The sequence below is a fragment of the Leptodactylus fuscus genome, chromosome 7, assembly GCF_031893055.1.
Source record: "Leptodactylus fuscus isolate aLepFus1 chromosome 7, aLepFus1.hap2, whole genome shotgun sequence".
Lineage (NCBI taxonomy): Eukaryota > Metazoa > Chordata > Amphibia > Anura > Leptodactylidae > Leptodactylus > Leptodactylus fuscus.
In genome coordinates this window covers 25,655,183-25,727,271 of record NC_134271.1, presented here as the reverse complement: position 1 = coordinate 25,727,271, position 72,089 = coordinate 25,655,183, and the positions used below count along the sequence as shown (strand labels likewise).

Genomic DNA, 72,089 nt, shown 5'->3' with positions numbered 1-72,089 from the left:
CCAATCACAAGTCAAAGTGATTACCGACTGCAGCCAATCACAAGCTGTTGCAATGATCCACTGCAGCCAATCACAAGTCACAGCGATGACCCACTACAGCCAATGACTGTAACAGGAGCAGGAAGTGGACTGGGAAACATCAGAACAGGATATCCATAAGGTGAGTGACTTATTTTAGATTCCTATTATTTTAAAACCTCAAACAAGTCTTGGCTGGACAATCCCTTTAAGTTGTCAACATGATTTCTTGATGCGTTGGTAGGAATACCTCCTCCTATGTCCTAAATGAAGGGGTCCCCTTTGGCCCTAAATTGTGTACCTCTTATTGGCTATAAAACCCCCCATGGTTCATATGCAAGTCCCTAGAACAAAACCGCAGCCATCTCCACGTATCATTCTCTTTCCATTTCTTACGCTGCTCTACTACTATTCCTGGAAATATAAGAATAAATCGCCAACTGGGCCGAAATCCTCCCCTATGCAGTCCGGCAGCACTTACTGCTCAGTACCACGTCGGGGCATGCCACGCTAACATCTAGCCAATACATTCATACATTTCCAGGAGGAATACCAGAGGAACCCCCAAAAGGGAGGAGATTTACTAAGCTAAATGCCCTAAAAGTCTAAATTAATTTGTACACAAAATACTGGCCTACATGACATCCCTCACCCCGGGAAAGAAGGCACGGCTTTGTGAGGGATTGGGTTTGGTTGCTGTATAAAGCATGCCCACAATGATGGTGGAGAATGAGCTGCATTGGTGACTGTGCCTGAACTATGGCTTATACCTTACATATTATGACTAGGCCTTACAATGCTCCAGATTTATCACAGTAACTGATGTTGGATGATAAATCTGGAACGGTTTTAGGCCTAGTTCACCTGCCATGTTGTGAGCCACTGTATAGATCTGATAATAGATAGTGGCTATAGCATATCGTGTAAATCTAGGCTTACACTACTAACATACAGCTTTTACTAAAGGATCTTTGAGCCCGAGCCAAAGGTGAATCAAGCAAATAGGAGAATGAAGGATTTCTTTTGTATTTCCATCCCTTTTAAATCTGCATCAAAAAAATGGCATGTGTGAAACAAGCCTAACATGTAAGAGTGACTAATGCAAGATGTCTCCTGCTCACATTGATCTATATTCTATGGCCAAGCACTGGACGTACACCTAAGATGGTTGTCGGCTAAACAACTGTACCCCTCCTGATCTCCTCATACTCATGCGTGCTCAGCGCGGGTGGTAGGAAGCCATTGCTAAACTCCTCTGGCATTGGCTTACCTCCCCAAGAGTAAAAGGATTGGGTAGCTGAAACCCGACTGCCCAATCCTTATGTCCCCATTATCTGTACAAGGGGTCAAGGGGGTCCTCGTACACATTAAATGGGTAGAGTACAAGGGGTCAGGAGGTCCTCATACATATGAAATGGGTGGTCTTGCCAAAAGTATCTAATGCGTATACCCAGCTTAGGGTGCGTTCACACGATGTAACGTGCCGCGTGATCTGGCACGTATACGGCGTGTGAGAGTTTGTGCGCCGTAAACGTTCCCATTGATTTCAATGGGAGTTAGAATCATATACGCCACGTTATTTTGCGGCCACAAAATAACGCGGCACGTTACATCGTGTGAACGCACCCTTAAAGGGGTTTTCTTACTGATGAGCTATCCACAATATAAGTCATCGGCATGTGGTATGTTGGGGGTTGAACACCCAGACCCCACACAGGTCATCTGTTTTAGCAGCCTTTGGGTGCCAGAATCCGCTAGTATATGAGTAACGCATGCAATACCTATTGCGTGAATAGCAGCGGGACAGACGCCTCATCCACTACATAGTGGGTCTTCCAGGGAACTGCAGCACCAATCCTATTACTGAAATAAGAATGGCGCCGTACTCCAGCAACCCGAGGCTACTACAACATCTGATCTGTGCCGGCTTCAGGTGTCAGACCCCAACAGATCACATACTGATAACCTTATCCTGTAAAGAACCCCAAAAACCCCTTTAAGTCAGATACAACATTAGGTGGATCAATGTGCTCAGTGAAGACCCTAAAAGTCATTCTTGCGCCGTGTGCTGATAATGTACATTTCATTTTTCATGGGGTGACGTATTCTACTATCTGAGGACCGCTGTACCCTGCTCAGTGCGTCAGTGCATTTATATTATAATGCTATTTTTTATATATATTTTGCATTTCTGAAAAATAAGTAACAGTCTTTTTTATATCTAGCAGTAATAATCCAAAAACCACTAAAGTATCTGCTGCTGTTCAGCAGGAGGGTTAGGAAAGACTTTACAGTTAAATCCATGTAGGAAAGGTCTTTCAGGTTAGGGGATGTTCAGACTTGAGTTTTTTATGTGGAATTTGGTGCATTTTCTGCACAAAAATTGAAATAAATGCCCACACTATAGTCCCGCTGTTTTATATGGAAGTCAGGGACAGATGCTTCTGTGTTTGGTGAGCTAAAGAGGCATCCTACAATAGATTAACAGCTCAACACCTAAAGCCCCAGCGGATTGCCGCATACTGATCATGGGGATGGGGAGTGTCAACCTGCAGCACCGAAACGTGGACCCGTGTGGGCATTTGTCATGTGTTTTTTTGTAAGGTAAATGCAACCAAAAACTCCGCCTGAGCCTACCCTTAAAGGGATCCTGTTAGAGTTTTATTCTGCTTTGAACCAGGGGCAGCATGAAATCCAAAAAGGCTCCCTGGTTACAAAGGCCTTATTCACACGTCTGTTTTAAAGCCCTTGAATATCTATGGGTCTATTTACATGTCCGCTGACCAATTTTCACAGCCATCAAAAAAACTGACCTGCTCTATCTCTATCCATCTTCAGGGACATAAAGATAGATATGTGAATAAACCCGTAGACGTTACTGGGTTTCGAAACTGCTGTTGTTTACTGTCATGTGACTATGCCCCTTCAATGGACTGACACGTCTGTTTTCCACACACGTTAGGTCTGCGAAAAATACGACGGCCTTGTGAATCTGGCCTTATGTTGTAGTGTTTCACAGAAAACACAGCTTAAGGCTGGTCTTACACGACCGTAGTGGTTTTTGCGGTCCACAATTCACTCCAAAATGTCATTCCGCAGACGTCCATGTCCAGCTGCACGCGCCCATAGAGTTCTATGGGACAATCCGTGCCGTGATGTCCATGACTTTGTGGACCTGCGGTATTCAGTGCAGACCCCGGTCACAGCACGCCACGGATAAAATATCCGGTAGTGTAAGAGGCTGCACTGAATACAATGTGTCCACAATGGCAGACCATTTGCGGACTAAACTTACAGTCGTGTAAGACCAGCATGAAGTTGAGGCCACCTGCTGAGAAAAAGCTGTCTTGCTGTGTTTTTCGGCCTTCTCATGTATCTATTCCTGACTTGGGTTCACAAAACACAGCAAAATTTGCAATAAAAAAAAAAAGTAACTTTTCTGCAACGAGTGGCCTTTAGGGAGCCTTCACACGATGTAACACTGCGCTCATTCTGATTGTAAAAAGACGTTCAGAATGAGCGGGTAAAAAGCAGCTCCCATTGACTTGAATGGGAGCCGGCATACGCGCGTAATACACTGAAAGCATAGGGAAAAAAGCCTCCCATTGATTTCAATGGGGAGTGCACGTATGCCGGCTCCCATTCAAGTCAATGGGAGCTGCTTTTTACCCGCTCATTCTGAACGTCTTTTTACGATCAGAATGAGCGCAGCGTTACATTGTGTGAAGGCTCCCTTAGTCTTAAAATGGACTCAGAATAATGGGAGAATAGTTCCCACCAGCTCGGCTAGATTGACAGCCTGCTCCCTATACCCAAATGGAGCCCTACCAATCAAACCAAGCAAGTCGGGGAGGAGCCAACCGCAGGTCCAGCTGATTTTGACTCACTACAACTAGACTTATACCGTGACTTGGATGAAAAAAATCCTAATTTTTCAAGTCACCTACATATTACATACCAGAGGCATAGAATATACCGAGGCATGCTGCATTTATCCTATACTCTCAGTACATCGTTATAAAATGTCAGGAACAAATTGCATTTTCCCAATCCCACGTTAATCCCTAATCTGTGTATCCAAGCTGTATCCAAGACGGATGGTCTTTGTTCAAAATGTGTTTTACATTCCTTGCGTCTTATAGAAAAATAAGCCTGAATTGTATTTTCATGTGCTAGTTTTATACAATCTGCAATATCATAGGCCAACCCGTTATTTCTGAGCGGCCTATTCTATCTACGGATCTCAGGTAGTCTAGCCCAGATGTCGTATAATGCTAACCCAATGAAGAATCTGACATCTGCTCCGCTAGCTCAATAAATCATATGTAATACCTAATTAGTATTTCCCATGTGCCATGGTTCCTAATCCTTCCTACTACTAGTAATACAAAGACACACAATGCATATATATATATATATATATATATATATATATATATATACTGTAAGTACTGACTACTGTTTGATGATTGCTTGTCGTAGATAGGTTCTTGTTCTGGAGAAACATGCGACTAGTTAAGTTTCTCTAACCTGTAGAGTATAAGAACTAGAATTCTCAGTAAAACACTAGATCAACCCTTTTCCCATTGGCTGCGTCACCGGATAAAATCCCACCGGTTATGTACTCGTCTCATCTTTCTCTGCAAACTCTGTAGAGGGTATAGGAGGAAGCAGACTGGGAAAAGAGGTGTGGGTGGATTTGTGTGGCTTAATAAGTTTGGCTGTACTGGCCTGCATACCCGTTAGCATATTTCTCGTAGTACTCGGCGGGACTGTAACCTGCTGCTCCCAAGCTATATTGGGAGAAGGCAGAAGCGTAGGCTTGGCTGTAACTCTGGCTGTAGGCTTGGGATGCGCCATATGGATCTGTATACTGGGCCATAACTGCTGCCGCCGCTGCCGTTCTTCTTCCTACAGGACTTCTGTCCCTGTACGCTGCAGGAGCCAAGGCGGCATTGATTGATGGTGGTGCTGGAGGAGCAGCAGCTACAGGGGCAGTAGGAAGCGTCGCAGCTGCTGCAGCCACCACAGCGGCCGGGGTGAGGGCTCTGTCATATGTAGTGCGAGCTCCGAGGCCACTTCTGTCGTAGAAGTCATATGTGTACCTCTCGTAATATTCCCTCTCGTACCATGAACGAGGCGGAAATGGGGAAAAAGGAGCTGGGGGTGGTGGTATGCGTCCGCGGTGGAAATAATAAGCAGGCGGCGGTGGGGGAGGTGGAGGGGGAGGCGCCGTTGAAGCTGCCACCACCGTTGCAGAAGATAGCTTGGAGTTCTTTGGAGCGTTGTTGCTCTTAGACAGTGTGACGAAAATCTTCTGGTCTTCAAGTGGAGTGTCATTAAGGTGCAAGATGGCGTCCATGGCTTCCCTTTCCTTGGCCATGTGCACGAAAGCATAATTTTTGACAATGTCACACTCTACAACTTTGCCGAATTTCTCAAACAACTCTTTTACTTGGGACGTGGTGGCTCTGCTCGAGACATTGCCCACGTATATTTTGGTAGCGTTCCGTATCTTTGACGTTGCGTATTCCACAGTCAGATGGGAACCATAAAATTCTTGTTTATGTAGCTCCCCAATGGCACGATGGGCATCTTGCTCACGTTCCATATGTACAAAGGCATAATTTTTGAGGATATCACACTCGTTTACCTGGCCGTACCTCTCAAAGAGCTTCTTTAGTTCTTCGGGGGAAGCAGATGGTGATACACCACCCACAAAAATCTTCACCATGGCTTGGGGTTCTGTTCAGGTATATACCAATACTTTTGCTCCCCTTTGAATCAGAAACAAAACAAATACGGAACGTTAGACAAAATTCTGCAGGATGAAAATAGATTATTTGCACTTACATCGGCCATTTTTATATTCTTTTAACACAATTTCAATATTCCAACAATTACCAAGTTTTCGGAACATACGGGACCAGTCAGACGGTCAACTATCGAGCCAAGGGTTTTCGGAATATGACACATAATGTATTTCTAAACCCTAAAAACACAAAGCACCAAACAAGGTTGATTGACGTAAAAAAATACGCAACTATCTGACACAAGCTCTATCTGGCTCTCTGTCTTTTGGGTCCGCGTAGTGACCCGAGGACACCCACAGACCACATAGACTAAAATGGGATCCGTGTGCTTGCCGCACTTCCCGCATGAATCATGCAAACAGGAAAGTAGATTGTGAAATACTTTCCTGTCCGCATGTTCTGTGCGGAGATCTGGCGACAAGCACATGGACCCCATTATAGTCTAGGGGGGCCGTGTGTTTTCACTGCACAGCGCTTGCAAATGCGTTTGGTATTCCCCGAACAGATTACCAAATGCAGATGTGAACCAGCCGAGAATAGGAGTACAAGAGCTAGGCTATGATATCACTGGCATGGACGTGGTTACAATAGGGTTAAAATGAATCCCCATGCTGATGGATTATAATACAGCCAATGCAGAAGGAGATGAAAGGGATCCTATCATTAAAATGTTTTTTTTTCTGACTAACACGTAGGAATAGCCTTAAGAAAGGCTAATCTTCTCCTACCTTTACACATGCGTGTAAGCGGCCACAAAGAAACGTCCGCAGGCATGCGCAGTCGGCTCTGCCCGAGGCCTAAAAGTTTGATGCCCACCGCCGGAAGAAGATGCGTGAAGAGGCCGTTCCAGACGAAGATGAAGATGGCGCTGGAGAGTTCTCTTGCAGCATTGGGCCCGCCCCCAGTGCTGCGAGAGAACTCATTTGCAAACAGAAGAAAAACGGGATTTCTACTGAACGGCAGCGCGGAGAAGACATCTAAAGGTAGGAGAAGAATAGCCTTTCTTAAGGCTATTCCTACGTGTTAGTCAGAAAAGAGAAACATTTTAATGATAAGATCCCTTTAAGGCCCGGTTCACATCTGTGTTCTGGAAAGTGGACCCCACAAATGGAAACCTACCCGCATAAAAAAGCAGTTACCTTTGAAACCCGCATACCCCATAATGGGATCTGTGTTGTTTCCGCACGAAACATGCCAAGAGAAAAGTAATCCAAGCAGCACACGTTTCATGCAGAACCCGAGCGGAAACCACATGGACCCCATTAGGCCGGGAAAAATCGCAGCGTTTTACAGTACTTGCAAAGTGGATGGGATTCATGCGAATCCCATGCCCACTTTGGGGTAAAAACCAAAGCTGTGATTTCCAAAACCGGCGTAGTTTTGGAAATCGCAGCATGTCAATTATATCTACGGAAACGCCGTGGCTTTCCCGTAGATATAATGGTAACAGAAAGTCCGCAGAGGAAAACTCTGTGAACTTTCTGTTCAAAGCGCTGCGGGAAGAACCGTGATACGTTCCCGCCGCGGTTTATCCTGCAGTGCTTTAGCGCATCTCGTGGGGCCTTGGCCTTATAGTCTATGGGGTCCGCGCGTTTCCTTAGGTGTCCGCTTTTTTTCCCTAAACAAAAACCCGAACGCAGAAGTGAAGCGGGCCTCAGCAGCATGTGCGCGAGAGGTTAAAGGTGAGAGGTTAAAACCTCGTTCCCTTTGCTTCAACTGCAAAATTCTGCAATTTCTTCACCGTCAGATCTGGATGAAAAATCTGCAGCTCGTCCCCAGGTGTGAACATACACTTAGTGTATTGTCACATGTAGTGGAATTGCTGCAGAAAATTTCTTCAAAAATCTTCCCCAAATCCTCGGCGTCTTTCTTACGGAAAATAGCTGAAGAGGTGTAAAAAAAAAATAATGTAAAAAAACCGTTACCGTCACCTCCGGCGGCGCCCGGAAAGCAGAAAAGTGTATGGGGAGCTCCGGGGGGAGCGAATGTGGCGAATCTGAGTACAGCGGGGGTGGGGACTTGTGGATCGTGTTGGGGGTCCATTAAACCGAAACCCGCCACTGATCCACATAAGAGATAGGGATGCGGTAGATGAGACAATGTGTCAGTGTATTCTGCTCCATGTGAACATGCCTCAGTGCCTCCTGCCCCACCCCCACTCCATGCCGTGTCTTTCTTCTTCTCCATCCTGGCAGTGTGTCCGTGCCCTGTGCCACCTCCCGGCCCTACCTGGCATCTCCCCGCCCTCCTTTGTTCTAGCCGCGCTCGCCCTTGTCTCCATCCTAAGTTTTCTGGTCTTATTCTCCAGCCCTTCTCCCCTCCGCCAGCTCCGCGCCTTCTTTGTGTCTCCTGCATGTTATCATCACACGATCGCGGCTCGCCCGCACTTCGCAGCTACATGGCACAAGCCGTCGCCTCACGCGCTACCCAGTGCGGGGAACACGGCATCCCCTCGGCTCACTCACCCGCTCCTCCGCTCCCCTGCCACTCAGCGCTTCCACACAATCCGACACACAAAAGATGGCCGGGCAGCCTGGTCACACGCCGGCAACGCTGCATCTCTATAGCAACGCCCAGCCAATCACGGCCTGCCGGTACCCGGCTGATGGACGCCGCGCGACCTCATTGATTCTTCTATTTACCTTACCAGCAGCGAACGGCGTGAAGCCAAAGCGCACTCCTGTGCCCGGGTCACGTGACGGGGGCCGCGGGCGGGAAAGCGCTGCTGCTGCTGCTGCTTACTTACCTCAAGTTATTCCACTCACTATGTGATCTGAAATAAAGGGGTTCTCTGCTTATATCAAATAGCACAGTGTGCATTAAAGGGGTTCTCTGCTTATATTATGTCATATAGTCTGAAATAAAGGGGTTTTCTGCTTATATCCCGTCATACAGTCTGAAATAAAGGGGTCATCTGCTTATATCCTGTCATACAGTCTGAAATAAAGGGGTCATCTGCTTATATCAAATAGCACAGTGTGCATTAAAGGGGTTCTCTGCTTATATCATGTCATACAGTCTGAAATAAAGGAGTTCTCTGCTTATATCAAATAGCACAGTGTGCATTAAAGGGGTTCTCTGCTTATATTATGTCATATAGTCTGAAATAAAGGGGTTCTCTGCTTATATCCCGTCATACAGTCTGAAATAAAGGGGTCATCTGCTTATATCCTGTCATACAGTCTGAAATAAAGGGGTCATCTGCTTATATCAAATAGCACAGTGTGCATTAAAGGGGTTCTCTGCTTATATCATGTCATACAGTCTGAAATAAAGGAGTTCTCTGCTTATATGATGTGATACAGTCTGTAATAAAGGGGTCATCAGCTTATATCATACGATACAGTCTGAAATAAAGGGGTTCTCTGCTTATATGATGTCATACAGTCTGAAATAAAGGGGTTCTCTGCTTATATGCAATACAGCCTGAATTAAAGGGGTTCTCTGCTTATATCATATGATTCAGTCTGAAATAAAGGGGTTCCCTGCTTATATTATGTGATACAGCCTGAATTAAAGGGGTTCTCTGCTTATATCATGTGATACAATCTGAATTAAAGGGGTTCTCTGCTTATATCATGTGATACAGTCTGAATTAAAAGGGTTCTCTGCTTATGTGATACAGTCTGAAATAAAGGGGTTCTCTGCTCATACAGAATTGACTCCATGCACTCACTGGGCTGGAGGTAATACAACGTGTTGCAGCCACTGGCTTTTAGGCTAGAGTTACACGGCAACTTTGGCGACAGAATGGGGCAGATTTATAAGGACAGGCATTACTAAAGCCAATCTGCTGGAGGGGGCGCCTCATATATCAGGCATATGCCGCATCATACATACGGTGCGCCCTCCGCTGGACAATATGCATAGGGGGAAGGGTACATTTCGCACATTGTTTACGCCAGAAAGGGGGGAGGCAGCGCAGAGTTAATAAAGTCACAGTCACAAGACCTAATAAATCTGGGCCAATGGCCGTAAATCAATCAGACTTATATTTATTGCAGCCATCAATGCCGCTTGCTATGTGTAGATGGTCACTGATATAATGGGTTAACCAAGGATATTCCCACATGGCACTTGCCAGTTCTATCCGTGGGTGCTGCATATACGCGGAAAACAGGGGTCCTCATGGGAAGGGGCCACGGCATCCAAGTCGAATGAAGTGGTGGCCACATCCATATGTTATAGCATATCCTCTGTCTATGAGATAGGGACACCAGCTTATTCAGGGATAGGGGACTTGATGCTGAGTGGAGATCCAACCAGTGGCCACTCCATTGACTTCTATGGGGCTGCTGGGGGATAGTTGTATACAGAGGACGTCTATCTCTGGTATTCCTATAGTGAATGAATAGGGCTGTGCATGCTTAACCTGTTGCTCCATTCATACAGGAAAATGGGACCCTGTTCTCCTGATCATTGTGGGGGTTTACAATGTCACCCACTTATTGCTTTCACCCAGTCCATGCACTACATGTCTTTGAAAGGCTTTTCTTTTTGGCACAGTGTATTTGAACCTGCAGGAGTGCGGCCTGCAGGAGAAGCAGCGACATAATCAAAGGTAACTGAGATCTGCGGCTGGACTGGGCTATGGCCTTATACAACAGAGGGCACCAGAAGGTGTTACAATACACCCTACACTGGCCGATGGCGTCTCTTCTCACACACGGACTTGATACACATTAGCCATTATCACACATTGCACACAGCTTTGGTCAGTGAATGTTATACGTAATGTATATCTACTATTGTGACTAGTTATATATTTAGTACATTGTAGCCATGTCTTGTTGTATAAGTGTATCTACTGTGTGTGTTAATTCACATCCCAGAACGCAGGAAACTAATGGACCAGGATGTCAACTCAGTTGTAGATGGTCAAACTCATAAATACAAAGAACCCAAATACCTTAATGCAGTGGCGTAACTAAAGTCTTGTGGGCCCCGATGCAATCTTTTGTCATCCCTACAGTGAATTCTTGATAGTGATGGTTACGGGAGATAAGGAGTTTAATCCAACTTAGTGTGGTTAGGGTAATCTGTGGGTCTCCTTGGTTTATGGTCCACATGGAAGCTGCAATACTGATGGGCCTCCTACGGCTCCTGGGCCCCAATGCAACTGCATCCTCTGCACCCCCTCAAGTTACACCCCTTCCTTTATGTGGGGTCAGACGAGACATCCCAGAATAGCTGAAGCCCAGAATCATGCAAGGCCAAAACTCAGACACCTATGTCATAAGAGATAATCATAAAATAAGATAATCCTTTAATAGTCCCGTGATGGGGAAATTCAGTGTGTTCGGGCAGCATAGATAATACAGTAATATAATACAAGAAAGAACACATACAAGCTCAGAATAGCAGATAGATACTAGGAGTCATAGGCAACTAGGAAGAAAAAAAGAAAGACTCGGGATCATTTAGTTCTCTGTGCGGAGTGATCTCTGCTTAGCCTGATGTAGATTATACAGCCTGACCGCGGTTGGAAGGAAGGACCTCTGATAGCTCCTTCTCACACTTGGGGTGAAACAGTCGGTCACTGACAGTACTGCCCAGTGCTATCATGGTATCATACATGGGATGGGAGTTGTTCTCCAGCATGGACCTCACCATGGACAGTATTCTTCTGTCACCCACCACTTGTACTGGGTCCAGGGGGCTCCCCAGGACAGAGCTGTCCCTCCTGATCAGCCTGTCAAGTCTATTCCTATCCCTGGCTGGTATGCTACTCCCTCAGAAGGCCACTCCAAAGAAGATGGCTGATACTACCACAGAGGTGAAAAGGGCCCTAAGAAGTGGCCCCTGGACTCCAAAGCCCCTCAGCCTCCTGAGAAGGTAGAGCCTGCTGTGACCCCTTATGTGCAGCGCTTCCAGGTGATCAGCCCAGTCCAGCTTATTATTGAGGAGCACGCCCAGATACTTATAGGTCCTGACTATCTCAATGCCCGAGCCCTGGATCTGCACCAGATTTGGAGCACTCCTCCCCTTACTAAAGTCCACCACCATCTCCTTGGTCTTCCCAGCATTAATCCTGAGGTGGTTCCGCTGACACCATTACACAAAGTCCCGGTTTAAGTCTCTGTATAATTTGTGCTTTATAACAATCTGCGTACAGGTTTATGGTCAGGGAGTAGAGATGAGCGAGTACTGTTCGGATCAGCCAATCCGAACAGCACGCTCGCATAGAAATGAATGGACGTAGCCGGCATGCGGGGGGTTAAGCGGCTGGCCGACCGCCGTCAAAGCGGAAGTACCAGGTGCATCCATTCATTTCTATGGAGCGTGCTGTTCGGATCGGCTGATCCAAACAGTACTCGCTCATCTCTATCAAGGAACACAGATGTCTCTCTGGGCCAAAGCACCTAGACTAATAAACCCTCCGCTCCCCCCCCCCAATGGAAACCTAGCCGCATAAAAAGCAGTTACCTATGAATACTCCAATGCAGATGTGAATAAAGCCTTACATTGTCTTCACTGCAAGACGTAAAAGCGAGAGTGGTCACTGCTACTAGTGAACAGGATGGCCATAAAAAATCCATCTAATGCCCGGTTCACATTAGCGTTCGTCCTCCGTCCACAAGGAGTCCGCATAGAGACCCCCCGAACGGAATACCAACGCTAATGCAAGCGCTGTGCAGTTAAGCACACGGAGCCCATAGACTATAATGGGCTTCGTGTGCTTGCCGCGCACTGCTGCACAATTCATTCGTGCGGGCAGTGCGCGGCAAGCACACGGAGCCCATTATAGTCTATGGACTCCATGTGCTTTGCAAGCACATCGCTTGCAATTGCGATTGTATTCCGTCTGGGGGGGGTCTCCTTGCGGATGGAATACAAGCGCTAGTGTGAACCATCCCTTAGTCTTAGGCCCCACGTAGCGGGCCTCAGCAATAAAGCGCTACGGGAAAACCAGTGGCGGCAACGCATTACAATTTCTTTTGAAGTGCTTTTCACATAAAGTCGATGAGGTTTACCCTGAAGACTTTCTGCTTCCATTATACAAACCGCCGGCATGTCCGTAGGTATAATTGACCTGCTGCAGTTTCCAAAACCGTAACGGTTTTGGAAATCGCAACATTTCCGCTGTACATAATTTTCCGCAATGTGTAGATGGGATTTGGAATCCCATCCACTTTGCAGGGACTTTGCACATACCCCCCCAAGCGTCCCGGATTCCGTGAGAAAATCGCAGATTCGGTATCCTGTCCTGCAGTCCCGGTTGGCGGGAGGTATGTCCTGGGTTCAACTCATCTGCGTCCGGAGGATACATACGCGAGTGCGCCTGTTAGTTGGTTTAGGTTCACCGTTATGAGCCATGCCAGACGTAAAGTGCAAATGAAATAAAACATGAGACAGGAATAATAAAATATCTACAATTTTATATAGGAATGGAGAGAACCCTGTACTGTAAACTATCACTGTACACATAAAGTTGTTGGAAAAAAAAAACATAATCCGTCTCCATGATAACGGCGTATCCGATTGGTCCTCTCAGTCCAGGAAGCTGAACTTACCAGTAGATCACGTGCTCTGTGGCCTGCATGTGATTGGCTGGTGTTACAGCACCTACGGCTGTCAGGAGAACGAATTTTTCGGCAACATGGGGCTGCTAACCATCCTGAAGAAGATGAAGCAGAAGGAGCGGGAGGTCCGGCTGCTCATGTTGTATCCTGGGGAAGCCGGGCGGGGAGGGGGGCGCTGTGGGGCCGGCTGTAGCTATGGGCTGCTGTCAGGGTTTCTTTCCAGGGGCGAGGCTCTGATTCATCTCAGCCAAGTGGACACTGAGTAACATGGGGAAGATGTAGGATCAGTAGGGAGGTGCAGTGTTAGTACATGAATGCTCTGAGAGGTTACTGGTGTATTTTATAAAGGGCTTTGCCCTCAAACATTATATGGGGGGGGGGGGGTCTATTGATCCCGGGTGATCACGGCATGGGGGGGGGGGGGGTGTCACCATTGTGAATAGAGCTGTAGTATGTGTGCGTCACCCCCATCCAAGTACAGCGCTATATCAGATCGGTGGTCACACATGCTCTCTACCACCACGGGGTCACACGTGCTCTCTACCACCACGGGGTCACACGTGCTCTCTACCACCACGGGGTCACACGTGCTCTCTACCACCACGGGGTCACACGTGCTCTCTACCACCACGGGGTCACACGTGCTCTCTACCACCACGGGGTCACACGTGCTCTCTACCACCACGAGGTCACACGTGCTCTCTACCACCACGGGGTCACACGTGCTCTCTACCACCACGGGGTCACACGTGCTCTCTACCACCACAGGGACCGTGTTCTCCTGATCACTGATGGTCCTAGTAGATGGATCCCCAGTACTCGGACACTTATCCAAAATCCAATGGATTGGGGATAAATTCTGCGGTGGAAATCCCATTTAGAAATATAACAATGGACACTGATGGGTTAACCCATGCCAAACCATTATCAGCTATGATCGGGATGAGTGATTAATCTATGATCAGCGGCCCCCACAAATCATTAGAATGGGCTGTGGTGGTCATACATCCGTCCTGCCAGTTAATTCAGTGTCTATGGGATTGTCAGAGAGCTGTATTGTACATAGTTATCTCTGCCAGTCCTATACACCTGGAATGGGTGAACTTTGGATCTGATGGGGTTCCGTCAGTCAGACCCCCCCGCCAGTCATATATTTTATCACATGGTAACCATAATTCAAGGATTTGTACCATGACAAAATAGGTGACAAGTGTCTGACTAGTGGTTGTCTGATTGTGTCCGCTGAACACTAAAAGGGAATCCCTTGTACGCTAGTCTAATTGGGGCAGAAGATGTTATGTTTCTGTTCATCTCTATGGGACAACCGAAGAGAAGTGGGGTACAGGGCTCGGGTATCTCCGCCAGTTTCAACAGGGTGAGTGGTGCAGACCTGCATGATTATTTCTCCATTCAGATAGTGGTGCAAGGGACAGCGGCAGGAAAGGACCCAGTGACGTCACTCACATTCATCACTGGGCCCTTTCCTGCGTCCCCTGAAGCCACTGATTGACTGGTGTCAAAAGCAACAGTGCTTGCATATTCACAGACAGTGCATCAATTTGGAAAGGTAAGTGTTTTTTTATATGTTGCACCTTCTTTACAACCTCTTTAAGGCCCAAAGCCCGAGGCTGCACTACTGATGACATTCTTTATTTTCTTCACTGATAGTTTCGTTGTCGTCATTGGAACCTTGTGCACATTTAAAGTGTAAAGTGAAGCAATGCTCTCATGGAAAAATGGGAGCATGATTTCATTATCTCATCTTTAGTAGTATTCTACATTTCTTCTGCCCTTTCTTTCTTAACTCCTTATTAGAGGGCTAGATAATGCTGGCAAAACCACAATTTTGAAGAAATTCAATGGTGAAGATATAAACACAATTTCACCAACTCTGGGATTCAACATCAAGACTCTGGAACACAGAGGGTAATGTACCAGATTATCTTCACAGTCTCATTGTATTTTCCTTATTTGCTATATCACCTGATTTTTTTTATCTTGCCCCCCCTGTATGTGTCTGTGCCCTCAGACTGCTCCTTATGAGGCTTCCACTACTTAGTATCAAGTCTATTAGCTACAATCGAGAGCTGCGTACACTTACATAAGGATACAACAACTCAGTACCCCACAGAGCATTTTTTGGGGGTTCTGCAGTCGCCTCTGAAGAACTTATTCACACAGTCAGTAGTTTGCATCAGTGTTTAGAAGCCAAAATGAGATAGAGATAAGATCTAGTGGAAAGATTTGTTTGGTTTCTGATTATTCGACTTGCTCCCTCTTACACAATTGTATATACAGCTGGAGGGGCACTATATCCCCCTGTACATATTCACACTCTAGTCCTGGCCTTTTTGATACATTGCTTATTCGTATGCTTTATGTATATTTTCTTATAGGTTCAAACTGAATATGTGGGATGTTGGAGGCCAGAAATCCTTGCGTTCATATTGGAGGAATTACTTTGAAAGCACAGATGGGTTGATTTGGGTTGTAGACAGCGCGGATCGTGCTCGCTTACAAGACTGTGCTCAGGAACTCTCCGGGCTCTTGTTGGAAGAGGTAGGAATATATGTACAGTTACACACATCAGTCCGCTCATCAGAAAAGTGAAACCGGCTATGAGGTGACACGGATTGGGCCATAATAACCCAGTTTCTGGCATAAATCATAGTGAATTTGTTGAAACACAGGAGGCTTCGCCCTTTCAGTGAAACCTTGCCTACTTTTTTGAAAAAAATCCAGTTTAAAATTGTAAAAGTCACAGAAGTTGTCTTGGTGGACCTTTCATGTCCTCAGAGTTGGGTGGTACTATATACTACTAGAAAGTAGACAGTCACCTGTGCTGGAGATATCGGTGTCATTAGTTTAGACTCTGACATCTCTCCGCTGTCAGAAGGGTGGACCTTATAGCTTAGCATCATTACTGGTCTGTAAGGAACGTCCCCGGACAGTACTCTTCCATAGTCCCTTTTTTTTTTTTTTTTAAATGTAGATTGTGAGCCCCATATAGGGATCACAATGTACATTTTTTTTTTTTCCTATCCATATGTCTTTATAGAATGGGAAGAAATCCACGCAAACAAGGGGAGAACATACAAACTCTTTGCAGATGTTGTTCCTGGTGGGATTTGAATCCAGGGCTCCAGTGCTGCAAAGCTACTGAGCCACCGTGGTGCCCCTCTCTTCCATAGTCTTGTACTGTCAAGGGGACGCTCCTTACAGACCAGTGATGAGTATAAGGCCTGCCCTTCTGACTGTGGAATGATATTGTTGCCGAAACTAATGGCACCATTATCTCTGGCACTGGCAAAGCTGAATTCAGCACCTTGTCACCTTTCTGGTGGTATATAATGCCACCAATATTGGAGGAAAGGTCCTCTTTAAACAAGAATGTGCAGGTTTAAAAAAAATAAAATAAAACTTGCATAATAAATATCCCTCAATTTTCATATGGACAGTAGATCGATAGTTAAAATTGGACTATTGTGACTATTGATCAGTTCCAATTATCTGAATAGGTTTGTTATGTCCCATATATATACTGTGTGTATATATATATATATATATATATATATATATATATATATATATATGTATATATATTAGCAAGTAGGCTTTTTCAGCACTGCAAAACTTTTAATTGCGCCGTTTTAGCGTCCATTTGTTTTATCTGAATCCATCTGTTATATGGGACGGTTTTGCAGCAGTGTTCCTGCCCAGCAGTTCTTCTGTTGCCGATGACCTTTGTATTGTAAAGGTTGAAAGTGACCTGGTAAACCTGCACCATCAATGCCATGCTATGGACTGAAAACCGACCAATTCGACTGTGGGTTTTAGTTGCAGCATGTGGAAGAGATTTGGTAAACTCCTGTGACAGCAGATTGCTATAACGAATATTAGCCATGGTATACCTGGATACTACTCATGGTCCTGTCTCCTGTTTTTTCTTCAGAGGTTGGCCGGAGCAACATTATTAGTGTTTGCCAATAAACAAGATTTGCCCGGTGCCTTGTCTAAAGATGCAATCCGAGAGGTGGGTTCTTTCTGATATTATACCCTTCTGTCATGTGACTTGTAGATTTATTATGTAGAGTATCTCCCCAATATATGTCCAAATAAAGTGCTTGCCATTGTTTACTCAGAATATGCTGCAGACGCCACATCAAGTGACTTGGATATTGCAGGGACAGTATGTACTCCAATGCTCTGCTGTTAAAATTGTCCCCCATTTGTTTACTGCAATGCAGTTAGCAGCGTACACAGCGCAGCGTCACATTATGGTGGAGGGTCCTGTGACCAAACCCGTGCACCGGTGACCTCCATTGAATAGCACTAGTACGACGATGCACATGCACCAGTTTCCTTCACTATGCAGAGTGCTAGTCAGTGGAGGTAGGTGATGGTCAGGATGGGTTACATGACCCTTCTTCAGCCACCTAAATGGGACACAGCGCTGCACAACCAATTACCATATATACTCGAGTATGAGCCGAACCGAATATAAGCCAAGGCCCCTAATTTTACCACAAAAAACTGGGAAAACTTATTGACTCGAGTATAAGCCTAGGGGGGAAATGCAGCAGCTACTGGAAAATTTCAAAAATTAAAATGGTCGGAGTTTTTGGGTGCAGTAGATGCTCGGAAAGGGGAGGGAGTGTTTTGGCTGTCTCTCTGCCCCTTCCCTGAGCTTGAGGACTGTTCTTCCACCCCCCCCACCCCCCCACTTGGAATTCAGTCTGGCTGACTATAGGGTATCTGAAGTGCTCCTATTAACCCCTTCCCGACGGAACAGGAGCACTGTCAGACACAGGATACCTAATGTGTGTGTGTTTCACAGTCATTTTTTACTTTTATATGTATTCCAGGGAAAGGAGGGATTTACAACGTGGTTTTTTTTTTTTTTTTTTTTTTAAACCTTTTTTTTTTTTTTTTTTTGCACTGTTTTATGGGAGATTCTATACATTAATATTGTGGCTGGTCATAGACCCCACCCTCGAGTATAAGCCGAGGGGGGCTTTTTCAGCACAGAAACTGGGCTTAAAAATTCGGCTTATACTCGAGTATATATGGTAAATAGTGGACAGCATTTTGCAAAGCAGAGCATCAGATATTGCAGAGGTAGTATGTGATCCAAGTCTGTGCATTCTGAAAAAATCAACTCCTTAAATTTTCACGAGAGGCGACTTGTAAGCCATCTCAATTTATTAGATTTTAGCAATTTTTTATCTAAAGTTGCAAGGCTGCGTGCAGAGTGTTTAAACGTCATGTTTGGTATATTCAAGGGGAAATGCTCCTGCTATGTACTGTATATATCAACCTTATCTGTAGGGATCCTTTCACATGATCAAGGCCAAATGAGTGTCCTTTTGTCTTCTGTCAAGCTAGTATACACGGCATATTGTTTTTTTACAACTGTATACAAGAGTGCAGTCACTGCCGGAGGACATGTCACTGAAAAATCCCAGAAACAAGCAAAGCACCAAGTATCCGACCTGTCTAGCCAATTGTTGGAAATGGCGATTAACCAGTAGGTGATAAGTGTGGATCAATGGGGTCTGACTGCTGGGAATGGGAATTGAGCATCGGCCAAGCTCCATTTAACTCTATGGGACTGTTCAAGAGACTGCCAACCCCATTCTCATGAACAATGGGGGGCCCATCATTTGTCAACACTTATCCAGTGGGTATAATTTTGGGACAACCCCTATCATTTTGTACTGCTTATATCTCAGGAAGACATCAGCGTTCATGATACTTTATTAGTATTTACTGCAGGTTTGGGCACTAATCCGACTCTTGCTCTCTGTCTATTTCTCTAGGCTTTGGAATTGGATAACATCAAGACACATCATTGGTGCATACAAGGCTGTAGTGCCGTGACTGGAGAAAACCTCCTCATAGGGATAGACTGGTTACTGGACGACATTTCCTGTCGTATTTTTACAACAGACTGAATAATACCGGATAATAGACATGAAGGAGAAGGTGGAAAACATGGCCTCTTTATTTATTACCTGTTTGTTATACTGATACAGTGCCTAACATGTCCATGGCAGTGAGACGTAAAGAAATAGTGAGCATGCCGAGAGGCAGAAGATGAGATTTGGATGACTGGTCTGTGAGAAGTCTGAATACCCAGCTGCGGGGAGTTGGTGCCTGCCAAGGCCATTGCTGCTTCCCAGTTAGGTTAAAATTATAGGATTTTATTTTTTTTTATCTGAAGGTATACAGGAAACTCGGTCACGAATTGACTGCCGCAAGGACGCTAATTAATGCCGCCTCTGCCTGCACGGGAAGGATTGGGATTGACACAACTAACATTAAAGGGGTATTCCCACGTCGCATACTCACCAGTCTTTGCTGCTGCAAATTCTTCTGTCTTTCGGCTTTGTTGCGTCATTGGTGGGCGGGGTTACATATGCAAAGCCAGCGGCGAGAAGTCGTCGCTTCTATGCCGCTGGCCCTGCGTGTGCGCTCCTGATGCAGCTAGGCATCGGACGTACAGCCTTCACAATGTAATACAGACCCGGCATCTGCTGTAATAGAGAGGCGGATGCCGGGGACGGTTAGACACCGGCACAGGTGCCTGCAACATCGCTACGCTCCTGCCCTGCATGAAGCCAGCAACAGCTATTCCGCTCCTCCGCCAAAATTGCAGCATCGCTCCTGCCGCTGCTGACTTCATGCAGGGCAGGAGTGTAGCGATGTTGCAGGCACCGGTGCCGGCATCTACACTCCCCGGCATCCGCCTCTCTATTACAGCGGATGCTGGGTCTGTATTGGTGCCCCCCCCCCCCCCCCCAGGCTCGCTCCCGTGCACTTATCCCCTCCCCCCTCAGAGCAGCAGATACATCACTTGACTTATGACCAGATAAGTCAAGGGCTGTGTCAACAGAGAAATGAATAAAGTAAGATAGTGGACAAACAAAGCAGTTTTGCTGAAGCAATGTATTTAGGAAAAGTCTTACATCCACATTATCAAGCAGTATAGATAGGATCCTTGTGATGGGACAACCCCTTTAAGTATTTAATTAATCTAATACGTGTCAGGCAGAAAAACATGTCTTCTAAAAGTTCATACAATGTAATGTTCTCATTCTGGTTTATTAAACTTCACCTGCTACATCTTATTGGTGACGTGTTGCTTAACGTGAATAGATTACAAGGTTTGTTTTGGAGTGCTGAGGGTCATAAACTCCGCTGGGACCTCCAAAGAAGGCTGAGGTTCCCTGTGTAAACCACCACTATATGGCTTTTATGGGACTGACGGGATCACTGTACTTTCCTATGTCTTCCAGTCTCATTGCAATATATTGGTCCTGCACGAGCGCTACTGGGAGAAGTGGGGACCCCCTTGCTGTTAATTCCCGGGCCTCCTAGCACTCATACATATCACATAGTTAAAATGAATGTACCTTTTTTTTTTTTTTTTTTTTTTTAAATTTTCTCAGATTTCCAGTCCACAGTTCACTTCACTTCTCAGACGGGCAGCACGGTGGCTCACTGGTTAGCACTGGAGCCCTGGGTTCAAATCCAGCCGAAGGTGACATCTGCAGACAGAGTCAGTGGCGTAACTACCACCATCGCAGCGGTAGCAGCTGCCACAGGGCCCGGGACATTAGGGGCCCGGTGACAGCTGCTATCATTATGCTCGGAGGTCTTTTCGGACCCCCGAGTATAATGATCGGGGCCCCCTGTTGGTGGAATACTTTCCACCAACAGGGGGCCCCGAAGCTGCAGCAACGGCTGAGACACAGGAGCTGCAGCTCTGGCTCCTCTCAGCGCTGCAGGACGCTCTCCCTCTCTCCCCCCTCCCTTTCTCTGCTGTCCTCTGCCCACCAATGAGAGGAGGAGGCGGGGCTTATCCCTGCCGTCCTGCACAGAAGAGAAGAGGAAGAAGCTGCTCCAGTAAAATGAAACTGAAGCTACACAGGTACGTACTGGGGTTACTATACTTATTACTATCAGGCATTTGGGGGGATTACTTGTGTTTTAGTAACTCCATGTGCCTCATAGTAATAGCAGTTAACCCCATCATCTCCCTCACATTAACCCCTGTTTGCCTCACCATAAGAGTTACTGATATGTGAGACATATGGGGGTAATAATAATGAAGATACTTTATTATTACCTCCATGTCTCTCACATATCAGTAACTCTTATGTGAGGTACACAAGGCTTAATGTGAGGGAGATGATAGGGTTAACTGCTATTAATATGAGGCACATGGAGTTACTAAATTGTAATGCACATGACCAGATTTTTTTTTTTATCCACAATTTGTCCTGGTATAGCGGTCAGCGGTGACAGTATTTAGTCCTGTAGGGGCCACTAAGGGACATAATACTGTGTGCAGGGGCCACTAAGGGACATAATACTGTGTGCAGGGGCCACTATTGGGTATAATACTGTGTGCAGGGGCCACTATTGGGTATAATACTGTGTGCAGGGGCCACTAAGGGACATAATACTGTGTGCAGGGGCCACTATTGGGTATAATACTGTGTGCAGGGGCCACTATTGGGTATAATACTGTGTGCAGGGGCCACTATGGGACATAATAGAGCGCGCAGGAATGCGTAGGAGGGACTCGGTCGAGATCTTCGGTGTCGGGGGGGCCCCATGTCAAAAGTTCGCCACGGGGCCCCGCCATTCCTAGTTACGCCACTGGACAGAGTTTATATATTCTCCTCATACTTGCGCAGGATTCCTCCCACACTCCAAAGGCCTTCTAATGGGGAATGTAGATTGTGAGCCCTATATGGGACAGTGTTGACTATATCTGCTAAGCGCTGCGGAATATAATGACTATATAAGAAAGCAAAATAAATATAATAATCTAATTCTATGCAGACTTTGCTTTGGTCCACCCATGGTAGTAACAAGCACATTGGTGAAATGAATTCTTGCGCCCATTTCCGTTTTTGCACCTCAGATACCACGTTCCATAAGGGCAGGATGGAGATGCCTAAACCTGATTTTTTTATAATCTTTTTCTTTTTTTTTTTTTTAAATGTAGATTGTGAGCCCCACATAGAGCTCACAATGTACATTTTTCCCTATCAGTATGTCTTTTTGGAATATGGGATGGAAATCCATGCAAACACGGGGAGAACATACAAACTCCATGCGGATGGTTTTATGCCCTTGGTGGGATTTGAACGCCAGGACTCCAGCGCTGCAGGACTGCAGTGCTAACCACTGAGCCACCATGTGGCCCCCACTAATGTTATTTTTAATCCCCTTAACCATTAAGTGCACTTCAACGCTCATCATATAATTAACCATTTGATACCCGTTTGCTTCTCCCATTTGAGTGGCAGATTCTCCAGCAGCATGGTTATGGTGCCAGTGCTCATTCCTACTCTACAACAAATCCCATAATTTCTTTTAGCGCACACTAGGAGAGGGGTTGGTAGAGCTGCATTTGTACACAGGTGGAGCAAGGAGGGCACCGCACGCTGTAGTCAGAAGTCGGGATGCAAGAGCCGCATGAGCTCCCTTAGAGCAAAGCAACCGCCATAGCCAGCGGGTGGTTAGAAAAGAAAGTCACTTAATGCAATGGAAGGACATAACAGAAGAGGAAAATAAGAAGAACTTTCTTCACCAGGGGTCAGCAACCTTCGGCTCTCCAACTGCTGTGAAACTACAACTCCCAGCATGCTCCATTCACTTCCATAGGAGTCTTAAGAATAGCAGAGCCAGTATGCATGCTGGGAGTTGTAGTCTTACAACAGCTGGAGTGCAGCAGGTTTCCTACCCCTGATCTACACCATATCAACAAATATTGGTTGCAAATCTAGATGTGGATTTTAGGGGGCGTTCACACTACCGTCCGTGTCCGACAGCTAGTTTCCGCTGCTAATGTCCATGCAAAATCTTGTGCGGACATTAGCAGCGGACACTAGCTGTGTCCGTGACATTTTGCATTGATTTAAATGGACATCGGGTGCCTTCTTTTACTTTCCGTGTCTGTCCTTAAGTGTCCGTTCCCAAAGATGTCCGACTTTTTAAGCGGACAGCAAAACCCGACATGTAGGATTTTGCTCATGAAAGCCTCATGATCTTTTTGTGACTAGAAGTCATGTTTGCGCCATTCTAGAGGTCATATTGTGGCTATTCGCTTATATTGGTGACTTGGCAGTAGGGTATAAATTACGGCCATAGTTGCTGTGCAGCCCTAGATTTATAGTCTTTGTTTATGTTCCCATATAGGAGTTCCCCTTTTACACCCAAACCCCGCCCCCCTGTCATGCAGAGGCCACGCCCCACGCCACGAATTACTCTATTGGAATGAAAGTAAAGCTTCTAGTGTTATTCTGCCGGTACATGGAGGACCCCCGGCCTTCACACTGCGGGATACAACAACGGGACACACAGAAATCCATGTATTTATACATGCAATGCTCTGCCTTACAATGTGCGCATGCGCACCTGCCCTTGGATGGCAGCACCCGTCTTCCGCTTTGCGCGCACACTATAGAATAGTAAGCGCTGGTTGGCAGTGTGTACGCAGTGCGCATGCTCTTTAACATCACATGAGGCTTTGCTTTCTTAAAGGGGCAGAAGTGACAGCAACATCGATCTATAATGTCCCGGGCTGTCCGGGATCAGTATGACCGGAGGTATCACGTGACCGAAACCCGAACTAATCCGAAGGGGTTTACAGAGTACAAGGTCACTGCTGAGGTAAGTGACACCTAGGACAGAGCTGGCAGTGTCCTCCTCCCTGGGTGTATGATGGAGGCACAATAGTAAGGGAATACAGAGATCCTGTGTTACTGGAGGAGGGGGCACATATATAACTTATAAAGGGACACTAAGCCAGTAACAGTACGGCATAGGGCACGTACACATGTCCTCATTGTGACTGCGCCCTATTATACAAGAGGTTGCAAGTGCCCTGAGGGCGGTCCCAAACTTCACAAGTGCTCCAGGGGTTGTCAGTAGAGTGGGATCAAACTCCGCCCCCTTGGTCTTAACTGATGTCTTCATTGTTCTGTTCTTAGCATTAAAGTATGGTGACATTGCCTGTACAGTAGGGGGGTAACGTGAGGGGGTGCAGAGGGTGCAGTCACACCGGGGCCCAGGAGCCTAAGGGGGGCGATAAGCACTGGCATCAGTAATTAGATTGCAGCTCCATCTGGCCCATAAACCAAGGAGACTCACAGATTACCCGAACCACACTAAGGTGGATTACACTCCTTAGCCCCCGTAACCATCACTATCAAGAATTCACTATAAGGATGAGGTCGGGGGCCCGGGACACAAGATGTTAGTTCCACCGCTGATGCACAGTACACTTATAAGGCCAGTGCTCATGGCTGGGAGCGTACCGTACATATGCTGTAACCCTATATATCTTTACTATGCACCCCTGCCAGATTTACAGGACAGAATCCCAGAGAATTTACCGGAGCGACCCGAAGCACTTGCTAAACCTGGAACCACCCTCGGGGCACTTGCTATCTAATTTGCATAACAGTTATTTTTATTGGTAATAAGCGAACTTGTGCCCATAAGTGTAAGGTGGAATATGTCCGTCTCCTGCCCCCCAGGGATGTTATTGGTTTAGTACCCATAGAGGAGTTGGCTTTAAAGGGGTATTCCTATCTCAGTAGTTCACTTGCACAGGATTTCCGAATATAGGTGAACATTCAGAATCCTATAGTTCTAGCCATAATGCTCTTTAGATATGTGACTTTCTGACTATACTGGGTGTTGCCCTTTTATTGGTCACATAGTGCTGGTTGCATACGGTCGGTCGGTGACCGCTCCCTGGTTCTCAGTTCTGATAGATCACCTGCCTTGGGCAAACTTGTAAAAGCTTGTAACGTGATTCTGAGATTTCTAGCCTGTAAGGCGGTGACTATCTACTACTACACACTTGCATTATAATGTCACTGTTCACGTGATGGATCTAAAGTACAGTGTTACACAATTGTAAGTACCGCCATTCCCCAGTATACCTTTATAAACCTTCTCAGAAACTGTGAATCGAGGTGTATTCCTATGTGGCGGGTTTTGTTGTGACCTCAAACCCCCCCCCCCCCCAAGCAATATTAAGTTTTATACAGATGAATGGGACAACTGCGATCAATCTTCAGTATGCTGAGAAGGGCAATAGGGGTCATTTAAAGGGAATCTTCCACATTCAAAGTGTCATCCTATCCACAGACGGCATGTTATAGAGCAAAATCTGCTGAGCAGATTGATATATTGATATATAGGTTTGTGGAAAAAGATTCAGTATAACTTGTCAATTATTCATTACAATCTGTGCTCATTCTATGCTTAGGAGTCCAGTGGGCGGTTCTAATCGATGTTCGGACAGCATGTCCCAGTATGTGTGTACGTATAGAGATAGCTGTCAGTCACTGAGTAGAACCGCCCACTGGACTCCTAGAGAATAAGCAGGGATATAAATGAATGACAGACTTATCCAGAACTGTATACTGTGCCAACTGTTTAGTTCTTGCCGCTCTATAAGCTCCTTTAAGAAACATCTCCTATATGAAGAATTGCAGCCAACTTGAGCACATCATCTTGGATGTGAGATGAAGAATAGTTGCCTTTGGCCGTCTGCTGATCCGATCACATGAGCAGTCATTGAAGATCAGGCTGGAGGGAGATGACCTGTATCACATGACCTTATTCATACGTCGCAGTCGGCATACTCGTGGACGTATACAGGGCTCCATACACTGTAGCGGTGGTGCCTAGAATTGCAGCCTATTCACTTGAATAGAAACAGGGCTGCTTCCGGCCATATACCTAGCATATGGCTTCCAGAAACTGGAACGTGACCATTTCAGGGACTAGTTGTCAGACGCCAATTGTTCTAATACTGATGACCAGTATCAATTACCTTCAGGTCCTGGGCAACCCCTTTAAGGATAATGCTAGGGCTACAACTGTAGCCACAACCAAAGTTCTCATGGTCACCCAGCAACCCCTTCACTATTGACAATAAATGGAGCTTTGTGACCCCCTAGTTGCCACTACAATTTCTAGTCCCAAAAAGATTAAAGGGATACTATCATTGGATACCGTTTTTTTTTTTTTCTCAATAACACATAGGAATAGCATTAATAAAGGCTATTCTCCTCCTACCTTAAGATCTCTTCTCCACACCGCCCTTTGGTAGAAATCCTGGTTTTCTTCGGTATGCAAATGAGTTATCTCGCAGCACTGGGGGCGGTCCCCAGCACTCAAACAGTACTGGGGGCATCCCCAATGCTGCGAGAGAACTCTCCAGCGCCACCTCCATCTTCTTCTGGAACGCCTTCTCCCTGTGCCGTCTTCCGTCCTGGGTTTCAATTTTCTAGGCCTTGGGCAGAGCCGACTGCGCATGCCTGGGCCACAAGAAAATGGCCGCTTACACCAGTTTCCTGTGCAAGCGGCCATTTTTTTGTGGCCCGGGCAAGCACAGTTGCCTCCTTTCTTAAGGCTATTCCTACATGTTATTGAGAAAAAAACAGTATCCAATGATAGGATCCCTTTAAGCAGTGTCCAACTAGAAGTCTCGGCCTCATATGACAACATGAACTAGAAATATCACTTTTAATAGTTAAAAGGATTTACCAAGCTTGGAAAAACCATATTTGCTTTAGCCAGAAACAGCGCCACACCTGGCAGGTGTCATTTATTGCAGCTCAGCTCCATTCACTTCGAAGGCAGATATGTTTTTCCGGTTCTGGTACAATCCCTTCAATGTTGATCTTTGTGTGTCTTGGTTTCTATGTCTGACCCTATAACCATGTTTTCTTATTTTACGCAGTTTATATCAAAGAAGAATCCCCAGGATGTTAAAGAGGTATTTTATCAATGATCTCCACCATGGTGCCCTGTAATGTCTGGACATGTAATAATGTGTCTACACCATATAGCGGAGTTGTATTATGGGATATTCCCATGTTTATAAAGTGACGACATATCACTTTATTAGCAGTGGGGTCTGGTCTCTGGGACCCCCACCAATCTTGGAAATGAATGGGCTGCAGTGCTGATCTGCATTAAATTTTTCTCAGCAGAGCGCCACTCCCAGCAGCCTGGCAGTGTAAGGAAATGCAGCCTGCCCAAATTCACTTTATGGGACTCATAGTGTGAATTCTGCAGCTTAATCCATGACAAATTCCTCAGGTATTACACATGCAGGTTCATTGCGAATTTACCAGCAAAATCTGCAGCCAAAAACTTGTATGTGTAGACATACCCTTAAAGGGATCAGCGTTAAAGGGATCCTATCATTAAAACACATTTTTTTTCTGGTGGACACGTAGGAATAGCCTTAAGAAAGGCTATTCTTCTTCTACCTTCAGATGTCTTCTCCGTGCCATCGTTTTGTAGAAATCCCGTTTTCCGTCAGTATGCAAATGAGTTCTCTCGCAGCACTGGGGCGGGCCCTAGCGCTCAAACAGCACTGGGGGCGTCCCCAATGATGCGAGAGAACTCTCCAGCGCCACCTCCATCTTCACGTCTTCTTGCAGCGCATACGGCCATACTTGTAGGCCTTGGGCAGAGCTGACTGCGCATGCCCACAGGCCAAAAGAAAATGGCTGCTCACTTATTGTAGCCTCCTAAATTAACAGAAAATGCATTGAATCCTATAAAATAGTACCATATGGATTCTCAGTTGCTAATGATCCTCTGCTTTGTCGTCCTCCCCTTCCATTTTCTGCTCTTCCAGCTATGGGGTCACTGCTTTTATTCTTTTCGAGCATTCTAAATTTACTTTATAGATGTGGCGGCTGCACCGCCCCTTTAAACCCCCTATATCAGTGCTTCACATTCCTATTCTCCTGGATACATAACAGTATATTGTCTTTTAGATTGTGGTTTGGAAACGCTACAGCGACTTTAAGAAACTTCATGGAGAACTCTCATATACTCATAGAAATCTCTTCCAGCGCACTCAGGAGTTCCCACCATTTCCCCGCGCCCAGGTTTTCGGTGAGTCCCCATAAGTAGCTTTGTCATGTTATGGAGCCCAATGATCTCGATTGTGACGGGCTGAGGAGGAAACCTGGAATTTCACTTCCTTCCTTTTTCATTTTGTTTGGACCTGGATGTATGAAGAACTATAAATGGGAGTTTGTATGAAGACTGCTCCAATACATCTCCAGTGGAAATGAATAGGGTAGAGCGATCGTGTTCGGAAAAGATCGGATTCCGATCGGCGATCGAGAAAATTTCACGATCGCGATCGGAATTCCGAACATGATCTTTTTATGTGGGATCGAGATCGGTGATCTTTTCCCACAATGCTTTGCTTAGACTTCACACTGAGTATACGCTGTATACTCAGTGTGAAGGCTCCGCTGCAGTTCCATAGGAATGAATGGAAGCAGCCGGCACACAGCCTTAACCCCCTGCGCGCCGGCTGACTCCATTCATTCAAATGGGAGGCTAAACTAAACATCTCTAGCAGCTACTTACCTCTAGAGATGGCTGCTCCGGTGTCCTCCTTCTTCTCGCCTCGCTGCCCCGCCTCCCAGGTTAGTGTTTAAAGCGCTAGGTAGGCGGGGCTTGTGGCTTAGGAGAGTGGGGGCAGGTACAGGGCGGGGAGACGTGACGTCTCCCCTCCCAGTGCCCGCCCACACTCTCCTCACCTGGCAGGGAGGGAGCAGCGAAGGGAGAAGAGCAGCGTGGAGCGGCAGCGAGGCAAAGAAGAAGGAAGGCACCGGGCACCGGAGCAGCCATCTCTGCAGGTAAGTGGACACCAGGGGGGACTAAGTAGCCAGAGGATTAAAAAAAAAATCCTCTGGCTACTTTAGTGATTCACTACACAGCGTGGATTCTAACAATTGTTAGATTCCATGCTGTATAGTGAATAGGATTATTTTTAAAATCTGATCTCCGATTAATAAAAAAAATCCCATTGACTTGCATTGGGATCGGAATTGGGATCAAGATCGGGTTTGAATGAAAAATGATCGGAAATCGGATTTTAAAATCGATCCTGAAAAGTCAAGATCGGCCCAACCCTAGAAATGAAGCATCTTAGCTTATTCTGGTACAGTGTCTTTCTTTGGTCTACAGACTCCAGAACATGGCCACCATCTTGAACATTGGGCTAATGGTGGGTTATGGGACCACCAGTCTAAATAATGTACAAGTTCTAGTTTAACATGCAATGTATTGCAATAGAGGCTGCTCATGGGTGGTTGGTCATCAGCGGCCATGTTCAGAATGGGAACGTTGTGGAGAAGGACGGGATGTTTCTCCACCATGGGGAGAAGGCCGTGCAAAAAGAATGCAACGTCCATTTTTTTTCATGGCGGTTTTGCCTCCATTTTCACAGATCCCTCATAGACTTGAATCTATTGATGGATCTGTGAATACACCTAATAGGTAGAGATGAGCGAACACTGTTCGGATCAGCCGTTCCGAACAGCACGCTCCCATAGAAATGAATGGAAGCACCTGGCACAGTGACCGGCCGCCGGCAAAGTGTACGTGCCAGGTTCTTCCATTCATTTCTATGGGAGCGTGCTGTTCGGAACGGCTGATCCGAACAGTGTTCGCTCATCTCTACTAATAGGACCTGTCCTGTTTTTTGGATGATCCATTAAGACAGACATGTGTCCTGCACTACTCTGTGCATGTGGCCTAATTCTTTGCAATTTCTGCCGCGTGTAAAATCTGCCTTGAAAAATCCTAAATTGACATTTCCATTCCATGGATCAATTCCCGCTGCGTTTTTTTTTGGTTGTTTTTTTTTTCCCACAGCACATGGATAAGATTTGGTCAGCATTTCATTCACTTCACTGGTCCTGTGAAAGCTTCAGGTTTTTCTTAAACCATTCCATAGCAAAAAATATGCAATTTATCACATGTTACTATAATCTAATAGGCTTAGTTGTGTAATTCTATCAAATGATTCCTCACCCCAAGGCTAACACAAAGAATTCTTAGCACTATGTTCACATCTGTGCGGGGAAATCCATTTTTCTGCTCCATCGGAGGAACAGAAATGTGGAACGCAAAACTAGCGCACACCAACAGTGTAATCTGTGAGGGTTGGTTATAGGTTACTGACCCCCTCAGGTGCTGGGCAGTAATGCAGCTGGGAAAATTTGCTACTACAGCAGTTTCACATTTCCGATGACTGTTGTTAAAGAGGACATTTCACCACCTCCACCAATTCCAGTTTTTAGCCTATGTTAATAGGCGCCAGTCCACTGATGGAATTTACTTAGTAGCCGTCATTGTTCCCCGAAAAGCACAATTAGTTTTGGTTCCTGATATGCTTTGTAATATCTGCAGTGCCTGTCAGGGGGTGCTATTCAGAAGAAGCCAATTACAGAGTTCAGAATCGCACCCCCTTGTCTGCTCCACCCTGACACCGCCCTCTTGACAGTACAGAGACTAAATAGTATATCAGGAACCAAAACGAACAGCATTGATTGCTCAGGAATGGCGGGGGCTAGAGAAAAAATTCCAACCGTGCCAGAATCAGTGCAGCGACTAATAAATGATGGAAAGAGGTGGACTTTGGGATGTGGTTAAACTAATATACAACAAGTTGCCATAGTAGCTGTACTTGTATGCTTGCCTATGAGTCTTATAATAAAGGGCTTGCATTTCCCAGGCCGTTTTGAAGCTCCAGTGATAGAAGAGCGAAGGCAAGCTGCAGAAGATATGCTGAGGTTCACAGTCAACATCACAGCCCTCAATAATAGTCCACAACTAAAGGAGTTTTTTAGGGTAAGATATTTAAGAATAGGTTAACTCTTAACTGGCCATTTACTTTCTTCTAAGTCATTCTATGGCGTTGTGCATATCTTATAAACCAGGCAGGAGACGTTACAATGCGATCAGATGGTCCGGACTCAGCAGACGCAGTAGTCTTACCTCCTCCTTTAATACCAGAACCAGTAAGAAGCTCTTCTATAGAAGTCACAGAAGTAAAGGACGTGTTAGATGACTTTGATGAGACAGAGACGCAAGTGTTGCCTGAAGTGGAGGAAACCGTCAGTAGTAGTGGTAAGTGTAATGACATACACTACTGGAGGGTGAGATTTCGGATGTCTTTAAGGCCCCATAGGAACCCCTTATGTCTCCCTCTTGCAAACTCCATCTATGTCCCACCAGCACTCTCCTGAGTGACAGAGTTGTCTAAAATGTTACCAATGTCAAAGGGGTCCTATCATTAAAACACAATTTTTTTCTGCCTACCACATAGGAATAGCTTTAAGAAAAGCTATTCTTCTCCTACCTTTAGATGTCTTCTCCGCGCCGCCGTTCCGTAGAAATCCTGGTTTTCGTTTGTATGCAAATAAGTTATCTCGCAGCACTGGGGGCGGTCCTCAGCCCTCAAACAGCACTGGGGTGTCCCCAATGCTGCTAGAGAACTCTCCAGTGCTGCCTCCATCTTCTTCAGAAAAATGTCTTCTTCTAGCGCTGGGGGTCAAACTTATAAGCCTCAGGTAGAGCAGACTGTGCATGCCCGCGGCTACAAGAAAAATGGCCGCTTACACAGTATGTAAGCGGCCATTTTCTTGTGGCCTGTGGTTATGCGCCCGAGGCCTATAAGTTTGACCCCCCAGCGCCAGGATTCATAGGATTTATAGGATTCAATGCATTTTCTGTTAATTTAGGAGGCTACAATAAGTGAGCAGCCATTTTCTTGTGGCCTGTGGGCATGCGCAGTCGGCTCTGCCCGAGGCCTACAAGTATGGCCGTCTGCGCTGGAAGAAGACGTGAAGATGGAGGTGGCGCTGGAGAGTTCTCTCGCAGCACTGAGGACGCCCCCAGTGCTGTTTGAGTGCTGGGGACCGCTCCCAGTGCTGCGAGAGAACTAATTTGCATACCAATGAAAACAGGGATTTCTACCGAACAGCGGCCAGAGAAGACATCTAAAGGTAGGAGAAGAATAGTCTTTCTTAAGGCTATTCCTACGTGATAGGCAGAAAAAATTGTGTTTTAATGATAGGATCCCTTTAAAGTAGTATGAGGGCTTCAGTCTCCTATAATGTAAGTTATTTCTTGCAGAACCAAGCCAGCTCGACTTACTGTTTGATATGACTGAAGATATAAGCCATCCTGGAGAAGAAGAGACAACAAATCCAACTCCAGCTGCAAAAGCCTTGGCTCCCAATGACTTGGCGCTCTTTGACCCTTGCTATGCTGAAGGTATACATGTCTTGTGTATGTTGCTGGTAACCCCATTTTGGATGGTACCCTTAAGCGGTTTATCCATAAGCAACTTTTATCACCTATTCACCGGATATTTGCTAAATGTATGATCACTAAGGGACCGATCATGAGAACAGGGGTCCCTGAATTACGGGTGTGAATGGCGGGGGGTTAAAGCATATTACTAGCCCTAGTAATATACTTTAGGGGTGACTCCCATTAAGCTGCCTACGCCTGATGTGCTACCTGTGTATATACTGTCACATGTATAATCTGAGCCATTTGTTGTATATAGACGGTGCATTACTGGAGACAGAGTCCTCTCTGAACCTGTTGTCTTTGCGGTGTGAGGGAGAAGAGGTGACATCTGACCTTCCTCTCGGTGAAGAAGAAGATGGAGCATTGTATCTCTCACAAGCTACAGCTGAAGTCCAGAAAGCAATGGAGAAGGAATCAGCCGGCGACTACCCCGAGGCGTTCAGACTCTTCAGAAACGCAGTAGATATTTTGTTAAAAGGAGTGAAAGGTAATTTATAGTGCAAGGATCTGATAAGTATTATACAGGGATTTATAATGTGGATTTCTATATGTCTCCATTTCTGGAGTCTAAGGTCTGTTTCACACAAGTGTATCATTGGCACAAAGCTTGCTGCATATTCATGAAAAAAAAATATCTTAAAGGGGTTTTCCAGGCAAAAAACTTAAAAAAACTTAAAAAAAAAAAAAAAGAAGGTACTTTAGTGCTATTAATGGGTTAATAATTGCACCGAAATACCTTTAGCAGTGTTGCGAGTGATTTCTGGCTTTGTCTGGAAGCTCCTGGCATCCTCTGCATTTGTTTACAAGCTTCCCTAGCCTACAAATATCATGATCCCTCTCTCACACCCCTTCCCTGTTTCCCTAGCTAGCTCGCGGACTACTAGCCCTGTCTTCCTAACTAACCCGCCCACTACTCGCTCCTCCCCTCCATCTCTGTCTCACTAGCTAAGCTATCCTGCCCACTACTAGCCCCTCACACCTCCCCCAGTCTCCCTAGCCATTTCACCCATTACTCCCCCCCCCCCCCCGTCTCCCTAGCTAAACTATTCCGCCCACTACTAGAAGAGTAAGAGAGGCGGAGCCGTTCCCAGACACAGGAAAGCTTGGTAAGTATTGATGGGGATAGGAAGGGGGGTGGGGGAGAGGATTGCTGATGTTCTGTTTCAGAAGCTGTGAGTCGGAACGTCACCAGATTATCAGAAAGTGTCCCTGGGGCGGTCACATGACCTCTCCAGGGATATGATTAATTATAGATTTTTATTTTTTTTTAATTGAAGTAAATTAGAAGGTCGTCGGGGGGATGGGGTTTATTTAGGGGTTAATTCTTAGTTTATACTAGACAACCCCTTTAATGTGATGTTTTGTTGTTGTGTTTTTTTTTTTTGTTTTTTTTTAAATCTGCTCTCAGCATGTTTGGCCTTGGCTGTGGTGTCGGGATCAATCTATAATTTTTTTTAATAATATGGTTATTAATATTTTTTAATTACATATTTGCTTTCATAGAAATGCAATCGCTGGCTTATTAATGAATTAGAGAATCTTTACTTCTTCTGACTGACCATAGCTGTCAGCCATTGATGATGATGATGGTTTTGCCTCCCGACTCCACAACCCTGCTTACTTCTGTTGGAGAGAAGTCAGAAGTTATAGCTATCGTATATATCCCATTGTAAACTAGAACCTATATAACCGGGTACATAGCGGCCTATAGATTGGTTTGTCGTAGAGAATTCTTAGCTGTGTAACATGCAAGCTGGTAAAAGGTAACAAATAATCCGAGCACCTTTATTTCCTTCTACCAGATGACCGCTGCCCGGACAGGCGAGACGCTGTGAGACGCAGAACGGCAGAATATCTTCATCACGCAGAGCAAATTTTTCAGGCTCACATGGGTGGCAGCACTGAGTGACTCTCCTGCCGGAACGGATGTCCCTGGATCTGGTACAAAGTGACTTTATAAAGTAATATTTTATTTCCGAGTTTGGAATCCCCAACATGAGAACTGTGCGCTTTCTTTCTGACCTAGAACAAAGGATCTGTTACTTTACGGCAGAATCTACAACCAAGTGCTTCCATTACTCTTTGATTTTTCCACAACTGTCCACACACCAGTCACAGAAAAACTCCTGGACACTGCCGGAACAATGAAACGTTCCTCTCACGGATGTTCGTCGATGTGTTATTTAATAGAAATTTCTGTATATCTGAAATACTTGTTTGCATCGTAACTGGAAGATCGTGTGTAAAGTGATAAAGCACAATATGCGTTTCTTACATCTAACACTGGAGATGCTTAATTCAAGATCGTTGCTTTACGTTCCTCTAAGATCTGGGGTAGGGAACCTTCGGCTCTCCAGCTGCTGTGAAACTACAACTTCCATCATGCTCCATACACTTCCATGGGAGTTCCAAGAACAGCAGAGCCAGTATGCATGCTGGGAGTTGTAGTTTTGCAACAGCTGGAGAGCCGTACGTTCCCTACCCCTGCTCTAGAGAAACCTAATGTACGGATCAGACCTGGTATGGCGGGTTGTAATCCTATATCACTGCTTCACTATATCTTTGCCTTATGTGTGCAGGATCTTTTGCAGGTCCTGTGTATTATTGCACTAAACGGTTTTGTTGCAGAAACGGCAGTAAGACGTATCTTTGGCCAAGAATCATTTCACAAAATACATTATTTGAGGCAAGTCAACAAACTGCTTTAAGATCAGGACCCCACGTGGCGTATATGCAACGTTTTACAGTCCCTGCGAATCCCATCCACACGTTGCAGAAAAATACCCGCAGCGGAAATGCTGTAGTTTCCAAAACCGTTGCGTTTTTGTAACTCGCAGTATGTCAAGTATACCAACGGAAATGCCGGCGGTTTCCGTGTAGTCATAATTGAAGCAGAAAGTCAGTAGGAGAAAATTCTGTGGACTTTCTGTTACAATTGTTTCGGGATCGCAGTGCTTTTTGGCTGTGGCTCGCTACGTGAGGCCTTAGTCTAAAACTGCGGTTTGTGCCACGGGTGAAAGCCTAAACTGTCCATGTTGTATTCCGCCATGACGAACTTATTATACTGCACAATAATTTTTATATTTTAGGAATGTGAACATTGTGAACAATTCATATCTGTCGTCTTAATACCTAATGTACTTGTAAATTGTATACATTTTGGACAAATACATATATGAAAAAAATATCCAAAGAAAATTCTACCTATTTAGAAAAAAAAAACCTTGCAAAAATAAGTAACTCCTATTCAGAGTGGCGCGCAATGTATGTGACATCGCACATAGGTCTACATAAGAATATTATCCTCAATTTTGGTGCTGAAATATACTTATATTCATAAATACAAAGGCTTAGTCACATGAACTGTATAGAAAACTTTTCGGGGCAACATGGTGGCTCAGTGGTTAGCACTGCAGCCTTGCAGCACTGGAGTCCTGGGTTCCCACCAGGAACAACATCTGCAAGGAGTTTGTATGTTCTCCCTGTGTTGGCGTGGATTTCCTCCCATTCTACAAAGACATACTGATAGGAAAAAAAAATGTACATTGTGATCCCTATATGGGGCTGACAATCTACAAAAAAAAACAAAAACCTCTTCAACATCTATAAAACCAGATCCCTGGTGGGAGTTGTAGTGGTGACCGTGTGGGTTGTCAAGTCCTTTAGCAAAGTATCAGCAATACTCCATGTACAAAGACCAAGCTGTATAGATAGCGGTAGTGCTGTATATAGTTCCTGTTTACTGTAGTATCAGACTTGATAGCAATGGCGTTGCAGTGGTTCTTTCGTTCTGGTTGTAGGGGCCCAGAAATTGGATTGGTTTCCACACATTCTGAGAACACTGGCGTAGATAAATCTAATCCTAGCCATTTAACCCCTTAGATGATATGTTTAATAGCAACTGTGGTATCTAAGGCTAAGTTCACACGGGGGGGTACGGCGGATTTTGGCACCAAGAGTGACGTGGGGAGCCGCGTCACTCTCGGGTCAAAACCCACCTGCCACGACTCTCTCGGCTTCCCCCTCCAGAGCAGGCTCAAATGAATGGGCCAATTGTGGAGGTTGCTGCGGCCAGGAGGACGCCGCAGCTCGACGAGCCGTGGAACCTGCCTGAAGAAAGGGCAGTCCGCTTCTTTTTTCCGTGAGTGAAAAAAGTAGCCTAGCAGTCTACATAGACCACCATTATGAGAGGGCGGATTATGACGTGGATTATGCGCCATAATCCGCCCCCTAGTGCCCATGTGAATGAGCCCTAAGTGGTTTACAGAGAGAAGAAATCTCCCGCTATGGCCGCTAGCCCTTACTCTGTTGACCAGTGGCTACTAAGTCCTCAGCCATCATAGCCATGACCCCCGAGCCCCCTATTTTGGTTTTCCGATTAGATTCTACAATGGTGGAAACTACCTTCATAATATTGTATATAAAGAAATGTCATAACTCTTGAAATGGGAGTAATACAGAGGTAAAGTATGGCCCACAGACTTCTTACACTAGGTTCACAGTAGCGTCAGCCTCTCCATTGTTCTGGTCCGTCGCAGGATAGGTGGATCACTACAACAACGGCCACATACAGAAACGGAGGTCCATTCTTGTAAGCAGAAAACCTCAGCCTTAGTCAGCTTTTACCGAGCTGTAATATCGCTGTATATAAGGTCTTATCAATGACTCCAACAAAGAATAGAACTTTATAGAAGAGGACGCGTTTTAATATCAGAAATGATCTTTACTCTACAGAAAATTCTCTTTGTAGGTTGTATGTGTGATTCCTTGGTTCCTATAAACATCCCTATCAGGCTGCATTCACACTGCGCTCGGGCACTGCTTTTGGCTTCACGTGCCAGGAAATTCATCCAGTATATAAATCTCGGACTATAAAAGCATGCCAAAAAGCAGCGTGAGCTAGATCAACATGGACGCTGTTTCCAGATGCAATAAATATTGCCCCAATGATGACACATAGATGTTGATCTGAATCAGGCATGGGGGAGCAGAAGCAATGGTGGACAGCTGGTGAAGACGTATTACAGGTGTTTTTATTACTTGTAATGATCCATGGAGAGGAAAGGACATACGTGACGTAAAGATAGAAAATAATGCTTTATGGTTGTCATTTTAGTCCTGTCTTTAAATAGACGCCGCGGTTTGCAGAGTCGAGGCCGCGTTATCCACCGCCGTGGCAGCCACCGTGATGTGGTGGTGCACTTGGGCCCAGTCATCTTCGAGCCCTGAGGAAACTGCCTTGGCATAAGCGTCTGCAATTCCTGGGAAGGTGGCAACGCTGGAACTTCGAGATGCCCAGATGACATGACTGTAGGGATGAAGGAGACAGACATGAGCAAGGAAATGCCTAAAGCTTCCTCCCACCCTGGCCATAGAGGAGTTGCTACGATGTACATCAATAAAGCAGTTTTCCCTTTTTAATGCATCAAATATCCATATAATACGTTACCTGTAATAAAGTTTATCCGGGAATGCAAAATGGTTGATGAAGGCTCGCTCCAGCAACATAAGCTGGTCATTGATCATGCGAACTCTAAGTGGCCTAGATATGGAGAAGGAGACATGGTTAAAGGGGTTGTCCCATCACAAGCATCCTATCTATACTGCTAGTTTATGTGGATTTAAGACTTTTCCTAAATACATTGCTTCATCAACACTGCTTTGTTTGGCCCCTATCTTAATTTATTCACTTAATTGTTTACACTCCATTTCTATGGCCCTTGGGATTATCTGCTCATTTGTCAAGTGATGTAGCTGCCTGCTCTCAGGGGGGGGGGGGGGGGGGCTGGGAGCAGCTCTGAGCTGTTTGTGTCTTTTAAGTTGGGGATTTCTGAGCTCTTATCAGCCGGTTTAATTGAATTTGGCTGATAAGGGCTGAGATAGGGAGTCCATTACCTCTGTATGTAATGCAAACTGACTCAAATCCAGCTCTGCTACATCAGCTTCACACTGTGGTAATTCATTTACAACCAATCCCGTGCAAGTGAAACCCTGCCCACCAATGTGCCGAGAAAAGCAGGAAGTGAAGAGAGCACAACAGCCTGCAGGTTAGTGAACAAGCGTCAATGGAATACCCCTTTAAGAACGACCTGTCGTCTCTCCTAACATATCTAATGAGACCTTGTATTCCCCATAATGTGCGCTGGACTGTTCCTCTATTATTCATACTGAAAGTGTTTGACTAAATTCACATTCCCCTGGTTCCACAGTGTCAAAAGTATGTAGTGACGGATTTTTTTTCTATTATGTGTGTATGAGGTTTAGTTAAACCCCAATCCCATCCATCTAGTTGTTGAGTATGGGCGTATGGTGATATTAGAGTTATCATACCTTACATCAAAGCACCACAGCTAAGCATCTGACATGGACTGTTGTCCACCTTGGGACAGGAACCTTACAACTCTCTTAGGGCTGGTTCACATCTGCGTATGGTATTCCACTTGGGGACCCCCCCGAACGGAATACCGAACACATTAAAAAGCAATGAGCAATGAAAGCACACGGACCCCATAGACTGTAATGGGGTCCGTGTGTTTTCTGTGCGGTGTCCACATGAATCATGCAGGGAAGAAAATAGTTTTCTCTCCGCATAACTCGTGCAGACATAGCGCAGAAAACACACGGACCCATTATAGTCTATGGGGTCAGTGGGTTTCATTGCTCACGGCTGTTTAATGCGTTCGGTATTCCCCTGAGGCGGTCCCCAATGTATGCAGATGTGAACCAGGCCTACTATTGCAGGGCCGTGATGGGGAGGACACATCTATTGTGGGTGCTGATTCTCTTACATGCAGGGGCAGATTTGGCATTTCTGGGTCTCTCCGCAGTCCTAACCCTTTGGTGGTCCCCACTCTTGACCTGTCATATCAGGTGCAAGGCTCTGGTGCTGCCATCATGGAGTGGCTTCAGTATCTGCGGCTCATTACATCCAGAAACTGGCAACGCCAGGACATCATGTACAACATGTTTGCCTGCAGGGCATCAGTCAAGACCGAGGAGGGGTCACTACTAAGTAATAGATAATAGTGGTAAGCAGGGGACCCTCTGAGCTCTGTTCAGTGTGGGGCCTGGGTTTCTGCCCCTGGTTACACGTGTACGACTGACATCCCATTCTGGGAGTTAGAAACCTAATGTCTATAACTTACGTCTCTTTTGCATCCTTCAGCTCTGAAATGGTCTTGTGGAGCTCCTCAGAAAACGTCTTGTATCTCGCTACTGCATTCTTTAGTGGTACTGAAACACAGATAGCCGACATTAATCTAAAATTATTCGTAACTTATTCAATATACAAAAAATGATTAGACGAGAGAGTAAGCAGAGAGGTCTGCCCCAACAAGTCCGCAGTCATACATATCCGTAAGAGTGATGGCGGCTATTCAAGCTCCCACAGCAAATATAAGGATCGACTTTAGGCTGAGGCCTCACGTTGCGGAAACGCAGCTTTTTTTGTTGCAGATTTTGCTGCGGTTTCTTGAGCCAAAGCCAGGATTGGATTGAGCAGAAGTATAAGAACTTCCTAGATATTTCCCATTCCTTTCGCAGTTATTAGAGATGAGCGAGTAGTATTCGATCGAGTACTACGGTATTCGAAATACTCATACTCGATCGAGTACCACTCGCTATTCGAATGGAAAAGTTCGATGCAGAACCAGCATTGATTGGCCGAATGCTATACAGTCGGCCAATCAACGCTGGTTCTTCTCCTACCTTTAGAAGTCTTCTCCGCGCAGCTTCCCCGCGGCGTCTTCCGGCTCTGAATTCACTCTGCCAGGCATCGGGCCTGGGCAGAGCCGACTGTGCATGCCCGCACTACAAGAAAATGGCTGCTTTGACTGTAAACGGCCATTTTCTTGTAGTGCGGGCATGCGCAGTCGGCTCTGCCCAGGCCCGATGCCTGGCAGAGTGAATTCAGAGCCGGAAGATGCCGTGGGGACGCTGCACAGAGAAGACTTCTCAGAGAATCCAGCCCGACCTTCACTCGTGGACTTAGTAAGTGTAATTTGATCAAATGTTGCCTACCCCTGAAACGAGCATTTTTCCCCCATAGACTATAATAGGGTTCGATATTCGATTCGAGTAGTCGAATATTGAGGGGCTACTCGAAACGAATATCGAACATTTTACTGTTCGCTCATCTCTAGTAGTTATTCTTGGCTTTGGCTAAAAAAAAACGCAGCAAAATCTGCAACAAAAAAATCTGCTTCAGCCTTGTATTCGCCATATCGTAAAAAATTCTTTGTGTTGCACTGTTCCTCTGTAATTCCTCCTAGAAATCTATGAGTAAATGGAAATGATACATGTGTTTTATTACAAGGATATCTTTTTGTTTACATTACCCAAAGAGATGTTTTTGGCTGAAAGCTGCCCAGAAAACTCCCTTTCAGCAGTGTTGTAGTAGTTTTCCAGTGTTTCTAAGTAATCTCTTGGCCCAAGAGGAAGGATGAGACTGTCGGCGAGTCGCACCAGAACATTGCCGGCTGTACGGGCCACTGTCTGATGACTGGTGAATCCTACAAGAGATGTAGAAGATATGAGTCTGACAAGAAGGTGAAGGACACATCATGATGGTCTCTGCGGTGCAGGGATGGGCCACCAGGAGGAAGAAGGAATTGGGGGAATTTATTAAGACTAACACATGATGTAGCGATCTTGATATTGGCAGATGAACCAAAATTATTAGGAGGGGACGGACCACCCTTCAACAGTCCCTAGGAAGTAAACCATAGTACCTTTATGATGTAGGTGTCTTCTATTTGACCATTATTGTGTTGGGGACTGGACTCACCTCGATGCATTTTTGGGCACAAATGGCAAGATATTTCCAAAGATCACTGTTTGGCCAAAAAATGCACAACTGGTGGGATAACCTTAATAAATTCCCCATATGTTTCCTTTCTACTACATGATGAGATCCTGTCCCAAAGGATGTTTAGTTTGAATGCCCGACTGCTTCTCTATTCATATGGGGGAACAAAGGACCCCAGTGCTCATGGTTATTGTAGGCCCCTGCAGTCAGACCACCACCAACCAGACATCATCTATCCCCTATTAAATCCCTTTTACGACCCCTTTACTCTCCTCTATACTGTGATGTTGAACTGGTTTTGTTACCTGGATCAATATGTTTATCTGTATAATCGAATGTGTCAAATGCCGTGTGATAAGCGGGATAGATACGGGCCGATGTTTTACTCTGTGGAGTGAAGATAAAAGATAAAACCTTCAATAATTCAGAACATTTCTGGCATCAATATAAATGAATTCAGTCCTAACAATAAAACAAGGATTTCATCAACCAATAAAGTTCATGTCCAACATTTAATATATCTTTATAGCGGTCAATGCTTCATTTTTCTTAGGATCAGGGATAATAACACTCCTTAGGGAGAGTGTGCACCTTTGACAGGCAAATGGAGACTTACAAGCCATTTCTGCTCCACTAGGGGACTATGGGAAAAAAATATGCAAATCTGTTCTACAGGATGTAATTAGGAGAGCAGTGCTTCTGTTTGCTGCCCTCTAGAGGCAGCCCCCTTAACATCATGCATGACTTGTTAATAAGCCTAATAACATAATGCGGGGATTATTGCCAAACTAGTATTTTTATTCCAAAAGGGACACATTGAGCTGGTAACTAGTACGATGTCTTATAAATCCAGGTCTATGCAGGAGATTTGGAGCTCTGTATCAGTAAAACACCTCTGTGGAGGCCGCACATTTGTCTAACTCAAGACTACACAACCAATTTAACCGATGTGTATGATCAGCCATTCTCAGTTACCCTGTCATAGGTGTATGCAAGATCCATTGAAGTGATGCCTAAATAATGAATGAATGGAGCGTAGTCGCTGCCAGCGCCGAGTGTACCCAACCTATATGGGAAAATGGAGATGATATAATAAATATATGTTATGTAGAACCATATAGGCACTGAAGTAAAGGAATGATTATGTCTTATTACTTGTTCACACTAGTACTGTATGTATAGCAATGTCATGGCAATATGCCAAATCCATGTCCGAGTGAATTCTGTTGACCATATTAACATCAATGGAGTCCTTCAGGTTTCCAGTAAAGTGGCAAATACAGAAAAGTCCTAAGGACAGGCCATCAAAATTTAAACCCCCTTCACTCTATACAAGGGCACTATTCCCATGTAGAGAAGACATATTTTCTAATGATGACATGTAACACAGATCATACGTCATTAAAGGGTTATGCAAGAAGAAACAAAGCTAAAGCTAGGTTCACACCTGCGTTCAAGTTTCCATTCTTAGGGTCCGCTTTGGAACCTGAAAAGTGGGAACACAATCCACTTAAAAAGCGGATACCTGCAGAAACCCACAGAATCCAAAGACTGTAATGGGGTCTGCCAGGTTTCCTCCTCAAAAATGCGGATTTGGGGACGGAATCCCGGAACAGAATCCAGGCGCAGATGTGAACCAAGCCTTAGGGCGGATTCATATCTGCGCCCTGGTCTCCGCTTTCAGTTTCCGTCTCCTGCCAACAGGAGACGTAAACCCAAAAGACCATGTCCCCCCCGTAAGCGCCTGTGTTTTGTGGTCTCCGCGGCGTAACTGGACACAAAGTTCTGCATGTCCGACTTTGTGTCCATTAAAAAAAAAAACGGTTTTTCCGCAGAGACCATAAAACACTCACGGGCAGACACTTTACAAACCCATTGAAAAGTGACTGCCCGTTTCCGTCTCCTGTCCAGTTTCTTGGGCAGAAGACGGAAACTGAAAACGGAGACCGGGGTGCCGGTGTGAATCCGCCCCCAGTGCAGACAATACTCTACTAAACTTTATATTTCCCTGGACAACCCCTTTAAATAAATCAATGCCAGTACAATGGGGTTATTTCCCAGCTTCCCTCCACATCCCCAACAGAACATTGTATTCTGTTTTGACCCATCATGTTCTGTTTGACTGATACTTTATAATACACCCCCTCCCCACCTGACTTATAATGGCTCCATCAGGTTTAGGTCTACCACATTATTCTGGACATGAGATATCACCACAAATCTGATAGAGGAGAATAGGAGTGTGAACAGGGGTATAGATATAGTGAGTGGACCTGTTTGTTGGACTTACTGAGGTATCACTCCTCCATAGAGTGAGCTGCTTCGATTAAAGTACCGAATCCAGTTGTCATAGACGCTGAGAGAAGAGCTGACCGGCGTGCCCACCTATGAGGAATAAGGGAGGGAATGGTTAGTACGCTACGCTACTTGTCCCTGTACGAAGCAAGAGACACAACAATGGACCGGCTGCAGTGACTATTTCTTCTGGTCACGGACAAGTACGGCACCTTCTAATATCATGTATGTCACAGACCCATTACAGTGAATGGAGCCATGCTGAGAAATACATCATGGCATGCCCAAGTTTTTTCTATCTTACTCTACTCGTCTTAGCCATTCAAGTCTATGGATCAGTAAAATAAAGCAAACAGCCCACGGATGTCACCCATGTGATGTCCATTTTTCACTGCATGTCCAACTTGGTGTCCAGTTAAAAAAAAAACTGTTTCCCCACGGACAGGCAGAAGACACACATGGGTGGTCATCTTTGCAAACGCATTCAAGTGAATGGGTTTGAAAGCCGACTGCCGGGTTTCCGTTTCCTGTCCAGTTTCGCAGGGCAGAAGACGGAAACCAGCCGGATCGGCTAAATCGGAGACCGGGAGCAGATGTGAATCCGCCCTAAGTTAAAAATGGTTGATACGAATATCACATGAATGGCACACAAAAATACACTAGGAAATACAACGTCCAATTTATTATAGTCCGCAAAATGGATAGGTAGTGTGAACACAGCCCATCTAAAGTTTTGACAAATTTGCAAATTTGGGCTAGACAGTCTTACACCTCCTTCACATCTGCATTGGTAAACCGTCTGGGGTAGTCCGCATGGGGGTCCCCCGCCGAACGGACTACCAAACGCAATTGCAAGCACTGTGCAGTAAAAGCACACGGACCCCATAGACTATAATGGGGTCTGTGTGCTTGGGCCAGATCTCTGCACAGAACATGCGGACAGGAAAGTACTTCACAATCTACTTTCCTGTCCGCATGATTCGTGCAGGCAGTGCGCAGCAAGCACACGAACCCCATTATAGTCTATGGGGTCTGTGTGCTTTCACTGCACAGCGCTTGCAAATGCGTCCATGTGGACTCCCCGAACGTATTACCAAACGCAGATGTGAACGAAGGGTTAAACTGCATCAGATTTGTCTCTAAACTGTTTAGTCTAAGGCCTTATTCACACAGCTGTACCGTTTCATATAGACCAATATCTGTGACAAACGGCCGTGTCTGTCCATGTAAGTCCACAGAAGAGACTGTTGTCCAGGGAGCATTATTTGTCTTCCTTTTTACTTGTTGTACCAAAGGGTTTTGGGTTGGTTCCAGCATCGGATCATGTGATCAGAACCAATACCTGTCACTCTGCTTCCTTTCCTGTTTACACCAATGGACAACTGGGTGTTACCATTCCTCTTGTTAAAGTACCATTGGCCCTACTCAGACTGACATTTTCCAATCTGTGCTGGTATCAGTACTCCATTGAATAGTAAGACTCGGATTTGAATTTATTCATACATTTCCAGGAAGAATAACAGAGGAATAGCACAATGCAACTTTACAAGAAAAGATGATCCGGAACTATTATTTCAAGTATTTTAGAGGTGGCTCTGACTGGTTCTACTCCTTCAATCTCTATTCACATATCAGAATAGAGTGACTACGGGACTGACTTGTCTATATATTAATGTATAACACGTTACTATACCTGTTTGGCAGCAGTGAAAATTACATTCTGAACCGGCGGTGTCCCTTGAGCTCTTAACGTCGCGTTTGCTGGTTACAGAAAGAAATGTCAGAATATTGTCAGTGACCTGAAGTCTGTGTGTTCTGTAAAGGTATCTTCATACATAGCAGACTTGTTGTACAAGTTTCTGCAAATATGTCCCTTCCTTCATTCCGCCAGACGTTCCATGTACATTGTCTATCGCAGAAATTTGTGCAACAAATCTGTCACATGGAAATGTATCCGAGTTATTCTAATGTGCCTTAAAAAGATTGATATTTTCTGCAGAAGTAAATCTGCAACATTTCTGTTGAACTCTGCAACAAAAAAAATGGCGCTATATTTTGGTTGCAGATTTCATTAAAGGGATCCTATCATTAAAACACAATTTTTTCTGCCTATCACATAGGAATAGCCTTAAGAAAGGCTATTCTTCTCCTACCTTTAGATGTGTTCTCCTCGCCGCCGTTCAGTATATAATCCGGTTTTCGTCAGTATGCAAATGAATTCTCTCGCAGACCTGGGGGTGGGCCCCAGCGCTCAAACAGCACTGGGGGCGTCCCCAATGCTGGGAGAGAACTCTCCAGCACCTCCTCCATCTTCTTCAGGAACGGCCTCTTCACTCGTCTTCTTCCGGGGCTGGTGGTCAAACTTCTAGGCCTCGGGCAAAGCAGACTGCGCATGCCCGCGGCCACAAGAAAAATGGCCACTTACAAGGTAAGTAAGTGGCTGTTTGGTTTCTTGTGGCCCATGGGCATGCACAGTTGGCTCTGCCCAAGGACCGAGGCCTAGAAGTTTGACCACCAGTGCCGGAAGAAGATGCATGAAGAGGCCGTTCCTGAAGAAGATGGAGATGGGGCTGGAGAGTTCTCTCGCAGCATTGGGGACGCCCCCAGTGCTGTGAGAGAACTAATTTGCATACCCACGGAAATCGGGATTTATACCGAACGGCGCGGAGAAGACATCTAGAGGCAGGAGAAGAATAGCCTGTCTTAAGGCTATTCCTATGTGATAGGCAGAAAAAATTGTGTTTTAATGGTAGAATCCCTTTAAGGTAAATGCTGCAGATTTTCTTCAAGCGTTTCCGCTCCGTGTGTCCCCAACCTTGTGACATCTATTTATTTTACTTAACTTTTAAGATAAAGGGCCTTACCAAACACAGAAATGTCCACATTGATATAGGCTGCGGTTCTGTCCCTTAGTTTATTATAGTAGTCCTAACACAGAAAAGGAAGGAAAATATTCTGTTAATGCAAAAAAATCTCAAAATCCTGCTTTAGCGCTCTAGAAAAATAAAGTAACAAAGGTATCAGTTATTGGGGTATTTGTTTTTCTTTTTAAGGGATATTAACTTACATGAAATAATTTGGATTGATAGGATTCTACAACCTGCATGTATTACACCACATAGCAAGCTGCAGTATGCCATACACTGACTGTCAGATGATTCCGTCTCAAGAACCCTTCTCTCCCCCTTGAGAATAATCTTCTACTGATTTATAACCAAATTGGAGGAATCTATAATGCTGGGAGTCCCTTCCTGTTTCATATTGTACATAGTAGGAGGTCCCTGCATCCTAACTAGGTTTGGCCAAAAAATCCATCTGATGTCTGGACAGAATTTCATGACTCAGGTCCCTTGTGCGCATGAGGCCTAAAACATTGTACATGAGGAAAGATAGAGGAAATGTGGACTGAACCGAGAACTATCCAGTCTGGTGGGTTTGCTAGTGAATGGCATTCTGCAGCTTTCTATGTAACATACAGTATATACTTGCCATCAGCAGAAGCTAGTTAGTCCAAAATTTTTAAAATACGAGCCATTAAATGTAAAAATTGATCTCAAAGTATCTATAGCCCATAAGGAAAATAGCTTTATTTATAATAAGGGCCCCTTCACACGGCGTAGGCGCTCGGCTCATTCCGAGCCGTACACGTGAGCGCTTCTAAACACTTCCCGTTCACTTCAATGGGAGCGCGCGTAAAGCCGGCTTTACCAGCGCTCCCATTGAAGTGAATGGGAAGTGTTTAGAAGCACATGCGTGTACGGCTCAGAATGAGCCGAGCGCTTACGCCGTGTGAAGGGGCCCTTAAATCAGGAATAATAAAATTATAAAAAAAAAACAAAATAGCACTTCATAAGTCGAAAAAAGGTAGGAAATAAAACTTTATCTACCCACCTATACCACTGAGTGAATATATTTTAATTCCTTCCTTTTTCCAACCTGTGGAGTGCTGCCATGTTTTTGGATTCTACTGCGGTTAGCTCCTTGGTTTGGATCTTTGGACATGCACCCTTTTCTATCCCATTGTCTGGTAAGAGATCAAAATATTTTACCTCTGAAAACTCGGTAGATCCAATTAAACCAAATTCTTCTGCTCCCCAGCTTCCAAAAATGATAGTTCGGCGTGGACGCCATTTGCCTATTCATAACAAATATCATTAGATATACATTATTATATCTTAAGTTTACCATCAGGACTCTAGAAAAGCTGGGTGAAATCCCTATGGGTGCTGTAGGGGGACTCTGTAGAATGTTACTAGAAAAGTATAATGAAGAATCGGCAGAAGAGGGCGAATTAAGGACTTTTTTTGGTCTTATTTCCCATCTCAAGCATAGAAATACAGTTATCAACCATCATCCTCATGAAAGTCCACCCTACATCATGAACTCCTTAGTAATAATACATCCGAAAATGTTATTATCAGGCTGTACCAACCTAAAAGAACCATGGCCAAAGGGAAGTCAAGTTATCTGTACCTTGGCCGAGTCCAGGGTCGGACTGGGATGTCTAGGGCCCACCAGTGGAATTGTTTCTAGGGGCCCACCGCCAGGACCCTGCAGATCAGCGGTGCCGAGACAGGGCGGTTAAAGGTAATAACGTGTTGGGAGCCATGCTACTCACGCACTATACCATGTGCACTACATATACCTACTGCTACAGCCTGTATGGCAAGTGAACAGCATGGCTCCTAGCAATGTTACCATTACCCGTAGCTGAAGTGTCCTGGAAAAGCTGATCTGCAGAGGTCCTGGCTGTTGTATCATCACAGATGTAATATTGATGGCCTATCCTAAGGACAGACCATCAATATTAGAAAGATGGATAAATCCTTTAAAGTGGTTGTCCAGGAATTGGAGCAACTCATGTGGTGGGAGGGAGGTGTAAAATAAAAAACAAATAAATAAAAAAAGAATACTCATCTGTCCTTGGCGCTCCGTTATCCGCCGCCAGTGTCCATTCAGTCTCGTAATGGCACTACTTGCTGGGAGTCCTGCACCTCATGTGATCGCTGAGACCAATTACGTACAGGAACTCCAGAAATGAGGCCATGAGACCAAACACAGGCGGGGACAACAGGGGGCTGAGGACAGGGGAGAAGGCTCTTTTTAAAAAAAATATATATATATATTTTTACACCTCCCTGGCGGCCACCACAGTGATCACTCCAGTTTATAGACAACCTGTTTTAAGGGGTTGTCTGGGCCAAATATTTTATGGCCACTTCACTGGTCCCCCATAATGTATGGGATACAGTGATGGGGCCATTATACTGTGTGGGAGCAGTGATGGGGCTAACATTGTGCGGAAGGGCGATGTTAAAATGTGTGGGGCATATTAAAGGGGTTTCCAGGGTTAAACTTTTTTTATGGCCTATACTCTGGATAGGCCATAAATACCTCAAACCTCACATTGCAGAAACACAAGGTCTGCGGCTACTACAGAAAAAACCAGCAAAGTGAATGAAATATAATCAAATTTACCTCATCCGCACACTGCAGGAAAAAGATGTGGAACAGCCACAAACTCTAAAATGTGAGCGCTTGTAAAAACATGGCCGGTTACTTTCAGCTGTGCAATTGGGAGAAAGTGCGGGGAAAAAAACAATGTGGAAAAAATACATTGAGATTCGCTGCTATTTTTTTCCACAGCTATTTTTTTAGCCGCGTCTCACTGTTGGGCCTCATCCTTATTATCTCAATAGACTGAGCATTATACTATAAGGCTGAGTTCACACAGAGTTTTCTGGTCAGGAATTTGGTTCTATTGGGTTAGAGTTCTATTGGGAGGCCTTTTTGGAGGATGATTTTGAGGTGGATTCCTGACCAAACAACTCCGTGTGAACTCAGCCTTAGGGCTCGTTCACATCTGCGCCCGGTCTCCGTTCTGCAGGTTTCCATTTCCTGCACAAAACAGAGGCAGGAGATGGAAACCTGCAGGACTCTTTCATTTGAATGGGTGAGAAAGATGTCCGGCTGTGAGCGGCGGTGAGCGTTTTATGCTCTCCGCCATGAAACCGGTTTTATTAAATCGGACACAGAGTCGGACATGCAGTACTCTGTGTCCGATTTAAAAAAAAAAAAAAACGGTTTTGCGGCGGAGAGCATAAAACACACACCGCCGCACCCGGTCTGACAGCTTTCTGTCTTCTACATGCAGAAGACGGAAAGCTGAGAACGGACTGCCGAACGCTAGTGTGAACCTAGCGTCAGCCTAAAGCCCCATGTAGCAAGACAAAGCAAAAAGCGCTGCGGGAAAAACCCCGGCGGCAACACATCAGTTTTTCCTGCAGCGCTTATTGCAGAAACTCCGCAGAGGTTTCCTCTGAGGACTTTGTTTCCTTTAGGGTAAGTTCACGAGGGGATTTTTGGTCAGGAGGCCGTATCTGCCTCAAAATCCTGACCAAAAAGACGGCTCCCATTGAAATCAATGGGAGCCGGTCAGTTCTTTTTTTTCCGGGAGCCGGTTTGTTCCAGCTCCCAGAAAAAGAAGCGTGGTGCTCATTCTTCAGGTCGTTTCGCCTCGCGATTCAGCCTGAAAACACTCCCTCCTCCCATCTAGGCCCATTCATTGGGCCTAATCTGGAGCAGAGTGCGTGACTGGATGCTGGTGCAGTGCACCGGCATTCAGTCGCGGCTACCCGATTTTTGGTCCGAACCTGAGGCGGCCTCCGCCTCAGGTTCTGGACCAAAAAACCCCGTGTGAACTTAGCCTTATACCTATAGGGAAACTGCAGGTGTAGATATAAGTGACATGCTGCAATTTCCAAAACCGCAACCGTTTTGGAAATTGCAGTGTGTCCGCCATGTGTGTTTTTCTGCAATGTGTGGATGGGATTGCACTCACTGCGTTCAGTAATGCATTCGGGGAGTCCGCATGGGGACCCTCCCAAACAGACTACCGAACGCATTAGCAAGCGGTGTGCAGTGAAAGCACACATAGACTATAATGGGGTCCATGTGCTTTCCGTGCGGTGTCCGCATAGAACATGCGTACAGAAAAGTACTTTACAATCTACTTTCCTGTCCACATGACTCATGCGGACACCGCGTGGAAAGCACACGGACCCCATTATAGTCTATGGGGTCCGCGTACTTTCACTGCACACAGCTTGCTAATGCGTTTGGTAATCCGTTCGGGGGGGAAGGGGGAGGGGTTCCCATGCAGACTCCCCAAACAGATCACCGAACGCAGATGTGAACCAGGCCTTATACATATACCATATATACTCACACATACAGTCCTATGAAAAAGTTTGGGCACCCCTATTAATCTTAATCATTTTTAGTTCTAAATATTTTGGTGTTTGCAGCAGCCATTTCAGTTTGATATATCTAATAACTGATGGACACAGTAATATTTCAGGATTGAAATGAGGTTTATTGTACTAACAGAAAATGCGCAATATGCATTAAACCAAAATTTGACCGGTGCAAAAGTATGGGCACCCTTATCATTTTATTGATTTGAATACTCCTAACTACTTTTTACTGACTTACTGAAGCACAAAATTGGTTTTGTAACCTCAGTGAGCTTTGAACTTCATAGCCAGATGTATCCAATCATGAGAAAAGGTATTTAAGGTGGCCAATTGCAAGTTGATCTCCTATTTGAATCTCCTCTGAAGAGTGGCATCATGGGCTACTCAAAACAACTCTCAAATGATCTGAAAACAAAGATTGTTCAACATAGTTGTTCAGGGGAAGGATACAAAAAGCTGTCTCAGAGATTTAACCTGTCAGTTTCCACTGTGAGGAACATAGTAAGGAAATGGAAGACCACAGGGACAGTTCTTGTTAAGCCCAGAAGTGGCAGGCCAAGAAAAATATCAGAAAGGCAGAGAAGAAGAATGGTGAGAACAGTCAAGGACAATCCACAGACCACCTCCAAAGAGCTGCAGCATCATCTTGCTGCAGATGGTGTCACTGTGCATCGGTCAACTATACAGCGCACTTTGCACAAATAGAAGCTGTATGGGAGAGTGATGAGAAAGAAGTTTCTGCACGTACGCCACAAATAGAGTTGCCTGAGGTATGAAAAAGCACATTTGGACAAGGCAGCTTCATTTTGGAAACAAAAATTGAGTTGTTTGGTTATAAAAAAAAGGCGTTATGCATGGCGTCCAAAAAGAAACAGCATTCCAAGAAAAACACATGCTACCCACTGTAAAATTTGGTGGAGGTTCCATCATGCTTTGGGGCTGTGTGGCCAATGCCGGCATCGGGAATCTTGTTAAAGTTGAGGGTCGCATGGATTCCACTCAGTATCAGCAGATTCTTGAGAATAATGTTCAAGAATCAGTGACGAAGTTGAAGTTACGCTGGGGATGGATATTTCAGCAAGACAATGATCCAAAACACCGCTCCAAATCCTCAGGCATTCATGCAGAGGAACAATTACAATGTTCTGGAATGGCCATCCCAGTCCCCAGACCTGAATATCATTGAACATCTGTGGGATGATTTGAAGCGGGCTGTCCATGCTCGGCGACCATCTAACTTAACTGAACTTGAATTGTTTGTCTAAAATACCTTTATCCAGGATCCAGGAACTGATTAAAAGCTACAGGAAGCGACTAGAGGCTGTTATCTTTGCAAAAGGAGGATGTACTAAATATTAATGTCACTTTTCTGTTGAGGTGCCCATACTTTTGCACCGGTCAAATTTTGGTTTAATGCATATTGCGCATTTTCTGTTAGTACAATAAACCTCATTTCAATCCTGAAATATTACTGTGTCCATCAGTTATTAGATATATCAAACTGAAATGGCTGTTGCAAACACCAAAATATTTAGAACTAAAAATGATTAAGATTAATAGGGGTGCCCAAACTTTTTCATAGGACTGTACATATACAATACTATGGCACATATACATTTATATACATTCATATACCATATAAGTCATATATATACTTGTATGAATACTATATATACACACACACACACACATATATACATACACATTATTATAGCATACAGTATATACTCACACATACCTGTATACAAACATACAGTACTCACACAGTATACAAGACACATACTTTACACAAATGTACACATATATACATATTAAACATACAGATTTTACAAAAAGAGTTTACTCACCTATTCCAGCAGTAGTGAACTCAGCAGTCGGCTCCTGTCCTCCCCACATGCTGCGATGTAAGAGCATTCAGTGTGAGGAGGAGGAGGAGGGGGGAGGGGGAGGAAGTGCGTGCGGGCAGCAGGGGAAACCTCACAGGACAGCAGCTGCAGGTAAGTGAAGGGAGAGGCCGTTAGCTGAGGCTGAAGAAGATACACATGTTGTCCTCCGATGTGTACTTCTTCAGCATCAGCTAATGGGGGCCCCTGTGTGTGGAGGCAGATGCATTGGCCAGGTGCCCGGTTGGGGCCCCTGGCCATCCCGATCGGGCCCCGACCAATGCATCTGCATTGGTAAAAATCAAAACTTTAAGTCAGGGCTCGGGGGCCCACCGGGGGATTCCCCGGTACACCGGTGGGCCAGTCCGAGCCTGGCCGAGTCTAGTTACTGATAAGCTTGGATGGAACTTGTACCTTCTTTGACTTTCTTTCCAAGAACTCTTGTAATCTCCAGCATGACGGCGGTCCCGCTACTGGGGTCTATCGCTCCGTGGACCCAGCTGTCTCTGTGATTGCCATACATGATATACCTATCTGGAAGAACACACAAATATAAGCTGCATTGTGTCATTATGTGATCTGTTCACTATTCTACAGATTATTCTACAGATTATTGTATAGATGATGTCTTCCAGTATACTGTAAAGGCACAAACCATCTAATAGTCTCACAAGAACATGAAGAAGGTGTCATGTAAGACTGTGAACGGGCCACAGGTAATAAGTACGGTAGATTATAAAACAGACAACTCTGGGTCTTTACATGTAATTTGGGGTAAAAAAAAAAAAAACAACCGACATTATTGTAATAGAATTTTATTACAGAAAAAAAAGCTTTATTTGCCTCTGCAGCTACTACTGTATGTTTTATACTACACAATCAGCTGCACAATGCCCTTCACCAGCAAAACCATCAGACTGACGGTCCCAGCTTGTTCCCCAGCCCCTCTCTGACCTCTTACTATATACACAGTCCAGACACATTAATGCGACCACCTGTCAAAATCCAGAATAACCACCTTTGGCAGAGCGGACCGCTGCGAGACATGCAGGAAGAGAGGGGATGTTGTGATGATGATCACTGGGATGTTGAGCCATGCCATGTCCAGCTGCACTAGGTTAGGTGGTTGAGCATCCATGACGCGAACAACCCGATTGAGGTGGTCCCACAGATTCTCGATTGGGTTCAAGTCCGGGGAATTTGCAGGCCAAGGGAGTACGGTAACCTCATCCTGGTGCTCCTCCAACCACGCATGTACACTGTGAGCTTTATGACACGTCGCATTGTCCTGCTGGTAGATGCCATCATCCTGAGGAAATGCATTTCGCATGTAGGGGTGAATATGGTCCGCAAGGATAGATGCATACTTGTGTTTATCCATCGTGCCTTCCACAATGATGAGTGCACCCAGATGGCTGATGACACGCGCCTTCTGCGATTGGTTATTTAACGTTAACGTCAAAAGTAGGCGCTGGTCACATTAATATGACTGGACTGTGTATAATCTATCCACAGGTAACGAATGTGTCTATCAACACCATAGACTTTAACTTGAGCGACATGTTGCCTGATCAACTTCCACCCCATTTAACATCCTTCTTACTACAGTTATGCAGAAAAGGAACGGTCTCGGAGATGGGGCCCCCGGTGATTATATCTATATCATCTATCGCATATGTTAATATAAGGAACTATCCATGTTAATTCTCTTACCAGGCTCCACGCTTCCTCTGATCATACCCATCACATTGGCTGAAGGCCTGACCTCTGCATAATTATACACATTGACCTGGACATCGCTGACGGAACAAAGGAGTTTCAAATGTTAGTACTAAGATTTGATATAAAGACTTTTCTATCTATCTATCTATCTATCTATCTATCTATCTATCTATCTATCTATCTATCTATTGCTCTATCTATCTATCTATCTATCTATCTATCTATCTATCTATCTATTGCTCTATCTATCTATCTCTCTATCTATCTATCTATCTATCTATCTATCTATCTCCTATCTATCTATCTATCTATTGCTCTATCTATCTATCTATCTATCTATCTATCTATCTATCTATCTATCTATCTATTGCTCTATCTATCTATCTCTCTATCTATCTATCTATCTATCTATCTATCTATCTATCTATCTCCTATCTATCTATCTATCTATCTATCTATCTATCTATCTATTGCTCTATCTATCTATCTATCTATCTATCTATCTATCTATCTATCTATCTATCTCCTATCTATCTATCTATCTATCTATCTCCTATCTATCTATCTATCTATCTATCTATCTATCTATTGCTCTATCTATCTATCTATCTATCTATCTATCTATCTATCTATCTATCTATCTATCTATTGCTCTATCTATCTATCTCTCTATCTATCTATCTATCTATCTATCTATCTATCTATCTATCTCCTATCTATCTATCTATCTATTGCTCTATCTATCTATCTATCTATCTATCTATCTATCTATCTATCTATCTATCTATTGCTCTATCTATCTATCTCTCTATCTATCTATCTATCTATCTATCTATCTATCTATCTATCTATCTCCTATCTATCTATCTATCTATCTATCTATCTATCTATCTATTGCTCTATCTATCTATCTATCTATCTATCTATCTATCTATCTATCTATCTATCTATCTCCTATCTATCTATCTATCTATCTATCTATCTATCTCCTATCTATCTATCTATCTATCTATCTATATGTGGAATTGATTCTTTCTTTTAGTATGACAATAACATACATGATCTATTGTAATATTTCTCATATATGGCATCCGATGGCCAAAACTTATCTTCCTGTTAGACTCTTATAGAATCTAACAGAGAATATACTGTATATACCTCGTGCACGTACAGTATATATATCAGCCCTATTACTCTGTACGTGCTGTACCCGAGAGCATTGCTCTACACGGTTTCTGTAAGTCCCATAAAGGTGAATGGAAACTAAGGAAACAGTATAGCATATTTATCTACGTCTACGCCGTTATCATAGACATCTATAGAAATAGCGTCGCTCAGCTGGGCTATGCTGTTTCCATAATTCCTATTCATCTCAATAGGAGTTATGGTAACAGCATACATTTTTTCCAGTATTTCCTGCCCTGGTGGTCGGACCTGCGGCCAATTATTCCTGTCGATTTGCCAAAATGACAGTAACCCTTTAATGCCCTATAAGACCATATTGAAAATCTTACCTGCCACTAAAATCTCCTTGGCGAAATCCCGGCCCAATGTTATATTTACATGACAAACTACCTTGCCAGGTACTGTCAGCTTCTGCGCCACCCAGTTGACTGTGGGAGTAGGAATGACATAAATGTGAAGCAATAGGTCATATATGTAACTCAGACTCATGTAACAGACACGGTATAGTAGACCTTCATGGCACAATATTACTAAGGCGCAGTATGGTGCTAAACACATCGGAGGGTCCCACAATTTGACTTTATTGCTTACCAATGTAGGATGTTCCATGTGGGTAATATGTTCTGTACGGCAGGGATGTAGCTAAAGGGGGCAATCTATCATTTTGGTGGCTTGGGTTGGCTCATGGCTATGGAAGCTGCCAACTAGGTTTGATGTCGTGACATCATGATTTCCCTAGAAATATTAAGGAGGGGGACGTCTCCAGCCCTAGAGTCCTACTTTTCTTTTAACATTTGTGCTGCTTACCTAGGAATACAGCTCTGCCCTATGGCTTATAGAGGGGGGTCCTTTTATGATGTCCTTGATCCCCCAATAGGGCATATGGTCTGGGGATGTCCTTATGTAACATGTACATGACTGCTTACACAATCTGGTCTATAGTAACTGGGTGACAGAGGGAGAATAGTATACGGAAAGATCAGTGGCATAACTAGTTATGGTGGGCCTCATGATGAAATTTTGACATAGGCCCCCTCCAAAGACCACAACTACCTGACCCCCCCCCCCATTCCTGCACACAGTATTATGCCTCATAGTGGCCCCTGCACATAGTATTATGTCCCTTAGTGGCCCCTGCACACAGTATTATGTCCCATAGTGGTCCCTGCACACAGTATTATGCCCTATAGTGGCCCCTGCACACAGTATTATGCCTCATAGGGGCCCCTGCAAACAGTATTATGCCCCATAGGGACCCCTGCACACAGTATTATGCCCCATAGTGGCCATTGCACACAGTATTATTCCCCATTGTGGACACCCATGAACAATTATTATACTCTGGGGTCTTTTCAGACCCCAGAGTATAATAATCGGAGACCCAGGGGAGGATACAAACATAAAAACAATGTTACTTACCTCTCCCTGGCTCCGGCGCACTCACGGCTGATTTCCGCCATCTTAAATGATGTACGGGACATCACATGAGCAGGGTCTTGCGTCGCAACGCAAAAGGAAGCAAGCCCCGGCTCATGTGACGTCTGGGATGTCACCAAGTAGGCCTGAAGCCTGCCGGAGCCAGGAGAGGTAAGTAACAGTGTTCTTTATGTTCCCTCACCTCTCCTAGGCCTTCGGTCATTATACTCGGGAGATCTGAAAAGACACCCCGAGTATAATGATAGTGTTTGTGGGTTTTGCGGGCCCGCAGCCTCACTTACCAATCCTGACTCCTACTCGCAGCCTCTGCAGAAGGGGAAGCGCCGACGGCCGTGAGCAGGATCCAGGATTAGTAAGTAGATAGGGCCTGTTACCCGCTGGAGTCACTCAGCAGGTAAAGGCCTGTTAAAAAAAAAAGTCCACAGCAGTAGCAGTTGCCGCCTAATGTCCTGGGCCCGGTGGCTACCACTGCTACCCCGGTAGTTATGGCCCTCGGAGAGATACATTTTCAGCTGTAGGTGCGCCAATGTATTCCCAAAAGTGAGGTTTTGTTTGCAGCAATACCCCTCTTACCATATAAGCTTCTCTGCATCTTCAAATCCTATTGGTTGAGTTGGGATCGGGGGGAGTCCTCCAATGTCACTCTCTTTCTTTCTGTAGGTAAACTCTTAAAAAAGATTTTCATCGTTAAAGATATGAAACATTGAGGATTTCAGGAATGGAAACGGAGCAAACAATAGGAATAACAGTATACAGCTCGCCATATACAAGAGGTAATGTAACTGCTGGCCAAAGGGTCATGAAGCAGACAGCTATTTGTCCCAATTCCCCCATACATTTGTACGCCATTCATATGTGTTGAGTAAAGAGCAGGAACTGATGCCAAATACTGTATCTCATCTACCCAATCCAAATGAACTGTATCTCAGCTGTCCCATCTAGGCATAGTGGGGAAGCCATCATACAAAGTATAGATGGTCGGGCGGTCCCACCCAAAGCTGTCATTTCTGCTGACATCTAATACGGTGATGTCTACTTACCTTTAGCAGGATAATATGGAGTGAGCAGATCTCCAAAGTCTTCAACATAGCCTCCTCGCTCCACCCCAGATGGGGGCATGTACCAGGAATTAGGGTATGTCTGAGAGGCATCAGCTTTACCATCATTGATATCTTTGGGGTCTGTATACACAATGACGCCAATCACTCCAAATTTGGCAGCATTTATTGCCTAAGTAATAAGAAAATTGTTAGAATATGTGTTAAAGAAAACCTGTCGGGCCCTATATGACAGATGGATATCATGGAGAGAGAGAAGTTGAGCTATGTGATATATAGGTTATAGGAGTCAGAGAAATTGACTAAAAAGCAAAGTGACCCCTGGATCACATTAGCTTATGCATTCCGTCCAGGGACTGTCCGCATGAGGACCCCCCGGACGGAATACAATCGCAACTGCAAGCGCTGTTCAGTTAAAGCACATGGACCCCATAGACTATAATGGGGTCCGTGCGCTTGCCGCGCACTGCCCGCACTAATTATTCATGGGCAGCAAGCACACGGACCCCATTATAGTCTATGGGGTCCGTGCGCTTTGACAGCACAGTGCATGCAATTGCTTTTGTATTCCATTCAGGGGGTCCGCATGAGGACTGTCCCTGGACGGAATACAGACGCTACTTAGTGTGAACCAACCCTAAAGCTGAGGCCCCACGTTGCAAAAAACGCAGCTTCTTTTGTTGCAGATTTTGCTGCAGTTTTTTGCACCAAGACCAGAAGTAGACTGAGCAGGAGGGAGAAGTATAAGAACTTCCTATATATTTCCCATTCTTTTTGTAGCCATTCTTGGCTTTGGCTCAAAAAACTTAGGGCAAAATCTGCAACAAAAAAAGCTGCGTTTTCGCAACGTAGGCCCTAAATCCTGACAGGACTCCTAAGAGAGGTAGTGAGGTAGAGGTAGGATCAAAGCATCAATGGGCAGAACCTATGCATGTAGGATAATGTCACACTGCATTGAACACCTCCAATAGTTACTTACACACTTGTAACAGACCATATTATGAGGAACAAAGACATATTGAATGATTTACCTTAGCGGATCTGCCAGCTCCTCCATAGCGCACAATAGCAATGGTCCCTCTTAGATCAATGATTTTATTAAGGGTTTCAAAGTCACTGAGTTTACCTTGGTTGGCATATACCAGTTTACCCTGTAAGGCAAGCAAAAAAAAAAAGAAATAAATCAGATTGGGCACGGAGAGTCTCCTATGAAGAAGACGTATGGGATTCAATCTCAGATCTGGCAACTTGACAAAAAATAGAAACTGAGACCACAATGTTTTGCAGTCAGGAAAACTAATAATTTCTGACCACACAAAGCCGATGACTTACACTTTCTTTAGTTTACTTAAGCTTACTTATATTCATTTGTTACTGCCCTTCTATTTTGGCTATTGATCCTGCTATTTGCAGTGGGGGGCGCCACATTTTGTACTCCTTTAGGGGGAGTTCACACGGAGTTACGTGCCGCGTGATGTGGCACGTAGACGCCGCGGGACCCTTTGCGGGCCATATGCGGGGATCGTATGCGCTGCGCTAGTTTGCGGCCGTGCATTTATTCACAGCCACAAACTAGCGCGGCGCATACGATCCCCGCTCCCATTGAAATCAATGGGAGCGTGTACAGCCCGCAAAGGGTCCCGCAGCGTCTACGTGCCACATCACGCGGCACGTAAGTCCGTGTGAACTCCCCCTTACTGAAAAGAATCCAAAGAATACCACTAGTCTGTGTAATATACTGATGTGATACCTGGTTCTGTGTAATATACTGATGTGATACCTGGTTCTGTGTAATATACTGATGTGATACCTGGTTCTGTGTAATATACTGATGTGATACCTGGTTCTGTGTAATATACTGATGTGATACCTGGTTCTGTGTAATATACTGATGCGATAGGAAGAGAAAGACGAGAAAGATGAGACTCCATGGACTGTTATACCCCAAACCACCCACCCCACCCCCCCATACCCACCACTCACCCACCCGAATCCAACTCCCCCCCCCCCACTTTACTAGCTTTGGCAATGCCAAATATATATGCGGACGTGCCAATAAAGCTTTTTTTATTTTATTTGATTTGATATCTGGTGCTGTGTAATATACTGATGTGATACCTGGTTCGGTGTAATATACTGATGTGATACCTGGTTCGGTGTAATACACTGATGTGATACCTGGTTCTGTGTAATATACAGTCCTATGAAAAAGTTTGGGCACCCCTATTAATCTTAATCATTTTTAGTTCTAAATATTTTGGTGTTTATAACAGCCATTTCAGTTTGATATATCTAATAACTGATGGACACAGTAATATTTCAGGATTGAAATGAGGTTTATTGTACTAACAGAAAATGTGCAATATGCATTAAACCAAAATTTGACCGGTGCAAAAGTATGGGCACCTCAACAGAAAAGTGACATTAATATTTAGTAGATCCTCCTTTTGCAAAGATAACAGCCTCTAGTCACTTCCTGTAGCTTTTAATCAGTTCCTGGATCCTGGATAAAGGTATTTTGGACAAACAATTCAAGTTCAGTTAAGTTAGATGGTCGCCGAGCATGGACAGCCCGCTTCAAATCATCCCACAGATGTTCAATGATATTCAGGTCTGGGGACTGGGATGGCCATTCCAGAACATTGTAATTGTTCCTCTGCATGAATGCCTGAGGATTTGGAGCGGTGTTTTGGATCATTGTCTTGCTGAAATATCCATCCCCGGCGTAACTTCAACTTCGTCACTGATTCTTGAACATTATTCTCAAGAATCTGCTGATACTGAGTGGAATCCATGCGACTCTCAACTTTAACAAGATTCCCGATGCCGGCATTGGCCACACAGCCCCAAAGCATGATGGAACCTCCACCAAATTTTACAGTGGGTAGCATGTGTTTTTCTTGGAATGCTGTTTCTTTTTGGACGCCATGCATAACGCCTTTTTTTTATAACCAAACAACTCAATTTTTGTTTCCAAAATGAAGCTGCCTTGTCCAAATGTGCTTTTTCATACCTCAGGCAACTCTATTTGTGGCGTACGTGCAGAAACGGCTTCTTTCTCATCACTCTCCCATACAGCTTCTATTTGTGCAAAGTGCGCTGTATAGTTGACCGATGCACAGTGACACCATCTGCAGCAAGATGATGCTGCAGCTCTTTGGAGGTGGTCTGTGGATTGTCCTTGACTGTTCTCACCATTCTTCTTCTCTGCCTTTCTGATATTTTTCTTGGCCTGCCACTTCTGGGCTTAACAAGAACTGTCCCTGTGCTCTTCCATTTCCTTACTATGTTCCTCACAGTGGAAACTGACAGGTTAAATCTCTGAGACAACTTTTTGTATCCTTCCCCTGAACAACTATGTTGAACAATCTTTGTTTTCAGATCATTTGAGAGTTGTTTTGAGTAGCCCATGATGCCACTCTTCAGAGGAGATTCAAATAGGAGATCAACTTGCAATTGGCCACCTTAAATACCTTTTCTTATGATTGGATACATCTGGCTATGAAGTTCAAAGCTCACTGAGGTTACAAAACCAATTTTGTGCTTCAGTAAGTCAGTAAAAAGTAGTTAGGGGAATTCAAATCAATAAAATGATAAGGGTGCCCATACTTTTGCACCGGTCAAATTTTGGTTTAATGCATATTGCACATTTTTTGTTAGTACAATAAACCTCATTTCAATCCTGAAATATTACTGTGTCCATCAGTTATTAGATATATCAAACTGAAATGGCTGCTGCAAACACCAAAATATTTAGAACAAAAAATGATTAAGATTAATAGGGGTGCCCAAACTTTTTCATAGGACTGTACTGATGTGATATCTGGTGGTGTGTAATATACTGATGTGATACCTGGTTCTGTGTAATACACTGATGTGATATCTGGTTCTGTGTAATGTACTGATGTGATACCTGGTTCTGTGTAATGTACTGATGTGATACTTGGTTCTGTGTAATATACTGATGTGACACCTGGTTCTGTGTAATATACTGATGTGATACCTGGTTCTGTGTAATATACTGATGTGATATCTGGTTCTGTGTAATGTACTGATGTGATACCTGGTTCTGTGTAATATACTGATGTGATACCTAGTACTGTGTAATATACTGATGTGATACCTAGTACTGTGTAATATACTGATGTGATACCTGGTTCTGTGTAATATACTGATGTGATACCTGGTTCTGTGTAATATACTGATGTGATACCTGGTTCTGTGTAATATACTGATGTGATACCTGGTTCTGTGTAATATACTGATGTGATACCTGGTTCTGTGTAATATACTGATGTGATACCTGGTTCTGTGTAATATACTGATGTGATACCTGGTTCTGTGTAATATACTGATGTGATACCTGGTTCTGTGTAATATACTGATGTGATACCTGGTTCTGTGTAATATACTGATGTGATACCTGGTTCTGTGTAATATACTGATGTGATACCTGGTTCTGTGTAATATACTGATGTGATACCTGGTTCTGTGTAATATACTGATGTGATACCTGGTTCTGTGTAATATACTGATGTGATACCTGGTTCTGTGTAATATACTGATGTGATACCTGGTTCTGTGTAATATACTGATGTGATACCTTGTTCTGTGTAATATACTGATGTGATATCTGGTTCTGTGTAATGTACTGATGTGATACCTGGTTCTGTGTAATATACTGATGTGATACCTGGTTCTGTGTAATATACTGATGTGATACCTGGTTCTGTGTAATATACTGATGTGATACCTTGTTCTGTGTAATATACTGATGTGATATCTGGTTCTGTGTAATGTACTGATGTGATACCTGGTTCTGTGTAATATACTGATGTGATACCTAGTACTGTGTAATATACTGATGTGATACCTAGTACTGTGTAATATACTGATGTGATACCTGGTTCTGTGTAATATACTGATGTGATACCTGGTTCTGTGTAATATACTGATGTGATACCTGGTTCTGTGTAATATACTGATGTGATACCTGGTTCTGTGTAATATACTGATGTGATACCTGGTTCTGTGTAATATACTGATGTGATACCTGGTTCTGTGTAATATACTGATGTGATACCTGGTTCTGTGTAATACACTGATGTGATACCTGGTTCTGTGTAATATACTGATGTGATATCAAAAAAACAGAAGAAACCAATATAGGAACTCACCAACCGATGCAAGGTGCACGACCTATTTCTTCTGGACTTGGAGAAGAAAAAAGATCCAAATGTGTATGAGAGAGTTGAGGTCCGCAGCTCTTGCTCGTAATAAAAAGTATATTTTATTCCATTATTTTAAAATTTGGCAAAGAACACCATGACAAAAAAGTGAAAAAGAAAGAAAATACAAAAAGTGAAAAATAAAACTAAAAAAAAAAAAAAAATATCCGAGGGATATGGTAACCATCAGGCTATGATTAAGAAACCCTTGCGGTTTTGAAACGCGTCAGCCAAGCCAGAGATGTGATATTTACGGTTTTATTTTTCACTTTTTGTATTTTCTTTCTTTTTCACTTTTTTGTCATGGTGTTCTTTGCCAAATTTTAAAATAATGGAATAAAATATACTTTTTATTACGAGCAAGAGCTGCGGACCTCAACTCTCTCATACACATTTGGATACTGATGTGATACCTGGTACTGTGTAATATACTGATGTGATACCTGGTTCTGTATAATATACTGATGTGATACCTAGTACTGTGTAATATGTTGAAGCATAAGTCAGAATTCTAATGTCTCATATCTATGCTAGGTAGTTGAAATATATTTAAAGTGTATCAGCATTTCCAGTATCTATATAATATTGGGCATCTATATTTTGTATATTGTATATCTTGTCTTGAGTATCTGTTTCATACCTTGGGATTTCCGCTAGGAGAATAAGCAGCATATGGCTTAACAACCTCAGAATCGGCCTGATCACTAGTTAAGCTTTCTTCAGTGAGTCGCGATTCTAATTTCAAGGAGTTATCTGGCGCCACTGATGTATGAAAAGAAGATAGAAAGGATTCACTAAAAATGTATCATTATTGAAAAACAATACTTGGCAGAGCCCATGAACAGGAAAGCTCTAGTGGATAAAATTCTGACCATGGTCATGTGATATACAGTCCATAGTCATGTGATATACAGTCCATAGTCATGTGATATACAGTCCATGGTCATGTGATATACAGTCCATAGTCATGTGATATACAGTCCATAGTCATGTGATATACAGTCCATGGTCATGTGATGCACACACAGGTACACAGCTCGTTACTAGGCAGAAGTCTGATTACTGTGCTGTGACTGTAACGAGCCACACCTGTGTGCTCATCACATGACCATGGACTGTACATCACAAGCTGAGCTCTATGATATATAGGGATATATGATAGAGGTATATATGTTATATAACCTATATATCACAGAGCTCAGCTTCTCTCCTCTATCATATAACCCTATATATCACAGAGCTCAGCTTCTCTTCCTCTATCATATAACCCTATATATCACAGAGCTCAGCTCCTCTCCTCTATCATATAACCCTATATATCACAGAGCTCAGCTCCTCTCCTCTATCATATAACCCTATATATCACAGAGCTCAGCTCCTCTCCTCCATCATATAACCCTATATATCACAGAGCTCAGCTTCTCTCCTCTATCATATAACCTTATATATCACAGAGCTCAGCTTCTCTTCCTCTATCATATAACCCTATATATCACAGAGCTCAGCTTCTCTCCATCTATAATATAACCCTATATATCACACAGCTCAGCTTCTCTCCTCTATCCTATAACCCTATATATCACAGAGCTCAGCTTCTCTCCTCTATCCTATAACCCTATATATCACAGAGCTCAGCTCCTCTCCTCTATCATATAACCCTATATATCACAGAGCTCAGCTTCTCTCCTCTATCATATAACCCTATATATCAGAGCTCAGCTTATCTCCTCTATCATATAACCCTATATATCACACAGCTCAGCTTCTCTCCTCTATCATATAACCCTATATATCACAGAGCTCAGCTTCTCTCCATCTATAATATAACCCTATATATCACAGAGCTCAGCTTCTCTCCCCTATCATATCCTTTTCTTAGATAGGTAAATATAAATTACTTGTTTTAACAACTTCTGATAACCACACTTCGATTATGATAAATTCATATATACATATATATATATATATATATATATATATATATATATATATATATATATATATATATGTTGGGTGCTCTCCTGCCAATATTCTATACAGGTTTCATCTATAACATTTTGGGTTATTTCACTGGACATCTATATCAAGCACAATATGCAGCGCTCCTGTGCTGAGCGCGGTGATGGATAAATATGGCTTTGGCCTCATCCCTGGTATATTATGAATGGTATTTCATATCAATAGGGACTTTCACCTTCTGACTCTGGGATACTTACATACTCTGACATTGTTAGGTGTCTCTGATCTAGGAAATGATAGGTATACATTGTATCTCTCCTCTTTAGCTTCATCCAATCCAAATTTTGGGTCTTTCCAACGATTTAGGATTAACTTGACTGTTTCTTCATCCCCCCTAGTTGTGGCCAGGTGAGGAGATTTACTAAGTTCTCTGTAAAAAGGGGGAGAGAGCGTGTATGTTACATGGTGGGTTACATGAGAAATGTCAGGCCTGAATGGAATACCGAACGTGGACGTGAACCAGGCCATAGGGGAAAGAGGACTTGGTCAGGGTGAATTTTAACCTGCCATCCCAAAGGCAAGGAGTATGGGCATCACTAGGCGGCTGTTTTTTTGGCACGGTCAACCTCACTTTATCGTTTGACTGGCATCTTATACAAGCTTTATGTGTGTATTTGAAATGTTAGCGTCCACTTCCTTCTGCTCCTGCAGTACCGTTGTCATATACTATATGGTCTGTCTGCGTTCTGCACAGAACTGATCGCCCATCCCCCCTGCATTCCTGCACACATTATTACGCCCCATAGTCGCCCCTGCACACAGTATTATGCCCCATTGTTGACCACCCATAAACAATTATTATACTCTGGGGTCTCTTCAGACCCCAGAGTACAATAATCGGAGACCCAGGGGAGGATACAAACATAAAAAACACTGTTACTTACCTCTCTTGGGCTCCGGCGCACTCCCTGCTGATGTCGGTCATCTTCAATGAGGGAAGAGACATCACTTGAGCCCAGCTTGCGTTGCAACGCATAAGGATTTAAACCTAGCTCGCGTGACATCTGTGACGTCACCACGTAGACCTGAAGCCTTCCGGAGCACAGGAGAGGTAAGTAATAGTGTTTTTTATGTTCTCCCACCTCTCCTAGCCTTCCGATCATTATACTCAGGGGTCTGAAAAGTGATAGCAGTGTTTGTGGGGTTCACAGGACTTGAGCCTCACTAACTGATCCCGGCTCCTGCTCATGGCCGCCTCCAAAGAGGAAGCAACGGCGGCCATGAGCAGAAGCAAAGATCGGTAAGTAAATAGGACCCAAAACTGCAGTGGTAGTGGCTGCCACTGTTCCCCTGATGTCCCGGGCCCTGTGGCAACCCCTACCATGGTAGTTACGCCCCTCCCTGTGGCTATGACATCTGAAGCAGAGCAGACCCACTAGCTGCCAGGTCTGCGCTGTTTTAGACAGCAGAGACCTGGTTGATAGCCCATGATCAGAGATGACAGGCACTTAGCCACTCAGAAACAGTGGTCAAATTGCGACCACTGAAGGCTTCCAAGCCTGCCATAGTAATGTAAATATTAAAGTTTCTTTGCAGCAGGCTTCAATACATAGGAAATCCGCCATAGCTGCAATACAGTAGTAACATCAATACTGATGCCAGTGGTTATTATGGGACCTCTAAGGCTCCTGGACCCCGGTGTGACTGCACCCCCCCCCCAAGTTATGCCCCTGTCTGTGACCATTTTGTGGCCAATGAAATCTTATTCCACATGTCCCGATAAGGACTCAATGATGACGTATATAGCGATTATCTCTAGTTGCATTGCAATACATAAATCTCTTACCTCAGATTCTCTCTGATCCTATTGTTGTCTACTTCTTTCATGAAATCCCGTATGAAAGCTTCATCGACATCTTTAGAGAGGTCTTTTGCCCATGATGGTGTCTTTGAGATGCCAAAGTGTCCAATGAGTAATCCAATGGCCAATATCAAAGCTGCCCCAAAAACACTACCAACTACTTTCCATAGATTCATTGTTCTTCACTGATCCAAGACAGCCAACCAAGGGAAGAAAATGCTCTTGTTCTGAACCCTTTATAAAACTATTATCTCATTATGACCTTGGTTCAGATTTGTCTTGAGATAACGTAAGACGTCTTTATACCATATATGACAGTCCAAGTAAAATATTATCAGTTTACTGCTCTACCACATTTCTTTTTAAGTCACGGTGGCCAAAATCTGCCCTTTGCCCCTTGGTAAACCTAGGGGGATTATTACAGTATTTATTGTAGGGCAATGGTAACTTTTATTATATATTGCCACTCAGAATCGGGTCAAACACTGCAGAGGTCATACAATGCGGCACCTACTGCAGAGAGTCCTGAGTTTTTAACTTTTTATTCCAGCTGGGTGTGCACGCCTCAGTTCCCTTCACGTGCAAATACAAGACTATCTACCTTTGATCCGAAAGATTATTATTTAACCAGAATTGGAAGGATGTATTACAAGAAGAGTAGCAGTGACACGCTCCTAGAGATCAAGACTAATAAAGTCGTGCCCCTTATAATACATGACAATATCCTGCTGGCCCTAGAAGCAGCTGACTGACATTGTGCGGGTATATAATCTATGATCTATAAGTAAACCCAGGTCCTTCACTACCAGTCACTCTCCCAGCCAGTGGCGTAACTAGTCTTGTGGGTCCCGGTGCAATCTTTTGTCCGACCTCATCCCTACAGTGAATTCTTGATAGTGATGGTTACGGGTGATAAGGAGTTTAATCCCCCTTAGTGTGGTTCGGGTAATCTGTGGGTCTCCATGGTTTATGGGCCAGATGGAAGCTGCAATCTCAATACTGATACCAGTGCTTATGGACCCCCTAAGGTTCCTGGACCCTGATGCAACTGCACCCCCTGCACCACCTCCCTGCACCCGGATTTACTCCCCCTAGGATATATATCACATGCAGATTATTTTACCTAGATGCAGAACTTTACATTTATCCACAATAAACCTCATTTGCAATGTGTATACCCAAACACTCATCCTGTCCAAGTCTGATTATAGTCTCTCTATGTCCATGGACCCCATAATAGGCATGTGATTGCCTCCATGTTAAAAACACCATTGAACAGGGTTCCTGCTGGGATGTAAGGACCCATGTGAACCTATAGAAAAACATATAGTAGGACACCCATTCTACAGTGGCCAACTTCAGCAGCAAGTTTAGGCCATGAAAACATTAGAGATTTATCCAGACTGCATTTCCTATAACACTGTTGATCTCTCCTGTGCTGAAGTAAGATGCACCTAAAATATTAAGAGGGTCGTGTGTCTTAATATAATTTACATATTATATATATTTAGAATTTTACGCCCACTAGCATTATTTTTAGCTACGAATGCATAAAAATAATGCACAATGTTCTCACCGTACAGAAATAATATACACAGTGATGTCACAGTATAGGGATAATACACACAGTGATGTCACAGTACAGGGATAATGTGCTCAGTGATGTCACAGTGATGTCACAGTACAGAGATAATACACACAGTGATGTCATAACACATGGATAATGCATGCAGGGATGTGGAGATAGACTTTTTTTTATCCTGTTCAGGCCATTAGGACCTGTTGGTGGTTTATTATCCTATATGTACATGACATTATAAATAGTAATGGTCAGAACATCGGTGACACATCAGACAGTATCATTGTGCCGGGTAAGAGGTTCTGACTGAGATTGCCGGAGATTTCTGTTCTCTTCGATTCTTTGATTCATGTACTTTGAGGTTCATCTCTGTTAACTGTTAACCATAGTGCGGTATACTACTGGTGCTGATGCCAGGTTTATGGGATATAATTATGTTATGACCGCTATATGATCACCTATATATTGATATATTTTCAACTCTCTTTATCTTTTACCACTTATATAACGCTATGCTCAGTAAGGTAATACAGTCCATTGGGTTCAATCTGTTATCATTTAGGTTATGGATTTCAGATAATCGGTGACATTTCCTGTTCGGCTTTCCTATCACTGGACTAAATTCTCATTATCCCATCATTCATTCAGTTTCTATGTAAACAGCGTGATAACTGAGAGTGTGGACACGTGACTGCTGATATGCCGAATCTCTTCTTATCTTATCAATTATTATATTACATATGCTTTAGATGTCTCCATAAAAGTCATTTATTTACTGCAGTAATCCTAGAAGGATGTTGTGCTGAAGATTAAAAGCGTCAGCGAAGGAATGTGCACACGTATGTACACCATTGCAGCCTTTGTATATCATGGGTACAATGCAACGAAATGCAATGCTATACACATGTGGACAATATTGTTGGCAATGGTCCCCCTCCTATAAACCCACAATGGTCCCAGAAATTACTTGAATCTGACAAAAGTAATAATAACCAAACGACATGTTGACAAGCCAAAAGCTTCTGGGAGAATGTCCTATGGACAGATGAGACGAGACTCAAACTTTTTGGCAAGGCACATCAGCTCTATGTTCACAGCATATCTTGAAAAGATCACTGTCCCTACTGTGATACATGTAGGAGGTTCTGTTAGGACCTGGGGCTGCTTTGCTGTATCTGGCACAGGGTGTCTTGAATCTTTGCAGGGTACAATGAAATCTCAAGACTATTAAGGGATTCTAGAGAGAAATGTACTGCTTAGTGTTAGAAAGATTGGTCTCAGTCACAGGTCATGGGTCGTGCAACAGGATAATGACCTAAAACACACAGCTAAAAACACCCAAGAATGGCTAAGAGGAAAACATTGGACTATTCTGCAGTGGCTTCTATGAGCCCTGACCTAAATCCTATTGAGCATCTTTGGAAAGAGCTGAAAAATGTTGACTGGAAACGGCCCCTTTCAAACCCGAGACAACTGGAGCAGTTTGCTCATGAGGAGTGGGCCAAAATACTTGTTGAGAGGTGATATTGACAGTATGTATACATTAAAGGGTTTTTCCGATCTTGCTAATGCATTGCAATATATAGAGAAATACCTATACTTCTATTACACGCTGCCTAGTTGCCAGGCGGCACTTGGACTTGTGAAAGTTCAGGGGCATCTTATCAATTAGCGCCTAGCACATGTAGCCGAAACATACCTTGTACAGGCACCCTGTACCATACATTGGTAATAGTATGAGTCGCACTGAAGAAATCAGGGGCTTTGAAGGCAGTCAGCCATCTCTCCTAAACCCCTAACGCGTTGTTGCAAAGCTGGTTAGGGATGTAGTGAATATACCTGTTTTGTCCCATATTGCTACCAAGAAAAGTAACTTTTTTGTCCCCCATCTAGCAGATCACCCATTTTCGCCTGTAGTGGGCACACCATAACATAAAGGGCATGTACACGGAGGAATTTGCATTCTGCGTGTGAACATTCTGCATGGCTAGTCGTGATGGCTAGTCCGCTCCAGATTAGGCCCAAATGAATGGACCTAATTGCAAGGGAACCTGGCACTGCGGACGCCACGACTAATTCAGCCACGGAATCCACAGTCTGAGCAAAGGAGTGACAAGTGCCAGTGTTGAGGAGAATCTTCGGTTGTCCAGAGCCAGAGAAAAAAGACCCTGTCAGTCATTTATGAAGGAGTCAGAGTCTGGCTGTGGAAAAATAGAGAAGAAGGAATCTGTGTCTTCGCCTGCGGACTCCACAACCCGGCCCCTTTTATACAGTATTTGGTTATGCAGCTACTGTACCTCTGCCATACTGTTAGGCTTAGGCCCCATATGTCCTTACTGTGTATTTTAATGACATGTAGGCATGGGATTTGCTAGACTGTTCTCTTACTCTGACTGTAAAACGCCATTTTTTTCTGCTGCGTTTCCGCCATGTGGGGCCTTACAGTGCAGAAAAGGCTGTGGCACAAGAGCTGTGCCCATAACGCCACTTCAAGGTACCAGCTGTATTATCCAACTGAGCACCCGCTCTACCAGCCATGATTGGTATTGGTTATACATAATATATAACATATGATACCATATATACCACATAAAATATAACATATGATACCATATATACAATAGAATATATAACATATGATACCATATATACAACATAATATATAACATATGATACCATATATACAACATAATATATAACATATGATACCATATATACCACATAATATATAACATATGATACCATATATACAATAGAATATATAACATATGATACCATATATACAACATAATATATAACATATGATACCATATATACCACATAATATATAACATATGATACCATATATACAACATAATATATAACATATGATACCATATATACAACATAATATATAACATATGATACCATATATAGCACATAATATATAACATATGATACCATATATACAATAGAATATATAACATATGATACCATATATACAACATAATATATAACATATGATACCATATATACCACATAATATATAACATATGATACCATATATACAACATAATATATAACATATGATACCATATATACAACATAATATATAACATATGATACCATATATACAATAGAATATATAACATATGATACCATATATACAACATAAATACAAATACAATACATAAATTGTACCCAAAATAATGTAATCAAAAATACAACTTTTCTCTGCAAAAGGCAATCCCTCACATGGCTAGATCAGTGACACCAGGTTCACACGACCGTTCAAGTTTCACCGGTGT

General features: G+C 44.1%; 4 protein-coding genes across 7 annotated transcripts in view; 2 read left to right on the top strand and 2 right to left on the bottom strand.

Annotated features, from left to right (window-relative positions):
- LOC142213198 (uncharacterized) overlaps positions 1–8,468 on the bottom strand; it is a 14,482-nt gene extending 6,014 nt beyond the window's left edge. The window contains exons 1-2 of one of the 4 annotated variants that reach the window (XM_075281453.1): positions 8,297–8,468; positions 4,758–5,795 (exon numbers count right to left, since the gene is read on the bottom strand). In XM_075281453.1, the coding sequence (XP_075137554.1) occupies positions 4,758–5,752 (995 nt within the window). In that variant the 5' untranslated portion in view covers positions 5,753–5,795; positions 8,297–8,468. Of the gene's footprint in view, positions 1–4,620; positions 5,796–8,060; positions 8,111–8,229 lie in introns of those variants that run through there. The other 3 variants (XM_075281450.1, XM_075281449.1, XM_075281451.1) reach the window with 3 other exon arrangements.
- Positions 8,469–13,348: 4,880 nt separating this feature from the next.
- On the top strand, positions 13,349–20,031 carry ARL2 (ARF like GTPase 2). The gene is made up of 5 exons (XM_075280504.1): positions 13,349–13,496; positions 15,170–15,280; positions 15,751–15,913; positions 17,307–17,387; positions 19,174–20,031. The coding sequence occupies exons 1-5, from the start codon at positions 13,432–13,434 to the stop codon at positions 19,306–19,308; spliced, it is 555 nt and encodes a 184-aa protein (XP_075136605.1). The 5' UTR covers positions 13,349–13,431; the 3' UTR covers positions 19,309–20,031.
- Positions 20,032–23,903: 3,872 nt separating this feature from the next.
- SNX15 (sorting nexin 15) lies at positions 23,904–35,655 on the top strand. The gene is made up of 8 exons (XM_075280503.1): positions 23,904–24,043; positions 27,135–27,170; positions 28,186–28,306; positions 30,948–31,063; positions 31,153–31,342; positions 32,351–32,491; positions 32,790–33,020; positions 34,336–35,655. Exons 1-8 carry the CDS (start codon positions 23,945–23,947, stop codon positions 34,440–34,442), a joined length of 1,041 nt encoding a protein of 346 aa, XP_075136604.1. The 5' UTR covers positions 23,904–23,944; the 3' UTR covers positions 34,443–35,655.
- A 2,002-nt stretch (positions 35,656–37,657) lies between these two features.
- Positions 37,658–67,399, bottom strand: NAALADL1 (N-acetylated alpha-linked acidic dipeptidase like 1). Its single transcript, XM_075280502.1, has 19 exons — positions 67,209–67,399; positions 65,620–65,792; positions 64,044–64,165; positions 59,207–59,326; positions 58,158–58,347; positions 57,691–57,784; positions 56,010–56,108; positions 54,487–54,572; positions 53,188–53,307; positions 47,684–47,769; positions 46,499–46,562; positions 45,328–45,395; positions 43,630–43,724; positions 42,315–42,405; positions 41,645–41,726; positions 40,870–41,043; positions 39,679–39,766; positions 37,983–38,075; positions 37,658–37,841 (listed from the first exon to the last, which is right to left on the bottom strand). Exons 1-19 carry the CDS (start codon positions 67,397–67,399, stop codon positions 37,658–37,660), a joined length of 2,220 nt encoding a protein of 739 aa, XP_075136603.1.
- Positions 67,400–72,089: the final 4,690 nt, after the last annotated feature.

Excerpts from the sequence above, each read along its gene's own strand:
- ARL2 (XM_075280504.1), top strand. The coding sequence starts at position 13,432 with ATGGGGCTGCTAACCATCCTGAAGAAGATGAAGCAGAAGGAGCGGGAG. Across the intron at positions 15,914-17,306 it reads CCGGGCTCTTGTTGGAAGAG|AGGTTGGCCGGAGCAACATT; the intron begins GTAGGAATATAT and ends TTTTTTCTTCAG. Across the intron at positions 17,388-19,173 it reads CTAAAGATGCAATCCGAGAG|GCTTTGGAATTGGATAACAT; the intron begins GTGGGTTCTTTC and ends CTATTTCTCTAG.
- SNX15 (XM_075280503.1), top strand. The coding sequence starts at position 23,945 with ATGTCCCGGGCTGTCCGGGATCAGTATGACCGGAGGTATCACGTGACC. Across the intron at positions 27,171-28,185 it reads ATCCCCAGGATGTTAAAGAG|ATTGTGGTTTGGAAACGCTA; the intron begins GTATTTTATCAA and ends ATTGTCTTTTAG. Across the intron at positions 32,492-32,789 it reads TGACCCTTGCTATGCTGAAG|ACGGTGCATTACTGGAGACA; the intron begins GTATACATGTCT and ends TGTTGTATATAG.
- NAALADL1 (XM_075280502.1), bottom strand. The coding sequence starts at position 67,399 with ATGAATCTATGGAAAGTAGTTGGTAGTGTTTTTGGGGCAGCTTTGATA. Across the intron at positions 65,793-67,208 it reads AGGATCAGAGAGAATCTGAG|AGAACTTAGTAAATCTCCTC; the intron begins GTAAGAGATTTA and ends CCCTTTTTACAG. Across the intron at positions 59,327-64,043 it reads CTCCTAGCGGAAATCCCAAG|GGTAAACTGGTATATGCCAA; the intron begins GTATGAAACAGA and ends CTTGCCTTACAG.